The sequence below is a fragment of the Salmo trutta genome, chromosome 32, assembly GCF_901001165.1.
Source record: "Salmo trutta chromosome 32, fSalTru1.1, whole genome shotgun sequence".
Lineage (NCBI taxonomy): Eukaryota > Metazoa > Chordata > Actinopteri > Salmoniformes > Salmonidae > Salmo > Salmo trutta.
In genome coordinates this window covers 2698406-2759920 of record NC_042988.1, presented here as the reverse complement: position 1 = coordinate 2759920, position 61515 = coordinate 2698406, and the positions used below count along the sequence as shown (strand labels likewise).

General features: G+C 42.9%; 4 protein-coding genes and 2 long non-coding RNA genes across 11 annotated transcripts; 1 reads left to right on the top strand and 5 right to left on the bottom strand.

Moving 5' to 3' along the window:
* Positions 1-18493: 18493 nt before the first annotated feature.
* On the bottom strand, positions 18494-19607 carry LOC115170584 (uncharacterized). Its single transcript, XR_003871060.1, has 2 exons — positions 19207-19607; positions 18494-19114 (listed from the first exon to the last, which is right to left on the bottom strand). It is a non-coding gene; the product is annotated as an uncharacterized LOC115170584 (long non-coding RNA).
* A 6385-nt stretch (positions 19608-25992) lies between these two features.
* On the bottom strand, positions 25993-30694 carry pax10 (paired box 10). Of its 2 annotated transcripts, none has more exons than XM_029726848.1 (8): positions 30500-30694; positions 28755-28906; positions 28179-28346; positions 27936-28018; positions 27557-27713; positions 27367-27437; positions 27007-27148; positions 25993-26865 (listed from the first exon to the last, which is right to left on the bottom strand). In XM_029726848.1, the coding sequence occupies exons 2-8, from the start codon at positions 28840-28842 to the stop codon at positions 26798-26800; spliced, it is 777 nt and encodes a 258-aa protein (XP_029582708.1). In that variant the 5' UTR covers positions 28843-28906; positions 30500-30694; the 3' UTR covers positions 25993-26797. The 2 variants fall into 2 exon arrangements, with proteins under 2 accessions (XP_029582708.1, XP_029582709.1); XM_029726849.1 differs by having other exon boundaries at positions 28755-28903.
* An 8420-nt stretch (positions 30695-39114) lies between these two features.
* On the top strand, positions 39115-45239 carry rcn3 (reticulocalbin 3, EF-hand calcium binding domain). Of its 2 annotated transcripts, none has more exons than XM_029727051.1 (8): positions 39115-39219; positions 39766-39988; positions 41333-41526; positions 42074-42246; positions 42352-42412; positions 42820-42911; positions 43119-43226; positions 45001-45239. In XM_029727051.1, exons 2-8 carry the CDS (start codon positions 39774-39776, stop codon positions 45109-45111), a joined length of 954 nt encoding a protein of 317 aa, XP_029582911.1. In that variant the 5' UTR covers positions 39115-39219; positions 39766-39773; the 3' UTR covers positions 45112-45239. The 2 variants fall into 2 exon arrangements, with proteins under 2 accessions (XP_029582911.1, XP_029582912.1); XM_029727052.1 differs by lacking the exon at positions 45001-45239 and adding an exon at positions 44171-44840.
* LOC115170769 (uncharacterized) lies at positions 42477-43499 on the bottom strand. The gene is made up of 2 exons (XR_003871088.1): positions 43422-43499; positions 42477-43387 (listed from the first exon to the last, which is right to left on the bottom strand). It is a non-coding gene; the product is annotated as an uncharacterized LOC115170769 (long non-coding RNA).
* Positions 44790-49165, bottom strand: nosip (nitric oxide synthase interacting protein). 3 transcript variants are annotated; one of them, XM_029727055.1, is made up of 10 exons: positions 49075-49165; positions 48729-48804; positions 48549-48654; positions 48365-48446; positions 47505-47640; positions 47257-47423; positions 46698-46814; positions 45957-46027; positions 45731-45839; positions 44790-45591 (listed from the first exon to the last, which is right to left on the bottom strand). In XM_029727055.1, the coding sequence occupies exons 2-10, from the start codon at positions 48796-48798 to the stop codon at positions 45520-45522; spliced, it is 930 nt and encodes a 309-aa protein (XP_029582915.1). In that variant the 5' UTR covers positions 48799-48804; positions 49075-49165; the 3' UTR covers positions 44790-45519. The 3 variants fall into 3 exon arrangements, with proteins under 3 accessions (XP_029582915.1, XP_029582914.1, XP_029582913.1); XM_029727054.1 differs by having other exon boundaries at positions 48729-48819; positions 48989-49143; XM_029727053.1 differs by having other exon boundaries at positions 48989-49143.
* Positions 49166-53264: 4099 nt separating this feature from the next.
* Positions 53265-60550, bottom strand: LOC115170766 (serine-aspartate repeat-containing protein F). Of its 2 annotated transcripts, none has more exons than XM_029727048.1 (6): positions 59397-60550; positions 57035-57270; positions 56739-56807; positions 55689-55740; positions 55496-55532; positions 53265-53657 (listed from the first exon to the last, which is right to left on the bottom strand). In XM_029727048.1, exons 1-6 carry the CDS (start codon positions 60013-60015, stop codon positions 53624-53626), a joined length of 1047 nt encoding a protein of 348 aa, XP_029582908.1. In that variant the 5' UTR covers positions 60016-60550; the 3' UTR covers positions 53265-53623. The 2 variants fall into 2 exon arrangements, with proteins under 2 accessions (XP_029582908.1, XP_029582909.1); XM_029727049.1 differs by having other exon boundaries at positions 57035-57222; positions 59397-60548.
* Between the last annotated feature and the right edge of the window lie 965 nt (positions 60551-61515).

Below are 61515 nucleotides of genomic sequence, written 5' to 3'. Positions count from 1 at the left end.
AATAAATAAGTATTTTTGAAGGATATTTTGGTTGATTTAATTGGGTTATTCATTGTAGTTATTTCGCATTTAGAACTGTACTTATTTTGAACTTTTTGTTCTTGTAAAGCTATTGTAGTAGACTCAGGCCAGTGGCACATATTTAATGACTATATAAATGTATCAGAAAAAGTTAAATAAAAAGGTCAACTTTGTGAAGGTTTTCAACTGAGATTATTGTAGACGAGATCGCACCATGCTCATTGTATTTACAAAAACTGCACCAAAAACACAGTGTACAGTACCATTGCCATTTACTGGCCTTTCTTGGTATTGCTGGTTGTAAATACAAATACCTGCATACATACTGGACTGATAAGGAACACCGCTATAATTATTATTATTAGTAGTATTTTAATGATTTAAACATTTGAACAAGTTGGGACAACCCTTCAGTTAACTACCTATCAATTATCCTGTAGTAGTAATTATGGTTCCTCAATTTACATTTAACATATTACAACATAGGCTAAGTGTTACAGCACTACTTTTGTTGTCCCCCTCAGGAATTGCTCTTGAGAAAACTTCATGTAATTGTCCCTTCCAAAGTTGATATCAGATTTTCGCCCCTGCGTAGAAACGTCATCGGGACACGGAACCCAAACCGGCTGCGCATCCGTCATCGTGAATACATTTATTTTGTCCCCCCCACCAAATGCGATCACGACACGCAGGTTAAATATCAAAACAAACTCTGAACCAATTACATTAATTTGGGGACAGGTCGAAAAGCATTAAACCTTAATGGCAATATAGCTAGCTAGCTTGTACTCGCTAGCTAATTTGTCTTATTTAGCTAGTTTGCTGTTGCTAGCTAATTTGTCCTGGGATATAAACATTGAGTTGTTATTTTACCTGAAATGCACAAGGTCCTCTAGTCTGACAATTAATCCACACATAAAACGGTCAACCGAATTGTTTCTAGTCATTTCTCCTCCTTCTAGGCTTTTACTTCTCTTGACTTTATATTGCGATTGGCAACTTTCATGAATTAGGTGTATTACCGCCACCGACCTTGTTCGTCTTTCAGTCACCCACATGGCTATAACCAATGAGGAGATGGCACGTGGGTACCTGCTTCTATTAACCAATGAGGAGATGGGAGAGGTAGGACTTGCAGCGCGATCTGCTTCAGAAATAGATTTGACTTCTATTTTAGCCCTTGGCAACGCAGACACTCGTTGGCGCACGCGAGCAGTGTTGAATAATATAGATTTCGACATTTATTTTGCAACGCACGCAACGTGAGCGGTGTAGTCAGCCTGTAACGATCGTCTCGCGCCGAACTGCGAATCTGCATGCCTTCAACTCAGTCTGCAGTCCAAACACTTAAAAGACACACCCTATCCCCTCAACCCTAAATTAAGTGGACACTTCTCATGACGTAACATGACATCTGACGAGTATACACTTGCAGGGCGAGGGAGGAAGGAAGGAATGATTTTTAAATGGATCGCCTTTGCCTGGAAATTTGTCACTTGTTCATCCCGCGATGATTGTGTTTTCAGCCACTGGTAGCTTGTGGGTGCTTTATACACGCTACAGTCAATTATGATTGCATGTCTACTTACATTAAATATATCATTATTAATTTACGCCTACTGTATGATAGCTACAGACAGTACTATGTGACATTACCAAAGATTTTTAGAACTAACTCAAGATAGACCACAGCCTGCTGTTTCGAATGGGAGCAAATTAATCACAGTGGGCCAAACAAGCAAGGAGGTGGGCAGAGCCAAGCACGAGCTAGCAAGTTACTATTGGTGCATTGCAGCATTATTTCCATATTTCCATTTCAGGCTTGCTAGCTACTTCCAGACACAAATGAGAGAACACCTCAATCTGACCATTTTAATCGCCCTAGCAGAGCTGGTTAGGCTGTTTTCATGTTATCTGACTGTAACTGTGCTGCTGGCAAAAATATAAGTTTACTGACACTGGTCATATTAAACCGTGTTGCACGTTTGTAATTTCCTCAGTTATTCTGCGCTCTGGCACACTCAGACGAGAGTGCTCTGAAATCGGAGTAGATAGCCAGAGTGAATTTACGAACGCACCCCATATCTCGTAGAGAGTGGAAACGTCAACTGGATGCTTCACATTTATACATCTGATGAAATATCTGGCTCATTGTTCTATCTGTGACATTACTCTGTGGTAACGTCTTCCTCTTTGGGTTATAAGGTGTATTGTTGCCACCAACTGGACGGTGGCAACAATGTCTCCGCCATTTCCTGGATGCAAGAAATCTAATCGTTTTCCTTATTTCAGTTTATGTGACAAAACAACTCACAATATAGAGAATCATTGTACCATCTAAACTAGGGCTACACAGGGGGTACTTAGAAGACTCATGAGACCATAGGCCACCTCGTAAAATGCACATAAGGGGGTACTTCAGGGGTACTCTGGGCAGAGCAAAATTCAGTTGGTGGTACAGTAACTGAAAAAGGTTGGGAACCAATGATCTGAACCACTGTGAAATACAGTATCTTTTAATTAACAAAAAATATTGTATTTTCAGCTGTTTGAAGCTGGTGTACAAAACCAAAAGTAAAAGACACAAAAACTAAGCTTAAGAACGGGAAGCATAGAAATAGTGCACATAGAACAGAGCTACCACTTATTGGACTTGATTTCAATGAGAATGACAAATATACAGTACCAGTCAAAAGTTTGGACACACCTACTTATTCAAGGGTTTTTCAAAATGTTTAGTATTTTCTACATTACGAAGACAACAAAACTATGAAATAACACATATCGAATCATGTAGTAAACAAAAAAAGTGTTAAACAAATCAAAATATATTTTAGATTCTTCAAAGTAGCCACCCTTTGATGAAGTTTTGCACATTCTTGGCATTCTCTCAACCAGCATCACCTGGAATGCTTTTCCAACAGTCTTGTAGGAGTTCTCACATATGCTGAGCACTTTTTGGCTGCTTTTCCATCCCTCTGCAGTCCAACTCATCCCAAACCATCTCAATTGGGTTAAGGTCGGGTGATTGTGGAGGCCAGGTCATCTGATGCAGTACTCCATCACTCTCCTTCTTGATCAAATAGCCCTTACACATCCTGGAGGTGTGTTAGGTCATTGTCCTGTTGAAAACAAGTGGTTGTCCCACTAAGTGCAAATCAGATAGCATTCTGCAGCAATACACCATCCTGTAGTAGCCATGCTGGTTAAGTGTGCCTTGAATTCTAAATAAATCACCAACTGTCTCACCAGAAAAGCACCATCACACCTCCTCCTCCATGCTTCACGGTGGGAACCACACATGCGGACATCATCCGCATCATCCAACAACGGTTGGAACCAAAAATCTCAAATTTGGACTCATCAGACCAAAGGACAGATTTCCACCTGTCTAATGTCCATTGCTTGTGTTTCTTGGCCCAAGCAAGTCTCTTTTTCTTATCGGTGTCCTTTAGTAGTGCTTTTGCAGCAATTCAACCATGAAGGCTTGATTCACGCAGTCTCCTCTGAACAGTTGCTGTTGAGATGTGTCTGTTACTTGAACTCTGTGAAACATTTATTTGGGCTGCAATCTGAGGCTGGTAACTCTAATGAACTCATCCTCTGCAGCAGAGGTAACTGTGGGTCTTCCTTTCCTGTGGCGATCCTCATGAGAGCCAGTTTCATCATAGCGCTTGATGGTTTTTGCGACTGCACTTGAAGAAACTTTAAAAGTTCTTCAAATTTTCCGGATTGACTGACCCTCATGTCTTAGTTAAAGTAATGATGGACTGTCATTTCTCTTTGCTTATTTGAGCTGTTCTTGACATAATATGGACTTGGTCTTTTACCAAATAGGGCTATCTTCTGTATACCACCCCTACTGATTAGCTTAAACGCATTATTAAGAAAAGAAATTCCACAAATGAACTTTTAACAAGGCACACATGTTAATTGAAATGCATTCCAGGTGTTTGTGTCAGTACTTTGTTGAATTACCTTTGGCAGCGATTACAGCTTCAAGTCTTCTTGGGCATGAAGCTACACGCTTGGCACACCTCTATTTGGGGAGTTTCTCCCATTCTTCTCTGCAGATCCTCTCAAGCTCTGTCCGGTTGGATAGGGAGTGTTGCTGCACAGCTATTTTCAGTTCTCTCCAGAGATGTTCGATTGGGTTCAAATCTTGGCTCTGGCCGGGCCACTCAAGGACATTGTCCAGAAGCCTCAAGTACTTGTCCAGAAGCCACTCCTGTGTTGTCTTGGCTGTGTGCATAGGGTCGTTGTCCTGTTGGAAGGTGAACCTTCGCCCCAGTCTGAGGTTCTGAGCGCTCTGGAGCAAGTTTTCATTATGGATCTCTCTTTATTTTGCTCCATTCATCTTTCCGCCGATCCTGATTGGTCTCCCAGTCCCTGCTGCTGAAAAACATCCCCACAGCATGATGCTGCCACCACCATGCTTCACCGTAGGGATGGTGCCAGGTTTCCTCCAGATGTGACACTTGGTATTCAGGCCAAGGAGTTCAATCTTGGTTTCATCAGACCAGAGATTCTTGGCCTGATTGGTGGAGTGCTGCAGAGATGGTTGTCCTTCTGGGAAGGTTCTCCCATCTCCCCAGAGGAACTCTGGAGCTCTGTCAAAGTGACCATCGGGTTCTTGGTCACCTCCCTGACCAAGGCCCTTCTCCCCCGATTCCTCATTTTGGCCGGGCAGCCAGCTCTAGGAAGTCTTGGTGGTTCCTATCTTCTTCCATTTAAGAATGATGGAGGTCACTGTGTTCTTGGGGACCTTCAATTCTGCAAAAGAAATGTGGTACCCTTCCCCTGATCTGTGCCTCGATCACAATCCTGTCACGGAGCTCTATGGACAATCCTTCGACCTCATGGCTTGGTTCTGAACCTTTCTATTCTCATTGTTTCTAAATATTGTAAATTAAAGATACCATTTTTTGCTAAAAGTATTATTATATTATTGATCGATTGACTATGACTTTCAAATCACACAGTAGTGCTATCTGCAGAGTTAGCTCCAGGTAAATGTTGCAATTCTTCAGCCATTCCTGAACCTTCGACCAAAAACAAGCCACATATGGACAGTACCAAAAAATAAATGAATCTGCCGTTGTTTTGTGTGCCATGGAATCAGTATATCGAAAATTCTTTTCCCAACTATTTAGCAATCTATATGGCACAGCTGTCAATTTTTTGGGGCCTTATATGAAACTGGTATACTTTTACTTTTACTATTTTCTTGAACCAATTTTGGTCTTTAATGCAGGGCCGGCAGACAAGTTCTTTACTTTCTCCCCTTTCCACTCGCCTCTTCTATTTTTGTGGTAATGCTGCAATTAGTTGGTTGTAATTTTGGGTAGAGCAGACATTTCCATATATTTTTGTGTGACAACTCCACCAGTCCTATTTATTATATCATTTACAAAGAATATACTGTTTTATTTAGATTTTATTTAAATAATATTTTTTCTTATCAATTCATATATTTGCATTTAAACATAATATTTGTTGTAATATTTGTTTTGTCTTTTCTGGTGGATTAAACTGAAATTGCAACCAACTTTCTATGGCTTGTTTTAAAATTAGCGATATTTTGGAGAGGATTTCATTTTCAAATATCCGAAAGTGAGAGGTTGTAATCTGAATAAAGGGAAATAGGCCATTCTTGAACATGGGGTGAGACATTGTTACTAATCTGCTAGAGAACCAGTTCAGATTTAAGTACAACTTTTATATGACTGAAGTTTGAGAAACAGACGCCACACAAGTCCTCAACAGGCAACTTCATTAAATAGTACCTGCAAAACACCAGTCTCAACGTCAACAGTGAAGAGGCAACTCCGGGATGCTGGCCTTCTAGGCAGAGTTTCTCTGTCCAATGTCTGTGTTATTTTGCCCATCTTAATCTTTTCTTTTTATTGACCAGTCTGAGATATGGCTTTTTCTTTCCAACTCTGCCTAGGAGGCCAGCATCCCGGAGTCGCCTCTTCACTGTTGACGTTGAGACTGGTATTTAATGAAGTTGAGGACTTCTGAGGCATCTGTTTCTCAAACTAGACAATCTAATGTACTTGTCCTCTTGCTCAGTTGTGCACCGGGCCTCCTACTCCTCTTTCTATTCTGGTTAGAGCCAGTTTGTATGGAACGCCGTTTGGGTCTTTGCATTTCAAAAAAGATACACGTCAATTAGTGTTATTTCAAATAAGTGTTATGTCAAATAAGCTTGTTGACCAATCAGGACCTGAATATGACTGCATGTCACATAATTAACATTTTTATTTTACCTTTATTTAACTAGGCAAGTCAGTTAAGAACAAATTCTTATTTTCAATGACGGCCTAGGAACAGTGGGTTAACTGCCTTGTTCAGGGGCAGAACGACAGATTTTTACCTTGTCAGTTCGGGGATTCGATCTTGCAACCTTTCGGTTACTAGTCCAACGCTCTAACTACTAGGCTACCTGCCGCCCCATAATAATTTAACTCGTTCATTAATTTTTTACGTAGTTATTTCACATTAATTACACTATCACTCGTATTTCATATGTCACAACTATTCATCGATACGCATGCTATGATGCTGGTAAAGTTGTCACACGCACCAATAGTGCTGGTAATAAAAGAAAGCTAGCTAGCTCATGGATGCAAACAATGTTCTTCCCCAAAAACACAGCAAAACGACATAAACTGTTTCAGTAGCTATAGTTAGCTAGCTAACTATATAGCTAGGTGTCATCATCTAAAATAACCTTCATTTATAAAACAGTTCTTATTTGATCAATGGTGGTCGGACCCATCTATGTGAAGCTAGCCACAATAAGGATTAGCCACAATAGTGGACTTTGCGGTTAGCATTCAAAATGAAAGTATGGCATAATTCTACTATTTGTATTCATTTTCATCACTGTCAATGACATACTTTTATTTTGAAGGCAGACTGCAAATTCCACTATTGTGCCTAATCCTTATTGTGGCTAGCTTCACAACACATAACTAGGTGCGGTCGAGCCTTACTAGCCAGATGAAGTTAGCTGGCTGCTTATAACGTTAGCTTTGGTAAACAGGGTTAAGTAGCTGGCTAGCTATTTATTTTCATGAACTGAAGTTCAATTTCAATAGGCGAACAACAATAGGCGAACAAAAGTGGCTACCTAGCTAATACTTACTCATGAGGATTCCTAAATCATTGCTAAGAATAATGAAAATGACTGCAGTTTCTACTGATCATTGTTTTCAGGCTGTTGCATTGGTGCTAACTAGGTAACAAGCTAAAGCTAGCTACCCCAGAAGTTGCGGTCAAACAAATTATGCTTTATTACCAACGCGGTATTGTAAACACTTCGTTCGTGGCCGGTGTTTACTTGTTTGCAGACTTTGTTGTACAGCTTTGACAATGCTACTGTATCTTTTTTGAGAAGCAAAGACCCAAACGGCGTTCCATAGTATGTATGTCGTGAAGCTAATAGCAGTGACGCTATTACTGTGTGACTCCTGTAGGGCAACATCTGAAAAATAGCGCACTTGGTCGTGTGTACCGGTGCTCGACCAGTCGGCGAAAGCCAACATCACCCACGACAGAGAACGGTTGATTGTCAATGGCAATGAATTCCATTGTCTTGGCTTTATTGGATTTCACCTTTGAGTTGTCTTGCTGAAATGTTCTTACGCTTTAAAATGACTGCTCAATCCACACAGCAGACATTGTGGGCTAGGTTAGGAATGCTTTATTTGTATTTGTATTTATTATGGATCCCCGTCTCTTCCTGGGGTCCAGCAAAATTAAGGCAGTTTATACCATTTTAAAACATTACAATACATTCACAGATTTCACAACGCACTGTGTGCCCTCAGGCCCCTACTCCACCACTACCACATATCTACATGACTAAATCCATGTGTATGTATAGTGTGTATGTTATTGTGTGTGTGTGTGTGTGTGTTTGTGTCAATGTTTGTGTTGCTTCACAGTCCCCGCTGTTCCATAAGGTGTTTTTTTAATCTGTTTTTTTAAATCTAATTTTACTGCTTGCATCAGTTACTTGATGTGGAATAGAGTTCCATGTAGTCATGGCTCTATGTAGTACTGTGTGCCTCCCATAGTCTGTTCTGGACTTGGGGACTGTGAAGAGACCTCTTGTGGCATGTCTTCTGGGGTATGCATGGGTTTCCGAGCTGTGTGCCAGTAGTTCAAACCGACAGCTCGGTGCATTCAACATGTCAATACCTCTCACAAATAAAAGTAGTGATGAAGTCAACCTCTCCTCCGCTTTCAGCCAGGAGAGATTGACATGCATATTATTAATATTAGCTCTCTGTGTATATCCAAGAGCTAGTCGTGCTGCCCTGTTCTGAGCCAATTGCAATTTTCCTAAATCCTTTTTTGTGTCAGCCAGGGGCGGAAATCCCGGGGGGGACGGGGGGGACATGACTCCCCCATCCTGGGAAAAATATGATTTGTCCCCCCAATATATCACTGAAACATAACTATGTAATTTAAATAATATTAATAATACGCAATGAAAGCAATAGTGCTGATTATAGACACTTAATAACGCTTTTTTAAGTTTCAAAAGATTGCAACCCCCCACCCTTTGCCTCACAATGGTTTGATCCACTGCCAGTTCCTTAGCTTGCTAGGTAACATAGAGGTCGTATCTACTGTCTGAAAGGCACTCAATGCACGTAACTGACGTGAGGTTAATCCAGTCAATCGCGCACACACACTAGCTGAATATGCAGAGCTAGCGCGCAAATATGAACTATTAAGCTAGCTAGTACCTATTCCATTTATGTGGCATCGTCAAATATGGAATCAGCATGCAGATTACGTAAGTTAGTGCTTCAAAGTCCCTGTGATAAGGTTAGCGATAAACTCAAATCCAAACTGAACAGAACTACACTCTCTTCTACCATTGTCTTAAATATATTTAATGGTCTCGTTGCAAAAGCTAAATTGTCGCAAGTGAACTTTTATTTATTTATTTTATTTCACCTTTATTTAACCCGGGTAGCAAAGATTATAGCAAACACCACTGAAACTGAATTGGTGCTCGCTAGCTTTGCAAATTCAGCTTTTGTTGGAAGCCAGCCAATATGAAACAAACTATTAAAATTACAAAAGGTTGCAGCATATGTTGTGTAAATGGTGAACTCATACAGCAGTCAACTCTTGTCATTTTAATCCATTTCACATTTGCTAGCTACCTTTTAGATCAAAGCCTAAATAGAATGATTGAAGATGATAGAAGCCCATCTCCTACTGTAAATAACCTACACACTGTGTGTGTAGCCAGCCAGCCAGCCAGGTAGAAAAATGGCAGAAAAATAAAAGACGGACATCAGAGTATTTTTCAAAACACCAAAACGCATAGTAAGAACCCTAGTAGCCTAATATCTCAAAGACTAGTTGATAAAATGTTCATAAGAAAGAAATGAAATTCTAATGGAAATGTTTCACAATGATGTCATTAGGCAGAGCAGGCAACAGATGGCACACAGACAGCAGAGTTGGGGACAGATATGCAGGGACAGACTGGCAGAGACAGGGAGTCTCAGGTAAGTTTGTTGAGTCTTTGTTTGGCAACATTATGAAAGGTTCTCAATTTTTTTACTTGTAAAATAGGAACATAATTGGAAAATGCCATGGATACCCCCACTCTCAACTTAAACTGGTGACTGAACTAAGATTTGTTAAAGGCAATGGTATTGCTGTTGTGATTAGTTGTGTAGTTTTGGGTACCGGTAGTTAGGAGTACCCGCAAACACCTTATTTCTTTGGTTCCTCAATATACATTTACCATATTACAATGTAGGCTATGTGTTACAGCACTACTTTTGGTGTCCCCCTCAGGAATTGCTCTTGAGAAAATTTAATGTAATTGTCCCCTCCAAAGTTGATATCAGATTTTCGCCAATGGTGTCAGCTGACCACACGACTGAACAGTAGTCAAGGTGCGACAAAACTAGGGCCTGTAGGACCTGCCTTGTTGATAGTGTTGTTAAGGCAGAGCATCGCTTTATTATAGACAGACTTCTCCCCATCTTAGTTACTACTGCATCAATATGTTTTGACCATGACAGTTTACAATCTAGTGTTACTCCAAGCAGTTTAGTCATCTCAACTTACTCAATTTCCACATTATATATTACAAGATTTAGTTGAGGTTTAGGGTTTAGTGAGTGTTTTGTTCCAAATACAGTGCTTTTAGTTTTAGAAATATTTAGGGCTAACTTATTCCTTGCCACCCACTCTGAAGCTAACTGCAGCTCTTTGTTGAGTGTTGCAGTTATTTCAGTTGCTGTAGTAGCTGACATGTATAGTGTTGAGCCATCTGCATACATAGAAACTCTGGCTTTACTCAAAGTCAGTGGCATGTCGTTAGTAAAAAATGAAAAAAGCAAGGGGCCAAAACAGCTACCCTGGGGAATTCCTAATTCTAACTGGATTATATTTGATAGGCTACCATTAAATAACACCCTCTGTGTTATGTTAGACAAGTAACTCTTTATCCACATTATAGCAGGGGTTGTAAAGCCATAACACATACGTTTTTCCAGCAGTAGACTATGATCAATAATTTCCAAATCTGCAATGAAGTCTAGCAAGACACCTCCCACAATCATTGTATCATCAATTTCTCTCAGCCAATCATCAGTCATTTGTGTAAGTGCTGTACTTGTTGAGTGTCCTTCCCTATAAGAATGCTGAAATTCTGTTGTCAATTTGTTTACTGTAAAATAGCATTGTATCTGGTCAAACACATTTTTTTCCAGAAGTTTACTAAGGGTTGGTAACAGGCTGATTGGTCGGCTATTTGAGTCAGTAAAGGGGGCTTTACTATTCTTGGGTAGCGGAATGACTTTAGCTTCCCTCCAGGCCTGAGGACACGCTCTCTAGTAGGTTTAAATTGAAGATGTGGCAAATAGGAGTGGTAATATCATCTGCTGTTATCCTCAGTAATGTTCCATCTAGATTGTCAGACCCTGGTGGCTTGTCATTGCTGATAGACAACAATATTTTTCTCGCCTCTTCCATACTGACTTTATGGAATTCAAAAGTACAATTCTTGTCTTTCATAATTTGGTCCGATATACTTGGATGTGTAGTGTCAGCGTTTGTTGCTGGCACGTCATCCCTAAGTTTGCTTATCTTGCCAATGAAAAAGTAATTAAAGTAGTTTGAAATATCAGTGGGCTTTGTGATGGATCAGCCATCTGATTCAATAAATGAAGGAGCAGAGATGGCTTTTTTTCCCAACATTTCATTGAAGGTGCCCCAAAGCTTTTTACTGTCATTCTTTATATAATCTATCTTTGTTTCATAGTGTAGTTTATTTTTATTTAGTTTAGTCACATGATTTCTTAATTTGCAGTACGTTTGCCAATCAGTTGAGCTGCCAGACTTAATTGCCATACCTTTTGCCTCATCCCTCCAACCATACAATTTTTCAATTCCTCATCAATCTAAGGGGATTTAACCGTTTTTACAGTCATTTTCTTAATGGGTGAGTGCTTATTAGTAACTGGAATAAGTAGTTTCATAAATGTATCAAGTGCAGCGTCTGGTTGCTCCTCCTTACACACCACGGACCAGCAAATATTCTTTACATCATCAACATAGGAATCACTACAAAACTTCTTGTATGACCTCTTATACATTATATTTTGGAACTTTGGAACTTTGGTTTTCCTAGATATGACTATTATATTGTGATCACTACATCCTATGGATTTGGATACTGCTTTAAAGCAGATATCTGCAGCGTTAGTAAAAATGTGATCAATTCATGTTGATGATTTAATTCCTGTGCTGTTTGTAACTATCCTGGTAGGTTGACTGACAACCTGATGCGCAAAATTTTACGTGGCGTCATTACGTCATGTACCTACGTTATATAGGTATGCACGGTAGCTTTGACATCGGTTTTTAACTTCGGGCGTTAAACTAGACATCGGATCGCTACCGATGTTGGCATTTATAGTGGATGACGGCCGATTCCGATATGTTCACCGATATATCGTGCATCCCTAGTCTTGGTGTCTCGGAACAGTTGATTATAAATATACAGTTTGACTGCGAGAGCTATATGTTTCCCTTTAAGTCTATTCACCTTGAAGACTGGGTACAGAACTTAGCGCCGTTATGCAATTTCCTTTGGGAACTGATCAGTCATGCCTATTTTCATCTTTTGCCCAGGCTTTTAAGCATTATTTTATCTTTAAAGGATGAACATTTGGCAACGATTGGGCCCTCTTATTGCTGTCTCTGTCTGAAACTGTGTACACGTTCAAATTAGATTTTTTTCGACAGTATCGCCTGGGATCTGTAGCGCTTTAAGAATAAATTCTTTCACCACACTTTAAGGATCTTTACCCTCATTTTCTTTAATACCAGTAAGTACCAGATTTTCTTGCATAGATCTAGTCTATATTCCAAATAAGGCTTCTCTCAGAAATATGTTCTCCTTTAAGTTCTTTAATGACGTTTCAATAGTATTGACTGTACCTTTTTAGCTTGTTTGATTCTTTCTCCATTGTCGTAGCTTTTTCATCACTCATCTCGAGGCTCGCCTTCAACTCTTTTGTATCTTCAGTGAATAGTTCAAGTATGCCCAATTGATCATTTATCGACTTCAGCAAGTCAGTTTCTGCACTTACCATTCCTGGTGGTGAAAAGCATAACTTGTCTGTATCCGTCGAGGAGTCTTGTTTTCTTTTGGGGATCTCTCAGGCCGAGAGAGAAGGGAGGAAAGTGGAGTCACAAGGCTGAGACTGGGACACAGAAGGCTCAATGGTACATTGAAATTGGTGGAGAAACATCCGACTGGGAAGTGTGATCATTGTCAGCAGGAGATGGAGACAGTGGAACATGTTCTATTTCAGTGCCAGAAATATGTGAGGGAAAGGGGGGGATTGTTATTAGATATGAGGAGTAATGGGGTTGAAGAGCCAGGATTAAGTGAACTGCTGGGGGGATGCAGTATTTAATTATGTATTTTGTTTACTTAGCGAGACGAGGTTATTGGGTAGGATTTAGACCTTCACTGTCGCTGGTCCACACTCCAGTCCAGTTGGTGGCGGTAATGCACCTTAAAGTTGGTTGCCAACCGCCATATGAAATCCACAGAAGAAGAATAACTTCTCGATGTGCAAACGACCGTGATATACAGTATAGCTTTATACCCCCAAAGCTGATTGGGTGGCTTTCCCAGTTAACCCTCTAATGGACCTAGTTAGCTAGCTAAGTAAAGTAGATGACTTGGCTACATTCTTTTACAAAAATATATACAGTACCAGTCAAAAGTTTGGACACACCTACTATTTCCAGAGTTTTTAATTTTTTTAAACTATTTTCTACATTGTAGAATAACAGTGAAAACATCAAAATGATGAACTAACACATATTGAATCATGTAGTAACAAAAAAGTGTTAAACAAATCAAAATATATTTGAGATTCTTCAAAGTAGCCACCCTTTGCCTTGATGACAGCTTTGCACACTCTTGGCATTCTCTCAACCAGCTTCATGAAGAATGCTTTTCCAACAGTCTTGAAGGAGTTCCCACATATGCTGAGCACTTGTTGGCTGCTTTTTCTTTTCAGCGGTCCAACTCATCCCAAACCATCTCAATTGGGTTGAGGTCAGGTGATTGTGGAGGCCAGGTCATGTGATGGAGCACCATCACTCTCATCCTTGGTCAAATAGCCCTTACACAGCCTGGAGGTGTGTTTTGGGTCATTGTCCTCTTGAAAAACAAATGATAGTCCCACTAAGCGGAAACCAGATGGGACGGCGTCTACCTGCAGAATAATGTGGTAGCCATGCTGGTTAAGTGTAACTTGAATTCTAAATAAATCACAGACAGTGTCACCAGCAAAGCAGCCCTACACCGTCACACCTCTTCCTACATGCTTCACGGTGGGAACCACACACACGGAGATCATCTGTTCACCTACTCTGCGTCTCACAAAGACACGGTGGTTGGAACCAAAAATCTCAAATTAGGACACAGACCAAAGGACAGATTTCCACCGGTCTAATGTCCATTGCTCATGTTTCTTTGCCCAAGCAAGTCTCTTCTTATTGGTGTCCTTTAGTAGTGGTTTCTTTGCAGCAATTTGACCATGAAGGTCTGACTCACACCGTCTCCTCTGAACAGATCATGTTGAGGTGTCTGTTATTTGAACTCTGTGAAGCATTTATTTGGGAAGTTGGAAGAACAGACATTTCTCAGCCTTGACGTACAGGTCATGCTCCAACAGTCGACCAAGCACCTTGCGCACCAGGGACACATGCTCGGCGCGTGTAGCGGAGTATATCAGAATGTCATCAATATACACCACTACACCCTGCCCGTGCAGGTCCCGGAAAATCTCGTCAACAAAGGCCTGGAAGACTGATGGAGCATTCATCAACCCGTACGAGATGACGAGGTACTCATAGTGCCCTGAGCTGGTACTAAATGCCGTCTTCCACTCATCCCCCTCCCGGATACACACCAGGTTGTAAGCGCTCCTGAGATCCAATTTTGTGAAGAAGCGCGCCCCGTGCATTGATTTGATCGCACTGGCGATGAGAGGCAGCGGGTAGCTGTACCTCACCGTGATCTGATTGATACCCTGATAGTCAATACACGGGTGCAGACCTCCATCCTTCTTCTTCACCAAAAAGAAACTCGAGGAGGCAGGTGAAGTAGAGGGCCGAATGTATCCCTGCCCCAGGGATTCGGAGACATGTTTCCATAGCCGACGTCTCCTCCTGTGACAGAGGATACACGTGACTCCTGGGAAGTGCTGCGTCTACCAGGAGATGTATCGCACAATCCCCCCGTCGATGGGGTGGTAATTGAGTCGCCTTCTTCTTACAGAAGGCGAGAGCCAAATTGGCATATTCTGAGGAGATGCGCACGGTGGAGACCTGGTCTGGACTTTCCACTGTAGTCGCACCGATGGAAACCCCTACCACCTCCCTGAGCACTTTCGTGACCACCCCTTGAGAGCCCTCTGTTGACACGAAATAGTGGGGTAATGACAGGTCAACCAGGGTAGGCCCAGCACCACGGGAAACGCAGGAGAATCAATAAGGAAGAGACTGATTCTCTCCTTGTGACCCTCCTACGAAACCATGTCTAGTGGAGCGGTGGCCTCCCTAATCAGTCCTGACCCTAATGGTCGACTATCTAGGGCGTGCACAGGGAAGGGCAAATCCACAGGAACAAGGGGGATCCCTAAACTATGGGCAAATGAACAGTCAATAAAATTCCCAGCTGCGCCTGAATCTACGAGCGCCTTATGCTGGGAATGCGGGGAAAACTCAGGAAATTTAATAAACACATATATGTGAGCAACAGGGGGCTCTGGGTGAGCCTGGTGCCGACTCACCTGGGGTGACATGATAGTGCCCTGCCTGCTGCCTTGACTCCCTGAGGAACCCCCCAGCACCGACCAGCAGTGTGCCCTCTGCGGCCACAGATGGTGCAGGGAATGGCCCCTCCTCCGGTCGCCCTAAGCGATGGTGCTGGGGGATGGAACTGACAGGCCCCGATCCGGACGTCCGCGGGTAGCCAGCAGGATGGACAGGTCCACCAGCTGGTCCAACGTGAGGGTGGTGTTCGGCAGGCCAACTCCTGACGGACATCCTCGCGCAGACTGCACCGGTAGTGATCAATCAGGGCCCTGTTGGCGGCCAGGGTCCGGAAGTCCAAAGCAAATTCCTGCGCGCTCCTCGTCCCCTGCCTCAGGTGGAACAGACGTTCACCCGCCGCTCGACCCTCAGGCGGGGGGTCGAAAACTGCCTGAAAGCGGCTGGTGAACTCTGCGTAATGGTCCAACGCCGCGTCTCCCTCACTCCATACGGCGTTGGACCACTCCAGGACTTTGCCTGAGAGGCAGGAGACGAGGGAGGACACGCTCTCATGTCCCGAAGGAGCTGGGTAGATGGTCGGCAGGTAGAGCTCCAGCTGGCATCCGGCAGACGTCCCATCATACTCCCTCGGGAACGAGAGCCGAATCCCACTGGAACTGGATGAAGGAGGGGTTGACAGTGGGGCCTGTTGTAGTGGGGCTGGTGAAGGCGTTGGAAGACCTTCTCTCGCCCATCTATCCATCGTCTGCAGCACGCAATCCATGACGTTGCCCAGACGTTGCAACATGGTCGCGTGCTGCTGGACGCACTCCTCGACCGCAAAAGGGGGGCCGTCTGCTCCTGCTGACTCCATTTACAAGGTGAGTGATTCTGTAATGGTATGCGTGGAGGGCTGTAGGAAGTCAGGCACAGGAGAGCAGATAGTTGGTAGCAAAACGGAGCCTTTTATTTGGCGACCCAAAAGCACACGGCACAAACTAACACAAAATAAAAATAAGGGTTTAACATAACCCATCGTAACCCAGCGTAACCAGCCTAACGTGCGCATTCATGAACAGATAAACAATCACTCACAAACAAACATGGGGGAACAGAGGGTTAAATAATGAACAAGTAATTGGGGAATTGAAACCAGGTATGTAAGTCAAGGACAAAACAAATGGAAAATGAAAAGTGGATCGGCGATGGCTAGAAGCCGGTGACGTCGACCGCCGAACACCGCCCGAACAAGGAGAGGGACCAACTTCGGCGGAAGTTGTGACACTGGTGCACACCTCCCCTTATGCCAGTTGCTTCTCACCACTATCCAGGCCAAGTAGCCCAAGTCCTCTGAAGTGTCTGGCTAGTTAGCCCTGCCTCCGACTTTTCCATACACTGACTAGGCTACATGTAACCCAGCTTTTGAGTCTTTATAAGTAGACTTTGTTTATGCTTGTAACATACACTTATGTTGAGTTGTTGAGTTCTCTGGGGCAGATAGCTAGCCAGATGTAGAGTGGAGCTGCTTGTTCTAAATTAGTTCTATTGTTTATGTTCCAAAAAATACCTGTTGGCCAGGCTGACAGCTTTTGCCATGATGCTCCTATACTGCCTGCGTCTGAGTGATGGAAGCGGAGAGAACAGACCGTGGCTCGGGTGGCTGAGGTCCTTGATGATCTTCTTGGCCTTTCTGCGACACCTGGTGTTGTAGGTGTCCAGGAGGACAGGCAGTGTACACCTGAGCATACTGCCCTCTGTAAAACCTTGCGGTCAGCGGTGGTGGAGTTTCCGTACCAGGCTGTGATGCAGCCCAACAGTATGCTTTCGATGGTGCTCCTGCAGAACACTGAGGGCCCTCGGGGACAGACCACATTTCTTCAGCCTCTTGAGGTTGTGTCACTGTCATGCCGCCTTCACCACGGATCTGTGTGATTTGACCATTTTAGCTTTTCAGAGATGTGTAGGCTGAGGAACTTGACGTTTTTGACCGTCTCCACGGCGGTTCTGTTGATGAAGATGGGGGTGTGCCGAGCCTGGTTCCTCCTGAAGTCCACAATCATCTCCTTTATTTTGCTGATGTTGAGAATGAGGCTGTTTACCTGGCACCACGCCGTCAGAGTGCCTTCCTCCTCTCTGTAGGCCATCTCATCGTTGTTGGTAATCAGGCCTACTACTGTCATGTCTATAGCGAACTTGGCCACGCAGTTGTGGGTATACAGGGATTACAGGAGGGGACTGAGGATGCACCCTTGTGAGGCCGCTGTGTTGAGGAGGTAATATTGCCTACCTTCACCAACTGGGGACCACACACCAGGAAGTCCAGGACCCAGTTGCATAGGGAGCTGGTGATACTCAGGCTGCAGTGTAGGCCTACCAGTTTTCACTACCACCGGACCTTCAGAGATACTCGATCTTTCTACCCTTTTGACAGCCTTCGCATAGGAGACTCTCTCCTGCCTTGATTTTGGCAACCTCTCACCCTTGTAGGGCACTCCAAGGATTGCACTTCGTGCTCTCCACCACAGTTACAATATTTTGCTCCATGGCTATTCTCTTCTACTAAAAATGCGAAATCTCCTTCATAGTGATCTTTCCCACATTTCAGCTTCTCTCATCTGCAGACACTTCTTACATGTCCAAATATTTTACAGCAAGAACATTGTAAAGTCGGTTTACAAAAGCTCTGACAGAATAGTACACATATCCCAGCTGCACTAGAGTAGGGCAAGACTCCACATAACAAAAAAACACTAGAACAGACTAACACTTCTCCTTCCTGCTATTAACCATATGATTCATCCTATGTGCATCAACCACTCCTGGAATTTTCATTAATAGAATAATGTCAACATTATCTGAGACTCCAGACATTTCTCCATTGACAGGTGCCCTGCGCCGTAGCGCAAAGCATGATACATAATATCCATCAGCTCAATTGATATCCAACACACATTTTTTCTGATCCGCAGAAACCACAACAAGCCTACTTCTCGTGATCTTCACTGATTCTACTTTACCCAATGCTTTCTCCATAATTTTGGATGTTTTGAACGGGTTCCACAAGTCAGTTTATTGTGAACCCCTTTTAACTCCATCCAACACAGGATTGAATGTTCTCAGGCACACAACCCCAAAACAGAAGACCAGGACAGGTAAGTTTTATTTTCAATTCATAGGTTAACATGGATTGTACCCTACCTACCACAGCAGACTGTACGATTTCCCAGACTGTGTCGACACAATAGACTCTCCCCCTTACTCCCTCAGGTAAATATTGGGCATGTAAAAGTGATACACTGCATCATTCTGATATGGCACTGCAACAATATGGTGAAAGGCACTACAAATCTCACTCCACTGCACACTGAATTATTCTGATGTGGCACCGCAACAAGATAGTTATTCTAAGGGAAGGCACTGCAAACGATATGGTGAAAGGCACTACAATCTCACACTGGTGCTGCACACAATATGGGACCCACCCCTGGCCCTGCTCTACTCTGCCAACCCCTCTAAAGGACAAAATATGGAGGGGGAAAGACAGACAAGGCAACATATACAGGGTGGAGATAGGTTCTGGATTTCTCGGGCGCGACAAGAATCATATCCCCACAACAATAAAATAGTAAACGTTTCCATCTAGCGATATCCAGATCTGCACAGCTCCCTGTCCTGGAATGCGCCCAGGCTGACACTGCTTGGTGACGTCTCCGATGGCCCCGCCTCCGGTGCTGAACGAGAGGGAGACAGACGGCAGAGAAACCTGCCGACGATAGTGGTTTTCAGTGGCGTGTCGAAACAGCCCAGAGAGAGAAAGTAGTGTAAGAGGAACACAGGAAGAAACACGTCCCTTACTTAGCGGAGCTAAATCTCCTAGATTTGCGTTGTGCCAATGCCTCTCTCGGTCCTCTGCTCTCGGATCACCAATCAGCTCCAGTCTCAGTTCGTGGTCAGCACAGCCTCCCACTTCCTCACTCAAATGGTAAGAATTCTTGTCCCACAGACACTGGTCCAGTGCAAACACCCATTTTTTACCTTCTTTTTCTCCCCAATTTCGTGATATCCAATTGCGATCCAATTACGATCTTATTTAATCGCTGCAACTCCCCAACGGGCTCGGGAGAGGCGAAGGTCGAGTCACACGCCTATTAACACCCGCCTGCCTAACCCGGAATCCAGCTGCACGAATGTGCCGGAGGAAACACTGTTCAACTGACGACCATTTTCAGCCTGCAGGTGCCCGGCCCGCCACAAGGAGTCACTAGAGCGCGATGAGCCAAGTAACCCAGACGACGCTGGGCCAATTGTGCCAATTGTGCGCCGCCCTATGGGACTCCCGGTCACGGCCAGTTGTGACACAGCCTGAGATTGAACCCAAATCTGTAGTGATGCAGTGCCTTAGACTGCTGCGCCATTCGGGAGGTGCACGACATGGACACTTGCATTGGGGCTCGATCCCCATGGAGAGACATTCTCCGCTCAACTCCCAGCACCGAAAAACACAAAACACAGCGCTTTTAAAGGAAATGACAGCCAATCCCCAGCTACCTGTCTGATTAGCTAACTCGCTGCAGGCGCGTATGATCAATCAATCAATCAAATGTATTTATAAAGCCCTTTTTACATCAGCCGATGTCACAAAGTGCTATACAGAAACACAGCCTAAAACCCCAAACAGCAAGCAATGAAACACGGTGGCTAGGAAAAACTCCCTAGAAAGGCAGGAACCTAGGAAGAAACCTAGAGAGGAACCAGGCTTTGAGCGATGGCCAGTCCTCTTCTGGCTGTGCCGGGGTTGAGATTATAGCAGTACGTGGCCAAGATGTTCAAACGCTCATAGATGACCAGCAGGGTCAAATAATAATAATCACAGTGGATGTAGAGGGTGCAACAGGTCAGCACCTCAGGAGTAAATGTCAGCTGGCTTTTCATAGCCGATCAATCAGAGTTAGAGACAGCAGGTGCGGTAGAGAGAGAGAGTCTAAAACAGCACGTCCGGTGAACAGGTCAGGGTTCCATAGACGCAGGCAGAACAGTCGAAACTGGAGCAGCAGCACAACCAAGTGGACTGGGGACAGCAAGTCATCAGGCCAGGTAGTCCTGAGGCATGGTCCCAGGGCTCAGGTCCTCTGGGAGGGGAGGGAGAGGGAGAGAGACAGAATTAGAGGGAGCATACTTAAATTCACACAGGACACCGGATAAGACAGGAGAAATACTCCAGACATAAGACTGACCCTAGCCCCCCGACACATAAACTATTGCAGCATAAATACTGGAGGCTGAGACAGGAAGGGTCAGGAGACACTGTGTCTCCGTCTGACGATACCCCCGGACAGGGCCAACCAGGCAGGATATAACCCCACCCACTTTGCCAAAGCACAGCCCCCACACCACTAGATGGATATCTTCAAATCACCAACTTACTAACCTGAGACAAGGCTGAGTATAGCCCACGAAGATCTCCCCCACGGCACGAACCCGGACAGGAAGATCATGTCAGTGACTCAACCCACTCAAGTGACGCACCCCTGCTAGGGACGGGATGAAAGAGCACCAGTAAGCCAGTGACTCAGCCCCCGTAATAGGGTTAGAGGCAGAGAATCCCATTTGAGAGAGGGGAACCGGCCAGGCAGAGATAGCAAGGGCAGTTCGTTGCTCCAGTGCCTTTCCGTTCACCTTCACACTCCTGGGCCAGACTACACTCAGTCATAGGACCAACTGAAGAGATGAGTCTTCAATAAAGACTTAAAGGTCGAGAGAGTCTGCGTCTCTCACATAGATAGGCAGACCATTCCATAAAAATTGAGCTGTATAGGAGCTGATGATAACACGAGCCCCGCCACCCACTTATCTACCAATCCATCTCGTGAAAGGCATATCATTTTTTTTTCACCAAAGAATTACTCCTACAAGATACAATGGGGTATAAACAGAACTACACATTATTTCCCACAACAATTTTGCTACTTTTACATTCTTCTGGACCAACGTCCATTCATTCTTATTTCCACCGCCGTGAGGTTCAAGCGCCATTACCGCTTCTACTAAACGTAACATCTGCGCATGTCCGCTCTCTTCTTCTTCTTCTTTAAAGTTTTATGGCAGACTACACATATTGGTGTATTGCCGCCACCTACTGTACGGGGTCTTATTTGACATTACTGCGGTTCGCAAACAAAAGATATAAGTGCATTCCGCCACCTACTGTTTTGGCTGTATATCATCCCAAATAATGAACAAAATAAAACTAAACTAAAAACTAAACAAAACTCAATGTACTTCTTTATTCAGATTCAACTGCCAACATCAATCACTACCGGCTCTGGGGCCTGAGAAGGAAGAGCATCTTCAGACAGTATTCTTTGCAATGTTTCGGCAGTGAAGTCCTGGAAACCCAAAAGCCTTTCAGCCGCAGACGCTATTATGTCCAGTTTCTTTGACTTTTTGTTAGTTTGCGCAGTACAATTAATCACATGTGCAATAAACACCATAAAATCCACCTTCTTCACAATCAGCATTTCAGTTTCCCTCAGCTGTTGAACAACACTGAATCTCCACAGTCTGCGGAGCATCCATCACCATGCCTTCAGCTCCCTTCGCTCCTTCAACTATTTCACCTGCCTCCGTGTAGGAGACCTGCTGTATAGTCCTGGCCCTTGTCACTTCATACTCCTTTACCATAACCGTGCACTCTGGGGAATTGGGAATATGGCTGCCATCACAATTACGAAATTGTACACCCTCAGATTCTTCAATAACGCTTGTTCGGCACACACTTGATACATGTCCGTACCTTTTACAATTCCGGCAAAACAACGGCTTGGATATAAAAGATGTCTGCTCTCTTAAAGTGGAAGCTTTTTTCATGTCACTTCGATACAGCTGTTAAACAAATAATGTATGCTTTTACTAGCAATCAGTTTATGCCCGAGATGCCCATGCATTGACTTTTGTTTACTGTACATGTTGGGGGATGTTATTCATGGAGACATATTGTTCTGTCTCACGATTCCTGAGTATGAAACGGCACAGTTGATGTGTGCTGCGTGGCTATATTGTCGAAAACCAGATTCCATGGGATGGAATGGTGGGCTTTTGCATAGATGGGGCTTTGTCTATCAGGAAACAGGGGCAGGCCTCTCTGCACTCTAGTTATGAATATGTCTCCTTCTGCCATATGGACGCATTGTATAATACACAGCTGGTGGCAAAAAAGCTGAGCACAGAACTCGGAGATATACTGCAGCAGGCAACTTCGATTGTTAGCTACGTCAAACCACATCAACTGTGCACACACCTGTTTGAAAAACAATTTCACAATGAGGCTTGGTGGTTATCGAGGGTGAGTGTTGGAAAGATTTTTCGCATTGAGGGAGGAACTGTTGTCTTTCACAATGGATGCAAAAAAAACTGGTTGACTTTCTGGGTAATGAAAAGAAAATGTTTCCTTGCCTATGTAAAAGACATACAGTATTTGCAAGCATGCAGCGGAAATACAAAAACCAAGCGACCGATTCAGAGGAAATAATTCTTATTGGAGAGTCTTTCAAAAGCTAACCATGCCCCCCCCCCTTCCCTTGGCTGTGCATCACACGAGTGATCACTGCTCACCTCCAACGCTTGGAAGAGCACTTTGGGACCTACTTCCCAATCCATTTGACTGTGATCCTGGTTCAGTTGACATGCGGGTAAGTGAAGTCGAACAACTGATTGAGCTGTCATGTGACCGAATGCATTCACGGGTCACTACGGAGGAGTTTTTGTTCCTGTCTCAAAGGGAATGCCCTGCCGTCTCCCTCTGAGCAATAATGCCGCATACAAAAAAACTGGGAACTCGAAAATCTCCGACTTCCGTGTGTTCAAGACAACTGGGATCTCGGGGAAAAAACGATCTCCGATTGGGAAGAATCATTTGAACGGTCATTCCAACTCGGGAACTCGGGCCTCTTTCGTAGCAGGTTAGGAGAACATTTTCGCTAACCCTAACCCTACTCCTTTTCCTAACCTAATCTAATTCTCAAAACCTGCTATGTTAATTATCCTAATCGGATGCATAAATTCTCCTAATCTGCTAGGAAAAGGTCTCTTCTGGTCATAGCTGTATCTAAGTGGCGTGAAAAGAGTGTTTCTCAGCTCTTTACATTGCATTCAAAGATCAATCAACATTTTCAAACTATTTATTAATTGAATTTAGTTCAATCTTAGGTTATAAAATATCAAAAGTAATAAAAAAAAATCTACAAACAGCACAGATGTGCATTATGTATCATACTATTTATTAGTAACCTGTACATGCTGTACATATAGTCATCAATAAATACATGACATGTATCTAACAACAATGGCATGGAATCATTGTGAGGTCAGATGAATATTTAACAAATTCCCGAGTGGCACAGCGGTCTAACGCACAAAAAGACCCCTCAACACCCAAACACACACGCACAACTTGTGGCAGAATCCTCAGCACGGCCCCCCCCAAACCATGCCCAGCGTCAGCTTAAAATCAGACACTGGTACAAGGATTGGGAGAGACTGTACTGAGAGAGTGAGAGAGAGAAAGAAAAGAAGCACGAAAAAGAGAGGAAAGGCGAGAGAATGGTTGAACACAGACAATGTACAGAGAGAGAGAGAGAGAGAGAGGAGGAAAGGAGAGAGGATAGTTGAAGGGACGAGAGAGAGAGAGAGCGAGAGCGAGAGAGAGAGAGAGAGAGGAAAAAGTGTACTGCATGACAGACATGTTTGAAGGAATAATAAAAACACTGCTGATAAGACCATGCTCCATCTGAAATTATAGAAACACACCTGACCACCTGCGGGTTATATGAGTTAGAAACAAAAGTACATAAACAAAGTACATTCCAAAAAAATACTGAACAGAACATAAAAATAAATGCCATTGCATTGATACGGTAATACAGTATAATTAACAAAAACATTATGGAGGTTTCTCTCCTGCCGGCCCGTCTCTTTTTCACTAACTCTCTCTCCCTCTCTTTCTGTTGTTTTCTAAAGTCTCTGCATGGACAGTTTCCTGACTTGCTTCTTGTAGCGCTCTTCTTACCGCTTACGCCTTCAAAGCCATTTCCTTGCCGTCATGTTGAACACATTAAGCAGTCCTCTCTCTCTTTCTCTCCTTTAATTTAGCCTGGCGCTCATCTTCCTGCCTGCCCAATGCCCTGTCTCGTGCCCTTCTCCCTCTCTACGTCTCCCGCTCCCTCTATCTATCCCCCTGTCCTTCCCTCCCTATCTCCCCCCAAATCACTGTTCCTCTGAGGACCAATGGGGAGCCAGCCAGCAGGGTGAGGCACTTCCTCTGTGACAGGAAGCTGGGGGGGATAATGAGAGAGTGAGAGCGAGAGAGATAATGAGTGAGAGAAGGAAGGAGGGGGTGAAAAGAGAGATAGATGTCAATGTTGAAAATTCACCCTAGAGACACAGCTCTTGGTGGATTGTGTTCGTTGCCATCATACAGTATAAGGGTAGATGATGTATGCTTATTTGGTTACTTTGACTGAACTCGCTCTAAAACCTGGTAAGCAGCAGTGCTCTTTTACACCAAGGAAACTCTTCCTGTCCTCTGGAAATGTCATACGAGAGTGAATACAAACACATACTGTGACCCTTGTGAAGTCCAAGAGTGTATGTTCAAAGTTGAAAGTGGTTTGAAGTGAGGTCAAGTTTAGCTGGAGAGAGAGAGAGAGAGAGAGAGAGAGAGTGGTGTTTGAGTGGGCAAGACCAAGAAGAAGGGAGTAGAAAGCGGGATGGTAAAAGATGAAGTGATAGAGGGAGGGCCATGTTCAAAGACAGACAGTAGATAAGTGCTCTCTTGTAGAAGTTGAGTTGATGGGTTGGGTGGGTTAGGAGGTAGAGACAGTCCATAGGGGATAGTGGTGATGTGATTGTTTGAGCAGAGGTTTAGAGTGTCTTGCGTGCAACATCCTCTCGGAATCTCCACACCTCTTTAACTCTGCTCCTAATTACACTCATTTAAACATTGCCACGGAAACCCACAAATAATTTTGTTAGCATATAGGACCTTATATGGGCAGGCTGTAACTGAGTGTTTGTGTTGATTGTGATTATCAAGATTACAAGAACAGTATACGGTATACATATACACTGTGTGTGTGTGTGTGTGTGTGTGTGTGTGTGTGTGTGTGTGTGTGTGTGTGTGTGTGTGTGTGTGTGTGTGTGTGTGTGTGCGCGCACATTTGCAAGTTTGTACGAGTGCATTTCATGTCCCTGTGAGAATTGGTTTGTCAGTCAGTCAGGGCATTATTTACAGTGGGTGTGGTGATGTGAGTAACAAAAACAGGAAATCCACAGTCACATAGGCAGGAAATGCTCCTGCTCAGTGACAGAGTGAGAAATAAACAAAAGCTAAAGGCCATATAATACACGTCATGTTACTGAAGATTTGCTAAATAATCTCACATATAAATTAGCCAAAGTCGTTTTGTGTTCAGAAAGAAAGCTACCTCAGGATTCCCCCCTTTCCAGCCATTATTTCCCTGTTTGTACAGTATATGTGGTGTAAATTCACTTATTTCAAAATATAAGCAATGCACATTCCAACTCTTACATTAATCAAGCTAGCCCTCTTATTAGTGATAAATTACTGTTAAATAACAGGCATTGTTTGGTTTCACATTTAGAATTTTATTCTTGGTTCAAACAGTTTCACAAAAAGGGAATACACTAAAATGATTAGCAGTTTAAAGACACACACATACACAAAATGCAACTACACACATACAAACACTCACTCATGTCTGCACATACACACACACACGCACGCACACACACAGTGCTAAATGTACAGATGAGGGGTAAGATTGCAAAAGTCAGATTGAAAGAAAGGAATGGAAAGAGGAGGACAAAAATATGGCATCACAGTAACATCCTTATTCACTAGTATTGGTTTTTGATTGTCTTAAACTCTCCTAGGTCATTGGTTACATTAATCCCTGCTCGACTGTCATTGGTTAAATTAAATTCATGCTTGACTATGATTGGTGATTTCATTTCAATGCTTGATTGTCTGTTTGATCTGAACAAACATCAAAAGGAGTGAGTGAGTGAATGAGTGAGTGAATCTGCAGGGATCCAGCTCCAGTTCATCATTTGATTGCATTGTGCGCTGAGATCAAGCTTAATTGTAATTAATAGTCCAGTACCAATTCTTGATTGTCATTGGCTGCTTCAGGCCCGTACTAGATTGTCATTGGTGGTTCCAAGGCCATCCATGATTGTTATTGGCTGTGGCAGGTCATTGATACTTTTTTTGGTCGTTTTTGTCATTATTAGAATGACTGATTGTAATCGCTTTGGATTGTAACGGATTGGGTGTTTGGGTATCTTAGTCTGTCACAGAGAATAGGTGGATCTTCAGATACTGGCAGGTTTGGTGGTGGTCTAGTGTCATGCCGTAACTGTGTTATTCTCACTGGAGTCTGGTCCAGTACTGACCTAAGTCCTGCTCACTACCCGACACACCAGGAGAGAGATATCCTGGGAGAGAGACAAAGACAGACAGAGAGAGGGAGACAAAGAGAGCGAGACAAAGCGAAGAAGGATGAGTTAGCAAAGTGGTACCTAAACTAAATACTAGATCTTCACAGACACACATGCACACATGCTGCAGAGACTCACCTGTGTTGGAGCTGGCAGAGTGAGGGGGAGGTAGGTGAGGAGAGGGGTAAGAGAGGGAGTCAAACTTCCGGGGCAGGGGGGGAGGAGAGGGGGAGGGAGGGAGCATGCAGGGGTAAGAGGGAGTGGACTGGGGGGGCAACGACTGGAGAAAGAGAGATCAAAGAGAAGAGGAGAGAGGGACAGTAACAGGACATGCAGGAAGAGAAAAGAGAGAAGATTATTAACCAGTGATAAGATTGATGAGACAGAACAAAGATTCAGTGAAAGTTTTGGTTCAAAATGAAGGACCAATAGTCATGTTAACAATGGACACCATGGGGTTCATAGCACTACAAAAAATAAAAAAATTGTTGAATTTACCTGCATATTGGAGAAGACCGAGAGAGAGCCGTAGCTTGAGAGAGAGTTGTCACTGCGACTGTGCATCGAGGCTTCATCAAGAAACACAGAAATATGTTTTAAAATAATATTGTATACAGTAATACACACACATACACAAACACACACACTTGTACACCTACAAACATATTGAAAAAATATGGTTTCTAACCTGAGCTGTTACCATGGTGAGAGTGATAGACACCTGTGTTGAAGGAGGTGCTGAGGGGGGCATGTGCCTGAGAGCAGGAAGTCCCGCCCCCTGACCTCTTCTGATTGCGCAACTTCTCCTCCCTCCTCCATTTAGCTCGCCGATTGGAAAACCACACCTGTCAATCAATCAATCAATCAACCAAACTGTAACCATTCAGGTGTGTTTGTGTTGGAATATAACAAATATGTGAAAACTGGTGGTCACAGAGGACTGGTTTGAGAACAGCTCAGATACTACTTTGGTAGCTGCCATACTCTAATCTGGCCACTAGGGGGAGTAAAGGATAAGAATAAAGAGAAGAGGTTTAAACAGACAGACAGAGTGAACGGTTGGTTACCTGAATGCGAGCCTCTGGAAGGTCGATTTTAGCTGCCAATCTCTCTCTGGCAAAGACATCTGGGTAATGTGTCCGTTCAAACTCTGTGAGGTGGAGAAAAATGTGTCAAGAAGCCCACAATGGTTCACATTAACACACACACACATTCCCATGGCATTAAATGTAGCTTTTCCTTCATGTTTATTACTGTAATTTAATTGAATCTCCACAGGCCTCAACTGAAGCCTGGGGCTGGGGTTAGACCTTTCTCCAGCGCGTCAATCTGCTCCTGGGTGAAACTGGTGCGATTCCTCTGGAGCTTTCTCTTCAGCTGGAGGTGATGCTGGGCGTCCTCTACCTCATCCCTCTCTCTTTGCACTCCTTCTCCTCCTCCCACCATCCGCACGCTCACGTCATCCACCACACAGCCATCTAATGGAAAGGGGGAGAGAGATTGTTCTAGAACAGAAGGACAATTGAAACTCTTTTCTTGGTGAAATGTGTGTGTTTGTGTGTCCACCGTTACTGTCTGCCTGAGTGTAACAAGCGTTTATGCATTCTCCGTATCGCCACATGTACGTATGCATTTCACTGTTTTGTGTTTGTGCACTCTGTCACTGTAGGTGTGTGTATCACTTCTCTCTCCATCTGTGTGTGTGTGTGTGTGTGTGTGTGTGTGTGTGTGTGTGTGTGTGTGTGTGTGTGTGTGTTTTGTAGCTGTTGGCACACTGTTTCTGCTCAGTCATGTGGAAGATTCTCCAGCTCACCCTAAGCTGACTCCACGAGTCACACACACACACACAAACACACACACACACCACCTCTGTTTCCTATCTGTACCGTGCTGTGTTGGTTGATGGTACCAGTTGTTTGGCCCAGTCCAGCTGGAGGTGTTCTGTAGATTCAGCATGCTGAGTTTCTCACACATAACACTTCCCCTTCACCTCTGACCTCTTACTTCTCTCCTCCAATAAGAACACAGATCAGAACTACTGGAAGACAGAGGGAGGAGGAGATAAAGAGAGGGGGAGGAAGAGGAGAGAAAGGTAAAGGAAATAAGTGATACGGTACATACATTTGGAGAGACAGACAGACAGACAGACAGACAGACAGACAGACAGACAGACAGACAGACAGACAGACAGACAGACAGACAGACAGACAGACAGACAGACAGACAGACAGACAGACAGACAGACAGACAGACAGACAGACAGACAGACGCTTGTGCATTAGCCTCCCACGGCGACACACGGGGAGTTCATTACAAACACACTCAGTAATTAGGAGCTACATTCCCTCCACTCTGACACTGACTATACACACACGCATGAGAGGAGAGAGTAACACTGTCAGCTACCATTAACCACACAGGCAGAACACAACCCCAGATACTAACTACACTAATGATACACAGTCACAATGTAGATGTAACATTACACACATTATTATACACACTCTGACTATGATGCACACACAGACAGAAGGGGAGCGGAAATATGCATGCACAACACTAAAGCTATACTAGTGATACAGGGGAGCAGAATTACACACAACACTGGCTACACCTGTAATACACAGAGAAGGGGGGAATACACTCACAACACCACATTACTCTAACCTTAAACCTAACTTCACCTTAATATGGTACACTGAAGGAGGGACAAAAGTACATACAAAAATAAACACTGACTACGTATGATAGTGATACCGGTATACAGAGAATTGGAGCAGAAATACTCACAATACTGTCATTAATACTGTAACTATACTCTAATGACACATGCTGATAGAGAAATAGAACAACTAAACACTCAACGGACTTTGGAAAAATACACAACAATAGGCCCTAATACAGTAATGATGGAAGAGACTAACAACTCACAACACTGGACACACATTATCTTGTTTGTGTGGCAAAATATGCTCTAACACTACACACTCTACATTTTACAGTTGATTCATTGATCCGTTCATCAGTGATTATGATTGAGACTGGAATACATGGGGACGAGACAATTAGTATAAATAAATCCTGCCTTGTCCTTTTATTCAAAAGTTGTGAGCATGCTGCGCATTGACGGACTCCCAACTATGACTACAACCAGGCATCACAACCAGCATAGAGCCATACCGGTTATAAGCATAAGACACCGGACAGGCAGATTTCATAAAACGTTATTAGCTTGAATACATAGCTTGAATGCAAACAGAGTAAAGTGGGTAAAGGTTATACATTAACAGAAGAAGTGGAGAAACCCTGAAGCATCAGCGAGTGAGAGCTCTGACCATATATTCATGAATCTTGCTAGCGGTGTGTATCTCTACCTGTTTGCCTAACAGTGCCTTTCCGTATCTCTACGTCAAGTCAAAGATCAAGTTGTCTTGGTTCTGTGCGGTTCCGTGTGGTTCCACCCTCTCTAGTCCAGTTGGTACTTTTGCTATACCTCTCACTGTCTGTCATAAATAGTTCCTATTTGTTTCGTTCAAATTTGTCTCGTTCTCTTTTTTGGTCTCTGTCTGTGTCTGTCTCTCTCTCCCCCAACATTGATGTTGGTTGACAAGTTTAGTGAAAGGACACTCACCTCCTCAAGAGAGAAGATGCCAATGGTTTTCCAAACTTGATGCTTCTCTAGTCTTTCCACTGCTTCCAAGGTTTCGCTCTTCCTCCTCTTCCTCTCTTTCGTTATACCCTCATCCCTCTCCTCTGACCTCGCTTTTGTTGACTGTGTGTGCAAAGAGAAAGAGAGAGCAGGGAGGCGAGCCAGAGTAGAGATGGAGAGAGTTAGACAGAGCGAAAGAGAGGAGGCAAGGGAGGGGGGAGTGGGCCAGGGAGAGAGAAACAAGTCTGCAGGCACTCTGGTCCTCGGAGCGATGGATAGAGAGGGAGAGGGAGAGAGAGGGAGAGAGAAGGAGGGGGAGGGAGGAAGAGAAGGATGACACACAGACTCAGTGTCAGTGTCAGGTCTGGACTTAATGCCAGGAAAAGGGGTGATGGAGAGAGGGAGACAGAGAGAGAGAGAGAGAGAGAGAGAGACAAGGGGAAGATGGAGGGAGGGCTGGTAAAGGTATGGAGAGAATGAAAGAAACGCGAAGGGAGGGTGAAGGATGAAGGGAGGATGACGCTCACCTATATCAATTTCAAAACAAGGCCTAGTAACACTTTATTTGAAGGATGGCTTCTAAACATTATTCAGTAGTGTACCCATTTTATGTAAAAGCCAAATTACTCATGATCTATAAGGTTACATGTCCTTGTACTGAATGTTTTTAGACAGGAACCGCTATTTACTTGTTAATAAATATATAACAAATGATATATAAATGGTCTATGAACAACAACCTACTTAATACAGGCGTATAAGCCATTCATAAGAACACTGTAGGTAAAGCTTTAAAACTGAAATGTGTTTGGCCTTATAGTGTTCCAAAGGGTTTGGCCTGTAGAGAGAAACTCTGACCTTTCGGATACAGAGGACAGGGAGAGAGAGACCACTGGCCCAGTTCTGGCTCTTTCGAGAGAAACTGCATACATTTACATGTGCAGATATGAAACAAAGGGTCGCATTCTAGGAACACACAGTTACAGCCATAGTACAAACACTTTGAGGTATACACTTTCATACACAGTACTTGTTTTTTACACACACACACACACACACACACACACACACACACACACACACACACACACACACACACACACACACACACACACACACACACACACACACACACACACACCAGTGACACCCTCACACACCAACTTGGTCAGTCGCTATCCTTACAGACTACGACGTGAGGCCCCTCCCCACATACACACACCCTACACAGTACAAGCTGCCAAATACGCGTGCTACGGCATGTTTGGCTTGGTTTCTCTCTGACTGCACTTTGTCACTCGTGACGCCACATTTGCATATTTCATTGGATTAGCCCAGAGAACTAGAGAGTCCTTGACGCTACAAAAATGAGAAGAGAGAATGCATCTACAGTTTGAGCAAACTAATGTTGAGTCCTTTGGGGTAATATATCTGTAACACAATAGAATATAGTGGCTATGTATTGAGGAGAACTCTATTACTCAAATCCCAGTTATCCATCTTTAGTCTTTTGGTGTCTGCTGATATTCTGGGCTCCCGAGTGGCGCAGCAGTCTAAGGCACTGCAGCTCAGTGCTAGAGGCATCACTACAGACCCTGGTTCGATTCCAGGCTGTATCACGACCGTCCATGATTGGGAGTCCCATAGGGCGGCATACAATTGGTCCAGCGTCATCCGGGTTAAGGTTTGGCCGTAATTTGTAAATAAGAATTTGTTCTTTAACTGACTTGCCTCGTTAAATAAAGGTTAAATGAATACAATTAGAGAGCTCACTATGTTTTACAGTCATAATACAGCACCTTTTGCCTGATATTCTAAAAACTACACTACAAACATAATTTCGGGGAGGTAGACTGGATTGGATGATTTTCGTAACACACAAGGTTGGGGTCAATTCCATTTTAATTCAGGAAGTGCCTAAATTTACTTTCACTGAGGATGAGTTTTCACATCTTGAATTAAAATGTTCTAATCACCTGAATTGATTGAATTGAAATACAACTGACTCAAACCTTAACAGAAGTGCACAACTACTTCAATAACAACTACTTCTAGAACACAGAGAGAGAATGGAACGAGGAAGTTCATGTTATTATTATAAAGACTAGAGAAAAAACAAGAGGACTTAAGTATGACTATAAGATTAGAAGAAGAAGAAGAAAAGGGGACAGGGAGGGCATGAGGAAGAGAGAGCGAGAGACAGGGAGAGAGAGATGGGAGGAGGGGGGAGGTAGAGGAGAAGGAGGGTGCCAACATGTTTTATTTCCGGTTGACAAAACTCTGCGCTCTCTCGCTCCCTCCCTTCTAAACTTCCTCTCTCTCTCTGTCATTCTCTCTCTGTTGCTGGCTACAGAGAATAATCTGAGGTAAGATGTAGATGACATAAAAAATAAGGGATTTTGTTTTCCAGAAACAATGAAGCAAGAATATAAGATATCTCTGTAAATGTGTTTTAGATGTTTCTATGCATCCTGTCTTTGTATGAGGGAGTTTATGGGCATACATGTACATTGTATCTTGTGTGTATGCCTGTATGCACAAGTGTGTGCAGGGCTGGCTCCAGGCATAAACTGCATAAGCAGTCACTTAGGGCCCCAAGCCACTAGGGGGCCCCCAACCCCCCTAAATATATATATATATATATATATATATATATATATATATATATATATATATATATATACACAGACACGCACACTACCGTTCAAAAGTTTGGGGTCACTTAGAAATTTCCTTGTTTTTGAAAGAAAGTAAAACAAATTGTCCATTAAAATAACATCAAATTGGTAAGAAATACAGAGGCCCATTATCAGCAACCATCACTCCTGTGTTCCAATGGCACGTTGTGTTAGCTAATCCAAGTTTATCGTTTTAAAAGGCTAATTGATCATTAGAAAACCCTTTTGCAATTATGTTAGCACAACTGAAAACTGTTGTTCTGATTAAAGAAGCAATAAAACTGGCCTTCTTTAGACGAGTTGAGTATCTGGAGAATCAGCATTTGTGGGTTCGATTAAAGGCTCAAAATGGCAAGAAACAAATGACTTTCTTCTGAAACTCGTCAGTCTATTATTGTTCTGAGAAATGAAGGCTATTCCATGCGAGAAATTGCCAAGAAACTGAAGGTCTCGTACAACGCTGTGTACTACTCCCTTCACAGAACAGCGCAAACTGGCTCTAACCAGAATAGAAAGAGGAGTGGGAGGCTCACAAGTCATCAACTGGCAGCTTCATTAAATAGTACCCGCAAAACACCAGTCTCAAAGTCAACAGTGAAGAGGTGACTCCGGGATCCTGGCCGCCTCCAACATCGTTTTAGAGAATTTGGCAGTACTCACAACCGGCCTCACAACTGCAAATGACGTGTAACCACGCCAGCCCAGAACCTCCACATCCTGCTTCTTCACCTGCGTGATCAATTGACTGATTTACTTATATGAACTGTAACTCAGTAAAATCTTAGAAATTGTTGCATGTTATGTTTATATTTTTGTTCAGTATATACACTACATGACCCAGAGTATATGGACACCTGCTCGTTGAACATCTAATTTCAAAATCATGGGCATTAATATGGAGTTGGTCCCTCCTTTGCTGCTATAACAGCCTCCATTCTTCTGGGAAGGCTTTCCACTAGATGTTGGAACATTGCTGTAAGGACTTGATTCCATTTAGCCACAAGAGCATTAGTGAGGTTGGGCACTGATGTTGGGCGATTAGGCCTGCCTCACAGTCGTTCCAATTCTTCCAAAAGGTGTTTGATGGGGTTGAGGTCAGGGCTCTGCAGGCCTGTCAAGTTCTTCCACATCGATCTTGACAAACCATTTCTGTATGTACCTCGCTTTGTGCACGGGGAATTGTCATGCTGAAAGAGGAAAGGGCCTTCCTCAAACTATTGCAACAAAGCTGGAAGCACAGAATCTGTCTACCACTTCGCAGCTGAGTTGTTGTTGCGCCTAGACGTTTCCACAAGAACAACACTTACATTGGGACAGCTCTAGCAGGGTAGACATTTGACAAACTGACTTGTTGGTAAGGTGCCATCCTAAGAGGGTGTCTTGTTGAAAGTCACTGAGCTCTTCAGTAAGGCCATTCTACAGCCAATGTTTGTCTATGGAGATTGCATGGCTGTGTGCTCGATTTTATACACCTGTCAGCAACAGGTGTGGCTGAAATAGCCAAATCCACTAATTTGAATGGGTGTCCACATACTTTTGTCTTGCCAGCTATCTAAACTTGTAGTAATCATGGCCAAATACCGACTGGTCACGCAGGGCACTTGCCCAGGTGCCCTGACCTCCAGGGGGCCACCGTTGATTTTGTTAATCACTTTTGCCCGTGATGTGGGGGGGCCCAAAAGGCTAGAGCCGGCCCTGAGTGTGTGTACTGTATATGTGTGTGCTTGTGTGTATGTGTGTTACTTGAGTATGCGTGCAGCTTTAGGGCACATTTTTTCAGTCTCTTGTTAGTTCATCCCTGTCACCCTCTCTCTCTCGCTCTCTCTCCCTCTCTCTCTTTTTCACTGCTGGGGGGAGGGGGATGGAGGTCACCATAGCAACCATGCCGGGACAAATTAATATCAAGTCCTTAAAACAAAACACACGAGCTTACGTGTGCGTGCGGTTGTGTGTCTGTGTGTGTGTGTCCTTTTCCCTTTCGTGACTCTATTAACTCTGTGAATTTCCATAAAAGGGGAGGGGCTACATTGATTATGAAATATTCATTTCTATATCCATCTCTCTCACTTTATGTCAATTTCCCCCACTCAATTCACTCTTCCCCTCCTCTTCCTTGCTTTTGTCTTTCCTTCTTTCCTCTCTCTCTCTTCCTCCTCTCTCCATCTCTTTGCTGTTGTGTGCCCCCAGGCACTGTGGCACGTCCTCCCTCCATCCCTCCCTCTCCCCTCCTCTCTCACTGCCCCTGTCACCTTCAATTGCTCCATGGAACTAGACACACTGCCTTAGGCGAGGGAAGAGAGGAGCGAGAGAGGAGAGCAAAAGAGAAAGAGAGGGAGAGAGACGGAAAGGGAAAGACAGAAGAGAGAATGAAACCGAGCGGAGGGAAAAAGAGGCAGACAGGGTATGTGTGAGATAGGGAGATAGTAAGAGAAAGGAGAAAGAAACAGAGAAAACGAGTTTGAATTAGAGGGAAACAGAGAGAAAGAGAAGATGAAAGAGAGCGAGAGAGGGAGAGAGAGAGAGAGAGAGAGAGAGAGGACATAATAAAAAGGTATGGTTAGAGGAGGGGATGAGAAAGTCTCAACTGTGTCGTTCAGCAACATCCTGTGTAAAACTATCCAATAATAGCAACACCTGCTGTCAACCATTGTCCTGACTGAGGAGTCCAACACTGAGAACTAATGGATTCCTGTTAACTAAGATAGCAAATTGGTTCCATTCCCAGAATGTTGTGAGAAGATCTTTCTATTACTATGAGTTTATGAGAAAAACTCAAGAAAGGACAAATGAAGTAAATTACACAATTGCGTAAATAATCAAATGAAGTAGTCCTAAATAACACAATTAAGTAGGATCAATTCGGAATAAGTGCGACACTTTTTGCATTTCCGTCTGCTATAACCTCTTTTGACATCTATCCAAAATATTAGCCCAGCACGATACATTTCTGAAATCCTCAAGAAGTTTCCTAATCACCAAAAAAGCTATGTTGATATCATATTGACAGGAGGGATGACACACCCATTTCTGTACAGTGAGTCAAAAGCATATTTTCAGTTCGCATTTGGTAGACTGGGACAGCAGGCTAAAATAACTGGGACACCATTATTATAGTCCCAATTGTACCCCAATGACAATTCAATTCAATTCTGTGTGATTAGGAAACATCTGAGTATTTCAGAAATGTATCATGTATTGGGCTAATATGTTAGATAGATCTCTGAAGAGGTTACAGGATACGTAAATGCAAAAAGAGTCCCACTTTTACAGAATTCACTCAAATAACAGTACTAATCAAATCAAATTTTATTAGTCACATGCGCCGAATACAACAGGTGTAGACATTACAGTGAAATGCTTACTTACGAGCTCCTAACCAACAGTGCAGTTAAAAAAATGAATAAGAATGAGAAATAAAAGTAACAAGTGATTAAAGAGCAGCAGTAAAATAACAATAGCGAGACTATATAAGGCGGTACCGGTACAGCGTCAATGTATGGGGGCACCGGTTAGTTGAGGTAATATGTACATGTAGGTAGAGTTATTAAAGTGACTATGGCCATTTGATTTGATGTTCAGGAGTCTTATGGCTTGGGGGTAGAAGCTGTTTAGAAGCATCTTGGACCTAGACTTGATGCTCTGGTACCGCTTGCTGTGCGGTAGCAGAGAGAACAGTCTATGACTAGGGTGGCTGGAGTCTTTGACAATTTTTAGGGCCTTCCTCTGACACCGCCTGGTATAGAGGTCCTGGCGGTGTCAGAAGAATAGTTTAATCTTCCGCGAAAGTCGTCAATTTTATTTTCCAAAGATTGCATGTTTGCTAGCAGAATGAAAGGAAGTGGGGATTTATTCGATTGTCTACAAATTCTAAGGCCCCTTTTTCTCTGCCGTCTCTTCATGCAAATGACGGGATCTGGGCCTGTTCCGGGAGAGCAGTATATCATTAATCTCGGGGTTTTCGGACTCATTAAAGGAAAACAAGGATTCTGTCAGTCCGTGGTGAATAATCGCAGTTCTGATGCCCAGAAGTTATTTTCGGTCATAAGAGACAGTATTAGCAACATTATGTACAAAATAAGTTACAAACAACGCAAAGAAATAAACAAAAAAACACGATTGGTTAGGAATAATTAAAACGTCAGCCTTGTTCTTCGGTGCTATCTTAACAGTACTACAAGAAAACATTTACAGGGCATAGTACTACAAGTACCAGAGCCCTGCCTAACCTACAGGGTGGGTGTGTGTCCCTAATGTAAACTGGGGTTGCGGTCCAAACACTTAACAAACACTTAAAAAGACACACCCTCGCCTTATGCCCTTGGGGGAATCCCCGGCGCCATTCAATTTGCGACGATTGCACATCCGCTAAGAAAATTCTACGAAAACTTAAAAACAACATAAATGGAGAAGTCAACATACAAGTGTAAGTAAAACGAATGCAAATAAGTTTGACATTTTGCTACTACGTAAAGGTAAATATGTTTTTTGTTTGGTTATCTTTGGAAATTGTAGAAATAAAACATTTTCCTTCTTCAGAAGTTCCAGCTAGGCATGCTAATGTTTGTTAGCTAATTCATTTGCTAGCTATCATACAATAGGTGTATATTGCCACTGGAAGTTTGTAGGTGTATATTAATTCTATATTTAATATAGACATGCACTCATAATTGACTGTAGCCATTTAAAACACCCACAAACTTCCAGTGGCTGAAAACACAATCATCTCGGGATGAACGAGTGACGAATTTCCGGCCAAGGGTAGTCCATTTAAAAAGCATTCCTTCCTCCCTCGCCCCTTGCCCTGCAAGTGTATACTCGTCAGACGTGATGAAACGTCATCAGAAGTGTCCACTTAATTTGAGGGCTGAGGGGATAAGGTGTCGTTAAGTGTTTGGACAGTAACCTGGATCTTTTTCATTGGAAAAGCCTACAAAACTGTCCCACTGTATTTTGATGCACCAGTACATAGTACGCACATTTTCATCACAATTTGGCACAGTGCATTATTTTATAGCCTTAAAATCAAAATAGAAAAAAGCTATTCACCTTTAATAACAAAATGAAGTAGGCCTGAATAACACAATTAAGTAAATAACAACAATTCCAATGACAATATGGAGAAATCGGCTACATAAAATGAATGAATTGAATAATAGCCAATTCTAATCATATCAAACTCTGTTCATATGACCAAACATTGAAAAGAAATGTAGCAAAACCCAAACAAAGTACTTCCTTCTCATACAATAAATTAGGAATGAATTAATGATTTTATCGAGGCATTAAAAAGTAAAACTGATGTAACTGCCCTGAAAATTATACTGAGTGGCAATAGGCTAAGGTGGCTCTGGCGGGAGGTATGTGGTAGGAAGGAAGTCGGGAAACGAAAAAAAAGATCTGCTGTGGTTTCTAGATTGTTCTGTTCAAAAGGTATCCCACTCTGCCCCCAAGCGTTAGGTTTCAAGAACAACATAAGCATACGTTATTTATTTATGTGAAATTTATTTCCCCCCATGCTGAATAAGTTCCTTTATAATAAATATCACGTTAGTCTGTCGTTCCCGATAATAGTATGTATATCATTTTCGGACTTTACAGTGGTAAAGGCTACAGAGGTGTGGTTTTCCATCCTCTCTGATTTCATATGAGTGGGCTAGATGCATGTCAATTGCATTGGGTTTTACCAAACAATGCTGCCTGCCATTCCTTGCCGTATGTTTATAAACCTCAGGTGTCCCTTTACACTTTCGTAAAAATCTCTTCATGCGCGCTCCGGTATGGAGGTTTGCGCGTTCGCGTGTCAACGTGGCGCTTCAAAGCCAATCGAAATCAGTCTCGAACTCCGTTAATCCAATATCCTCGTTTCTATTGGTTACTTTTCTTGTCAGCGTGTCTGTGAATGGTCGACTGAGAAAACGTGGCACCGCCTCCTTTATTGTATAATTTAAAGAGGCAGGGAACGTGCCAACGCGTATCTTTACAAGCCCAGAAAAAACCGTGATTGAGACGTGTTGCGAACAATTGGTACGTGTTTTATTATTATTAATAATGCATGAACGTATATTCTCCAGTAAACGAATTGAGTGATTTCGGTTGTTTAAAATAAAATAAAAAAAACCCGTTGTGTACAGTTTATGCCAAGTTAAAATGTTCTTGAAGTAGCCTAAACTCATTGACTTAAAATATGTAGGCTACCTAACTGCATCCCTTTTTGCTTTAAAACATTTGTAAAAATTCATTTACAGGCATTATTGATGTAATGTATTGCTGTATTCATTATTCAGAAGTGTTAAGACTTCAAACAACAGACATTGACCGAGTTATCCTAATTCATGTCAGGTCTCAAGACAGTACCCTATAAATAGGGCACAAAAGTTGAACACTTTTTTTATGACCATATGTATCACTTTTTGCATTAAATAAACAGTTATTGTCTAACCCAATAATGTATTATTTTGAGTGAGGCCCATGTGTCTGGCAAGTATCATCTCTGTCTATTTGTAGGATAAGTTCTGTTCAGTCTGCTGTAGTGTCTCTCTCTCTCTCTCTTTCTCCTTTTTTCTTTCTCAGGACAGAAGATGCTGCTGCAGTCACTACCGTCCCTCATTCTCATCCTCGGGGTGGTGGTAGCTGTGCCCGCTAAAGAGAAGCGTGTCCATCGCCATAGTGACCTGAGTGACCACGCCCATGACGACTCCACTGGTTTCCATTATGACCACGAAGCCTTCCTGGGCAAAGAGGAAGCCAAGACCTTCGACCAGCTGACCCCTGAGGAAAGCAAAGACAAACTTGGGTATATTATACTACAGAACTCCCAGGCAGGCAGTGTCCCAAATGGCCAATATGCACTACTTTTGACCAGGGCCCATATTTTCTATGTTATGCATTACTATAGACCAGGGTCCATATTCCCTATGTAGAGCAGTTACTTTGACCTGGGCCAATAGGGCTCTGGTCAAAAAGAGGGAACTATGTATGAAATAGGGTGCCATTTGGGATGTAGCCACACTCACTGCAAAGGTGGGCTCCCGAGTGGTGCAGCGGTCTAAGGCACTGCATTTCAGTGCAAAAGGCGTCACTGCAGTCCCTGGTTCGAATCCGGGCTGCATCACATCCGGCTGTGATTGAGAGTCCCATAGGGCAGCGCACAATTGGCCCAGCGCTGTCCGGGTTTGGCTGGGCTAGGATTTGTTCTTAACTGGCTTGCCTAGTTAAAAAAAAAAATTAAAGTATAAATATGCAATATCCTCATTTGAGTATTATTTTAATGAGCTCTGCCCCAAACAAGACCAAATTTGGTTGTAAAATGTTACGCTCCCCAGCAAGAATCAAACATTTTGACCAAACAAAAGGGGATCTAACAAAGACTCACTGACAACAACCAAACCTAAACAGGTGGGGTTTTAGGAGGGATTCTGAAAGACACTCATGGGGGTGTCCACTGAAAATTGCATAGCAATAAAAACTGGGACCTAAAAGACACCCACCATGAGCACCCACTACATTTGCCCAGTAAGAGGCAAACAAATGAAAAACCCACACCAAACATAAAGACAGTTGTCAAACCAAAAAGTTGAGCAAATCGAAAACAGGGAAGATCAGACAAAGGAATGTTTTTCTAGAAATCAAATGGGGAGCGCCAACTAAAAGTGCTGACCCTACACATCTCTCAAGACAACTGGAGCACTGGGCCAGCTGCTCTTAAATATCACTTGGGCCAGTACAGGTGAAACACCTTCTGACTAACAAGGTGACACCAATCGTTGCACCCTACGTGCTAAAAGTCCAAACTCAAAACATAAATGGAAAAAGAAAACCTGTAACAAATGTATATACAGTATGCCTTCATTTATCAGAAATATACTCTTAGCATTCATTTGACACCCAATTTGATATGCTCCTATGAACTTCACGTTGGTGCTCATGGGTCCTTTTACATGGAAATGACCTTATACAGAAACCCAGCATAAAACCCCAAGGAGCAAGCAATGCAGATGTAGAAGCACAGTGGCTAGGAAAAACTCCCTGGAAAGACAGGAACCTAGAAAGAAACCTAGAAAGGAACCAGGCTCTGAATGGTGGCCAGTTCACTTCTGTAGGTAGTAGGCTTAGTTGGCTTGTTCTGTCCCTTTGGCAGGAAGATTGTAGATCGCATTGACACAGACAAGGATGGTTTCGTGAGCCATGGGGAACTGCACCAGTGGATCAAACACAGGCAGAGGAGGTACATCGAGGAGAATGTGCTGAAGCACTGGAAGGAGTACGACCAGAACAAGGATGGGAAGATCGGCTGGGAGGAATACAAGAACACCACCTACGGCTACTACCTGGGTACGACAAGGGAGGGTGTGTGGGAGCGTGGGTAACCTAAATTTGAGGCTAATGAGCGAGGGGGTGGGACTTCAAAAGGGCAGTCCAAATTTACCAGGGGTGTATAGTCCGCATATAATTAGTAGGCTTTATGGGTGTTAAATATTGGAATGATGGGCAGGTTTTGGCACAACCACAATACTATTTATGTAGGGTCTAATTTGATATAATTACTATGTGATATAAGGAGAGATTGATCATGAGCTACAAACACAATCCAAGAATGAGATGGGAATGAGAGGGGAGAGCTCAACATGACAGTACAGTAGTGGCGATACAGCTATGCGAAAGTGGTGTCATCTTAGGCTCGTATTGTTAATACAAAGGCAGGGGAAGGGGTTAGTGATCAGTTTAGCCTATTAGATCATAATAAGTAACATTACATGGACAGGGGAGACCTGATCCTAGATCAGCACTCCTACTCTGAGACGCTTGACACATACGGCCCCTGATCTTTGCTTTACAAAGCCATGTCTTGACTCTGAGAATGTCCTCTGCCCCGTTGCAGATGAGGAGTTTGACGATGTGGATGACAAGGCTAGCTACAAGGCCATGCTGACTAGAGACGAGAGGCGCTTTAGGACAGCTGACCGCGACGGGGACGGCATCGCCACCAAGGACGAGTTCACTGCCTTCCTTCACCCCGAGGAGTACGACCACATGAAGGCCGTTGTTATACAAGTCAGTCAGAGGACTGGGATCAATCAAATTCTGAAGAACATCCAGGTGGTATACTTTTTTCTCCAGCCCACTTCTAAACAACTATTTTTTTCTGTTTCGCTTCAGGAAACTGTGGAAGACATTGACAAGAACGGTGATGGAAAGATCACCCTTGACGAATACATCGGTTAGTCTCCCCTTCAACTTACTACCCTTTCCAAACAGAGAACATACAATATGTCAACCAAATGTAATGTTTTTTTTTATACATTTAATATGAGAACAAAAAAGGAAATATTTAATTTATTTTATTACCCATCTGAGTGATATTCTTGGGTCCACAATCAACTGTATATGTTAAATGAAAAGTGCTGGTATGCGTACACAAACAGAAGATAACCCAGAGATGCACAGTAGGCATGATTTTGAGTGATTTTCTCCCCAGCGTGTTGACCAGTGGTTTTCAAACCTCTCCTCGGGGACCCCCAGACATTTCACAATTTTGTTGTAGCCCTGAACTAGCTCATAACCCCTGGAATATACTTTAAAAATACAACACCTACTGTACAAGCTGTAACCTGTTCTCCATCACAGGGGACATGTTCACACCTGAGAATGGAGAGAGCGAACCAGACTGGGTGCTGACGGAGAAAACGCACTTCACAGAGTTCAGAGACACCAACAAGGTACACTAGTCTGCTGCTACTGGATCACCTTAACATTGACAACATCACTATTTAAGTCAGTACACTTACCGTACCCTACCCCTCAGACCAGCCATGTCAATACTTACACACACGCACCCCTCTCTCTGTCAACATACTAAGTTAACAGGTTTGTGTCTTGTGTTGTCAGGATGGTTTGTAAAAGCTCTATGCGTGTTGTGTTGTCAGGATGGTTTCCTGGATAACCATGAGGTAGCTCAGTGGATCCTGCCAGGAGAGATTGACCATACTGACAATGAGGCTAAGCACCTCATCCACGAGACAGACACAGACAAGGTACGCATCTCCCCAGTCCAACTGCCTGAACTCTCACCCTTACCACAAACCAAAAGCTCCATACCTGTACACCCATTACAACAAATGTTTCTTAATCCACTTCCACACACAATATTATCCCCTCCGAAGCACCCATCCCTGTACCCCTCTACAACTCACCCCTCCCCCATCCCTGTACCCCTCTACAACTCACACCTCCTGTGTTCCCCTTTTTACCCTCAGCCCACATCTAACCACCGCCATAGATACAACTATCGTGCAGTGCACACCCCCACCCGTTCACGCCCCTTCCAACTCACCCCGTAGCATCTCTACTTCCTCTCTGACCTCACACCTTCCCCCAACCTCACACCGACTTCCCATACGAAAACCAAATAACATCCTGTTATAACTGACCACTGTATTTGGTGACATGTGCAACACATAGGCCTATCCTATGTTACATGGAGTAAACATTAAATGACATCTGTGGTAATAATACAAGAACAGTCTCCTAGCAGTTTTAAATTAAGAACTTTGAAAAATAGTAGCATTTATGCTAAAACAAAACAGATATTACATCCCAAATGGCAACCTATTCCCTGTATAGTGCAGCACTTCAGCCCTGGTCAAAAGTAGTGCACTATAGGGGATAGGGTGCCATTTGACACTAGAGACATGAGCCTGGGAGCAGATTCAGGGCTCTCTCACATCACACACTGTCAGCCTGAACACAGCTAATAATCAACATAATGGAATTAATTGGGGGTAATGACCTGTTAATTATAATGAATCTCTCTCTCCATCTGTCCTTCATTCACACTTCTCCCTTTCTCACTGTTATCTATCCTTCTTTCTCCCTCATTTTCATTCCACTCTCCCTCTTTCATCCTTCTCTCAATCATGACCGCAATGAATGGTGGGCGGGACCTGAAATTTGCCTCCTCCGCGATTGGACGAATCAGGATGACAAAATAACCAAGAAGGAGATTCTGGCCAATTGGAACATGTTTGTGGGGAGCCAGGCGACCAATTACGGAGAGGATCTCACCAGGAGACATGACGAGCTTTGATGAAGTCACGCGAAGGCATAGGGAGGGGTTAAGGGCTCCATGCAAACATTTGCATCGCTCTCTGCGCAGTTCTATGTACTTTTTGTGCGGCCAAAGTTTTGGAATGGACCGTATACGTACTCTGTTTGTGTAGAGCCCTTTAGGGAGAGGGATTTCCAAAATACATATTGGGGTTTTGTATTGTGAAAGGGCATACACTTATAATGGCGAATACTGTTACTATTATGGAGTTGGGTAGGGGGAAGTTCTGAGGGGAAAAAGGTCACAGGTCATATTTATACTGTTGAACACATTTCCATGGGAGGTAATGGGAGCATGGAGATATTTACACACGCAGATACATAACCACAATTACAGCCTCACTCACACAACACAATCATGCTCAAGTGTGAACAAAGACACTCCACAAGTCAATAAGCTTATTTTTTTTACAGCACCATATATAGAACATACACTTGGTTTACACAGGGTGGGTGGGAGATGAGGGGGCAAAATTGAATTACACTTGTGGTGAAACATTTCTCAGAATTTTAATAAAGCCATGTTGGTTTTTCTACAAAAAGTGTTATTTTTCTTTGGCATGACAAATCATTTACTGTCCTAAGCAACTTAATTACTCAAATGTAATTTGTTTCTTGAATGGAGTTCACCACGCCACCTGCTAAATGGTCTGTTTACCTTTCTATCTTCTACTTCCCTTATCCTTCCTTCTCCTCTCTTAGGATGGGCGTCTCTCTCTCTCGGAGGTCATGGACAAGGTCGACTTCCTTAAGTCAAGCACGCTGACTGACTACGGCGGTATGTTGGCAGATGAGGGTCACCAAGAACTCTGACATCCTTGACCCCAACACAGCCAATTTAACTTTATATAAAATACGGTACAGACATGAATTGGTGTGTACGCTGTTTGATGCGTGTGTGCCAGAGAAATAAAAAAAAGGACATTTCTCAGGGCTCTACAGTACGACCATTTTACTTGCATATGTACCTAAATACTTTCCTGTATGGCCAGGATTCTTTTTAAATTTAGGAGCACCAGTGTGCCTAAAATTAATACCTCAAATATTTTACCTCCTAAATGTCTTTGTGTGTGCTTCTTGTAAAAGAGGTCAGAATAGAACCCTGTATAACAAAGCTTCAAAATAGCAGTTGGAATTCTCAGACTCCATACAAGAACAGACAACTGTATGTACAAATAATCTCAAGCATACGCCTTTGTCATGTTGACCGTCTCTGAACCATCACACCATCATTACAGGTCGAGCCTCTTTAGCTTTCAGTCCCACTCCAGAGCCTGCAAACCCAGTTCCACCCTGGGAAGGAATAAAATAGAAAATATTATATCAGCATTAACATCAGGCGGTCTTCAAATACCCTTACAAACTAAGTACCTTGCTCGGTCTTGCATGTACATACTCTTTTAAACTCGAGAACACACGCTCCAACACTCACCCTCTGTAGTGGGATGATGTCCTTCTCTGTGAGTTTGTCTCCGGTAATCGGGTCCGTCATGTCCTTCCTGATCAGCCTCTCCACACACTCCTGAGTCACCACCGCTCCACTGAGAGGGGAAAGAAATTTAAGAAACTGAAGAAGCGAGGGAGAGAGAGGTAGTAGGGATGGCTTGATGTAGAGAGGTGGTCCTGTAAATAAAGGAACCGAAGAGGGGTATACTTACGAGGGTTTGAGAACGGAGCAGGGGACACTGTTACCCAGAGTGTCTTTAGTCACGGCACACAGGTACCTCTCCTGGGAACAACATTACACAAGCTATTAACCCAATCAGTCCCACTAACGCCGACGGGTTTGGGATTTCTAACCCCTTTTAAAACGTTCTGTGTTTGAGCTATATACTTCTGGGTATTGGATTTGTCCATCTATTCTGCATCTGTTGATACCAACCATTAGCCTGTGTGATTAACAGGGGCTGAGCTAGAACAGTGTTTGTGAGACAAGGGTGGATAAATGGGGCCCGGGTCTTACAAAAATGTCTGTAGAGTCCAAATGGTTTGAGCTACACACCATTTATGAAAATCATGAACCTGTTACATGCTCTGCTCTAGGACGCTCACAAGCATCGTTAGAAGGTAAGGGTTTTTTCTACATAGATCATAGGAAATCCCAGGACAGTGTCTATAACACTGTAATAAGCTTATATAGTTGCTATCACAAACTCCAAACAGTAGTCACTGACTAGTTGTACATTTATTTCCCATTGAGCAAAACATTTCTGTATTTACAGCAATCATAAATTCCTTTTGCGCAAGTTTTTACTTTGGCGGACCTTACTTTTTTTTTTATTGACACTTGTCAAGAAAACTCATGAATGCAACTATTTATGTAAAAGAGGGAGATGCATGGAGTTAGAGATAACAATGTGTAACAGTGTGCAGAGGTTGTGGTGTGGTCAGGCACTGACCTGGCGTGCGAGCAGGGCCACCCGGTCCAGACTGGGGTCCAGAGGAGTGAAGTGTACGTTGGTCAGCTCATTCATCTTCAGAGGCCGGCCAGACATGGGACACACCACCGTCTTACTCTGAGGGGGAGAGAGCGAGCGATGATTGAATTTGAACTCCCCTTTATTGGGTCAATAATTTGCTTTGCACAAACTCAATGAAATAGCAAACAGCTAAAATGTATGTTGGGTGTATGGTGGAGAGGGAGAAGGAAAGACCAACAGATCAAACACCTGGGGACAAGCTAACCTCAGAGCGATAACAGATAATGGAGAACGAGAGGGGACAGACACAGGGAGCGCGATGACATTGACATTTGGACAAGAAACCTAACAAGCTCTTGGCAGTGGAAGAGTCAACAATTGTTTCCCTAGGACACAAAGGTCAGATCCTCAGTAAAGGAAAACAAGTGACCAGACAGCAGTGTTGAATGAGAGAAATTAAGAGAAAGAAGTAGAGAATGAAAATGTGGGATAAGGGCATGGGGTAAGTCAACACTTTAGGACTTTGGCTTTCACTCACAGGTTTCTTGAGTATGGTGGGTTTGGCCTCTGGGGTGAGACTGGGGATCCAGAAGCTGGGCAGGGCCTGGGAGGAGCTGGTGCCGGCGGCAGGAGCAGAGTCGGCGGCTTTTGATGTACTGGCTGATGTACCCGCAACACTCTGGCTGTCTGACTCTTTGGCCAAGCCTGAAGAGTTAGGTTAACTCAATCTACTGTTCTCTGTCCTACGTCCCTTCCAAGCTAGTGGACACACAAACACACACTTACCAGAGGTAAAGGGGTTGATGGGTTTGGACACGATGCTGTTCTCCCGGGTCTTGAACCTCTCTGCTATCCCCCTCTCCTCAGATTTAGACTCCAGACGACTGTCACTCTTCTGAGTCTGTTTCTGCTTCTCGTACGCCTAAGATGGACAGTGAGAGGGTCAGATGAAGACAGACAGAGCTCGGGGCTTATTATCGGATGTATTAGGTTACAAAATTCGGAAGACTACACTCAATGATTCAGAACCTGAATAATCATATTTGTCAGCCTTATGAATTATATCATTAACATGATATAAAAAAAGTTGGATTTTGTAACCTAATACATCCGATAATAAGCACCGAGCTCTGTTGACATATCGTGGTCATCATCATCTTCAAAGTTGCTTCCGATGGTCGCAAGAAGCTAAATTAACATGACACGAGCCTAATTAAACTGTAAAAGGCTTTGGATTTAAAAAAATAATAATTAACTTGGTATACGCTCAGCGCTCCATTTACATTTCAGAGAAAAGTGTATTCGAAAATTCTAAATGTCCTGTCTCAAAATCGATATCCATCTTACCTTTATATTGTTTAATATCCTGCGAATTTGAGAAGAAATATAACGAGTCTAACGGGAAAGTGAGCCTGTCAGTAGCCTTAATTCTTGCACGGAATACAGCCTAGCTGAAGTGATTACATTTTGCTTCACCTTTTTCTCTGGCCTCCATTGATTTAGTCACCCCAATTCTGGCCATCCTACATACCCATTGGTCAAAATATGCGTTTTTGATTGGCCACTAATTAAATAAATATACATAAAACTAGTCTAGGTGTTTTTTGTACCATTTCCCCAAACAGGACCATAGGAAAGCCAGTTACCTTCATTTTCTTGGCGATCTCGGTCTTCTGGTGGAGTATGTACTCCAGGATGGCCTGTTTTTCATACAAGTATCCATCTGGACTGGAAATACAACATTAACATCGTTTTTACGACACACAAACTGGTTACAACGTGTTACACAACAATGATGTGTTTGTGAGAGACAAGGGGATTGCGGCTTACGTTACAACGGGGTCCCTGCAAGTCTGGAGAGAAAGGCAACAGCAGTCGAAATCCTTAATGGCATCCTTTCCTAAACGCACACTTTGCGTCCCATAACCCGATGCCGCTAGAAAAGAGAGCAGACGACGCTTAACGTTAGCTGGCATGAAGCTAACGTTGACCAACGTTGCAAAGACTAACCAGTGTCCTTCCTTTTCTCGTGGTAGGTGTAAACGGCTCCTGCCGTACAATTTTTCCCATGCCGAGTCATTGTCCGCTAGGGAGAAAAACACTTTAGAAAGACTAGTTATCTAACGTTAAACAATTTACTAGCTAGCAGAAAACATGTAGGTTAACAAGCAAGTCTTAGCTAGCCAAAGATAATGCTAACCAACGCCAACTGGTCCCACGACCAAACGTTAGCAGCAAGCTTTGATAGTAAAAAAAAAACAAATAATAACCTTCTTTGCACGGAACTGAGTAGTAGCTGAATCTAAAGAACAATAATACTATAAAAATAGCTTCTTTATAAACAACGTGTGTTTACAATACTGTGTCAGTTTCTAGCGAAGTCAACCCTGCGGATGTTGGTACGTCAGTGAAAATTGTTCAGTCGTCTTCTTCATGAGTTGATTGTCGGATCGCATCCAATTTTTGGTGCATACACTGCCACCTACTGTACTGGTGTGTGAGGGCATTCACGGCCTACCCTACATTCAATTATTGATGCGGTAATACAACATTGGGAAAAATGAAAATTGTCCAGCCAACTATTAAACCTCAAAAAATAAAAACAAGTACTACTTCCACTATTTAACCCTATCTAATCCAACGGTCTGAGAGGACAGAACACTACCACTCCACACCCCTTGCAACTGTTCTGCAGTAAATCCTCACAATCCCAAGTACTTCTCTGCCGCTGGCACAAAATATTCTGTGACTTCCGATCCATTTCTGCAGTACAATTGATAACCATGGCTATGAATGCTAAAAATCCCACCTTACTGAAGCACATATTCTTTCTCTTTCCCTCTCATACTCCATCCTCTGTTTCCTGGCAGTAATCACACCTTCTTGTTGGATGCTTTCCTATCACATTTAACTTCTTATTCAACTGGCTGAGTCCCACCCTTAATCTTGTAAAGATGGCCTCCTCTCTTCTGTCTCTTCCTGCCGTCTGCCCCTCCATGACTTTCCTCTGTACTTAGAATAGATGCCTGCCCTTAGGGTCTCTGTTACACTGCTCCTACCATCTCTGCACCACCACCATATCAGGCCTTTTGCCTCTACCTTGCTCATTGAAACTTCAATGTCCACCACGTCACTGCTAAGGGTGTTTAGCCAGTACATCCGTTTTAATAACATTCTGTGAATGCAAATTCAAAGTTATTTGAAGGTAATTAAATAACATTCTAGGGACATTCTCTAAATGTTGTGAATGTTTTGAACGATATGTAAAGGTTATTTTGTGGGTTTTTTAAATCACTGCTAGCTTAGTTTCTGTTTTGAACAGATGGGACACATGGAAATTAATTTGCTTAGGTATTAATCATGCAAACACATTTCTTTCTTATTGTGCCACAGCATCAGTGAAATTCAAACCTATGTCTCCTGTTCTTTATCCATGGAATTAGTCTACTGCAACACCAGGATGGAGATACCATACCACATTTTTTTTACTCATACAAAGCTGTTCCTTTTATTCTGGTCAAATGTGCCCCATTTCAAAGAATACAAACACTTATTAAGATCAGGTGTGGCCAATTAGTGAGCACAGCCAACAAAGCTGAACACAGTTAACAAGAGAGGATAGAGAGCTTTATTGATGCTGAGAACAGAATGTATATGTTTTTAAATAACAGTCTTAGATCTTTCTTTGAACATTACTAATGTTTTCTTGTGTTTTTTTATGGAAAGTATTCATAATGTTCTGAGAACATGACTTTGTGAAGTTCCTTAAATGCACTGAGAATGTTCCAATGCCAAGCAACTATCCTGCACCATTACCAGAATGTTGTGGGAAGGTTGTATGCAAGATAACCATAGGACAAACACGCTCTCACCAAGCCCTAAGAAACATATGGTTCTCAGAACGTTATGTGCTAGCTGGGTACTCTGTCTGGCTTGACTTCCTCAACCCACTGCAATGCCATCAGCTCCACCATGTATGCAGACTTCATGGCTTGGTTTATGCTCTGACATGCATAGTGTACTGTGGGACCTTATATAGACAAGTGTGTGCCTTTCCTAATCATGCCCAATCAATTGAATTTACCACAGGTGGACTCCAATCAAGTTGTAGAAACATCGCGAGGATTATCAATGGAAACAAGATGCACCTGAGCTCAATTTCGAGTCGCATAGCAAAAGGTCTGAATACTTATGTAAATAAGGTATCTGTTTTAAAATGTTTATACATTTGCAAAAATGTCTAAAAAGCTGTTTATGCTCTCGTTGTGGGGTATTGTGTGTAGATTGATGAGGGAAAAAAAATATTGAATCAATATTATAATATGGCTGTAATGTAACAAAGTCTGGAAAAAGTCAAGGGGTCTGAATACTTTCCCAAGGCACTGTACATGTAATGTTAGGGTTATGTGGTTGTCTCAATTAGCTGTAGTTGTCTCAAATGAGAACACTTACTGTAAGTCACTCTGGATAAGAGCATCTGCTAAATTACTAAAATGCCAAATGTAAATGTTTTACATACAGATCACATACTATGTTTTACATACAGATCACAAATGTATCATTTGTACAGTTCTTTATTAAAAATGTATTTGTCTCTCTGAAATGAAACCATCAAGTGATAGATTTTAAACAAATACATGTCATGCCATGATTAGATATTGAAAAAACACAACAATCTCTTTATTAATTTCAGAAGATCTATAGCGTTTTGGAATTAAACTCTTCATTGTTTAGAGTTGACATTGACGTTGAGACTGGTGTTTTGCGGGTACTATTTAATGAAGCTGCCAGTTGAGGACTTGGGAGGTGTCTGTTTCTCAAACTAGACACTCTAATGTACTTGTCCTCTTGCTCAGCTGTGCACCGAGGCCTCCCACTCCTCTTTCTATTCTGGTTAGAGCCAGTTTGCGCTGTTCTGTGAAGGGAGTAGTACACAGCGTTGTACGAGATCTTCAGTTTCTTGGCAGTTTCTTGCATGGAATAGCCTTCATTTCTCAGAACAAGAATAGACTGACACGTTTCAGAAGAAAGTCATTTTTTTCTGGACATTTTGAGCCTTTAATCGAACCCACAAATGCTGATTCTCCAGATACTCAACTCGTCTGAAGGCCAGTTTTATTGCTTCTTTAATCAGAACAACAGTTTTCAGTTGCGCTAACATAATTGCAAAAGGGTTTTCTAATGATCAATTAGCCTTTTAAAATGATAAACTTGGATTAGCTAACACAACGTGCCATTGGAACCCAGGAGTGATGGTTGTCGATAATGGGCCTCTGTACACCTACGTAGATATTCCATAAAAAATCTGCCGTTTCAAGCTACAATGGTCATTTACAACATTAACAATGTCTACACTGTATTTCTGATCAATTTGATGTTATTTTAATGGACAAAAATGTGCTTTTCTTTCAAAAACAAGGAATTTTCTAAGTGACCCCAAACGTTTGAATGGTAGTGTATATTAGAGGTATGTTCAAATGTTATGTAGTAATAGTATTCGACCCCAACTATGTTGACCTGTGAAGAACAAAGAAATATACTGAACAGAAATATAAGCGCAACATGCAACAATTTCAAAGATTATGCTGAGTTACAGTTCATATGAGGAAATCAGTCTATTGAATAAAAATTCATTAGGCACTAATCTATGGATTTCACATGGATGGGAATACAGATATGCATCTGTTGGTCACAGATACCTTTAAAATTCATTTTGATACCTTTTGTGCATTCAAATTGCCATCTATAAAATGCAATTGTGTTCGTTGCCCGTAGCTTATGCCTGACCATACCATAACCCCACTGCTACCATGGGGCACTCTGTTCACAAGGTTTACATCAGCAAACCGCTCGCCCACACGACGCCATACACATGGTCTGCGATTGTGAGGACGGTTGGACGTACGGCAACATTCTCTAAAACTACGTTGGAGGCGACTTATGGTAGAGAAATGAACATTCAATTCTCTGGCAACAGGTCTGGTGGACATTCCTGCAGTCAGCATGCCAATTGCACGCTCCCTCAAAACTTGAGACATCTGTGGTATTGTGTTGTGTGACAAAACTGCACATTTTAGAGTGGCCTTTTATTATCCCCAGCACAAGGTACACCTGTGTAATGATCATGCTGTTTAATCAGCTTCTTTATATGCCACACCTGTCAGGTGGATGGATTATCTTGGCAAAGGAGAAATGCTCACCAACACGGATGTAAACAAATTTGTGCACAAAATATGACAGAAATAACCTTTTTGTGCGTATGTAACATTTCTGGGATAATTTATTTAACTCATGAAACATGGCACCAACATGTTGCATTTATATTTTGTTCAGTATATACTGTAAATTCTACTCAATGATAGTCAACAATTTACACTCTATGCTTATATTCCCCATTACAAAATATGAATCTTCCAATTGAAGCTGAAACGATAAAATACCCCATGTTTGCTCATATCTGCCAATATATTTTGTTCTATTATAGCCTAATTCTAGCTGCATTTTCCATTTGATATGACAGTGCACATAAAAACATTACAGCACAAATGTTTAAAACGTCCCCTTTTAGTTTATTTCATACAACCCCACTGTGTTTAAGAAACACAGATATGACTTTAAAATACGAATGCATGTTCCTGAGAAGAATACCATGAACCTGTCATCTAACAATTATACACAAATAGCTCAATTAAAGTTATTCTCATCACAACTTCTATAGGCTATCCATTATACCCAATATGTGTATCCAATATCTCTATATCCAGTGTGCATGTTTGTGGTGTTCTCAGTCAACAACAAAAAAGACAGAAAAATAACTTATAACTTATTAAAAGTGAAAATAATGACAGTGAATACAATCCCTTGGTTGCAGTATCTTCCTTGGCCACATGGTGGCGACAGGGGGCTTATTTGTCAGCTTCGAAGACGTCGGCTACAGTCCTAACGGATAAAGGGAGACAAGTGGTTGGTTTATGTTCCATCAATCTTTGATTTTACTGCGCGTCAGTCTTCACATTTCTACTCACATGGGTAGGCCTATTGAAAGGATCACAGGGTGAGGTGCATGTGAATTTGGGTGTGATAAGCTTGCCATTTGGATTTGCTAACTATATATTTTTTCTCACCAATCTACACACAATACCCCATAATAACAAGGTGAAAACATGTTTTTAGACATTTTTGCAAATCTATTGAAAAAGAAATACAAAAATATCTATTTTACCTACGTATTCACACACCTGAGTCAATATTTTGTAGAAACACCTTTGGTGGCGATAACAGCTTTCAGTCTGAGTATGTCTGTATAAGCTTTGCACATCTGGATTTGGGAATTTTCTACCATTCTTCCTTGCAGCTTTTCTCAAACTTTGTTAAGTTAACGCTCCTGTTGGAATGTGAATCTTCACCCCAGTCTAAGGTAGTTTGCACTCTGAAGCAGGTTCTCATCAAGGATTTGGCTCAATTCATTGTTCCTCTTTATTCGTACCAGTCTCCCAGTCCCTGCTGCTGAAAAGCATCCCCATAGCATGGTGCTGCCCCCACCATGCTTCACGGTAGGTATGGTGTTAGACAGGTGATGAGCTGTGCCTGGTTTTCTCCAGACATAGCGCTTGGCATTCAGACCAAAGAGTTCCATTTTTGTCTCATCAGACCACAGAATCTTTTGCCTTGTGATCTCAGTCTTTCACGTTCCTTTTTGCAAACTACAGGCGTGCTGTCATGTGCCTTTTTCTCAGGAGTGGCTTCTGTCTGGCCACTCTCCCATAAAGCCCAGATTGGTGTAGTGCTGTAGAGACTCCTGTCCTTATGGCAGGTTCTCCCATCTCAGCCAAGGAACTCTGTAGTTTTGTTAGAGTGGTCATTGGGTTCTTGGTTACCTCCCTGACCAAGGTCATTATTGCTCGGTTGCTCAGTTTGGTCAGACGTCCACCTCTAGGCAGTTCCATATTTTTTCAATTTCCCTATGATGGAGACCACTGGGTGGTCAACACTCTAGAAATAGTTTTATACCCTTCCCTAGATATATGCCTCATCACAATTCTATCTGAGAGATCTATGGACAGTTCCTTGGACTTCATGGTAATACAATTGCAAATATTTCTAAAAACATGTTTTCAGTTTCTCATTACGGGGTATGTTGTGTAGATGGGTGAGAAAAACAATCAACTTAATCCATTTTGAATTCAGGCTCTAACACAGGGGTATGAATACTTTCTGAAAGCACTGTAGCTAGCTACTTCCCTCGCCATAACGTTAACAGAACTGCGAGAAAACAGTGCTCGGCAGGCGGGGGCGCAAGACACTGTGTGTCTATGTACTGATACAGCTGCCCAGTGGGAAGCACCTTAGGTCGGCAGGCACACCGATACAACACCGGTGTCATTTGCTTGTCGTTGAGCCCCCCGAAGGCAGTAATGTTAGCTAATTGGCATGTCACTGTGAAATAAACATAACTATTTTTAACTAATGGCTGCCATTTAATGTCTGTTTTGATATGTGTGTAGCCAAAGACATCTTTCCACATTGTGTGGATAATTGTTTCTCCATCCATACGATACTATTACAAGCAGCCTCAATGGCAGTGAGCACGGCATGTAGTGAAGCAATGCTAATGGGCGTTTCATGTGGTGTGCTCCTTGTAGTAACTGCATTCCGCAGATAGATATTATTTGTCATTTGGAGAATAAACGCAATTCTGTGTCAAATTAAATGTTGATAGCTCACACTGAGGAATTCAAAAGGGGTTATGTCACTGTGAATGTGTAACTGTATCTTACTTATAGATTGATCCAGTCAGCTCGTCCAGAAAACCACCTTGGGAATTAAAAACATACAGTGAACCTGATGTTTCTGCTGCCTGGCTTTCAAGCTGAAACATGCCTCTAATAGTGGCTAATGACATATCAACTGTTTTTTGCAAGCAGTTCATACGATGATTCTTTATCAAACAGTCCCACACCCCTATTTTACCTGGTTGGCAAAGAGTGCTGCAAACGGGACACACGTAGCAGAAGTTGCAGATCTAAAGAAAGAAGCAGAAAAAGGGTAAGCCATTAGAGAAGGATAAGAAATAAAGGAGGATATGACATCATAGGACATAACTGGCAGGAGGAGCTTCTCTGATCTGACTTCGTCATTGCATCATAACCAGCCCGCTTGATGTCAAAAATCATAATATTGAGATCAGCTTCCTACTTCTGAGGAGCATGCGAACGCAACATTTGTCAAATCATTGTTATGATAAAAAGTGAACCCCACCGTCGATTATCTTTCAAGAGTCACCCAGTCCTACAGTCACAGGCACCATCATGTTTTGCAATCCTCTCACCAGCCACTTTCCCGATTACAGCCATTGTCCTGATTATTACAAATGATGCAGTAGTAATCATAACAGAGTTATGTGGTTGTCATGATGTATTTCAGTGTAGACAGCTGCACTGCGTAGAAGCTTGCATGCCAAAGGAAGGCTCTGCCCAAGTCACCATATCTAGATCATATCTGATTTCTGCTTAGTTCAAGGGTAACAGTGAGGTTTGATGATGATTTGGTCAGCTTGGTTTTGACTAGTCTCTCTTTTCACAACCGCTGTATGGAGCATGCGAAGCGTAGAGAGCTCCCTGAGTTTTGAGAGACTAGGTATTAACTGGCTCTGTTGTAACCTTGCCTAGGACCTGAAGACTTGTGTTAACTTTCCAAGCTAATTATAATGCACAGTCTTGTGGTGCACAGATGACCTGGGTTCAAAACCCAGTCCGTCACATTTTCATACTGTCTACACTCTCAGAAAAAAAGGGTTCCAAAAGGGTTCTTCGGCAGGTAGAACCATTTTGGATTCCATGTTGAACCCTCTGTGGAAGGGTTCTACAATTGGAACCCAAAACAGTTCTCCTTCGAACCAAAAAAGGGTTCTCCCTGGAACCAAAAATGGGTTCTCCTACAGGGACAGCTTAATAACTTTTTTGGAACCCTTTTTTTCTGAGAGTGTAGGTTACTAGTGGTTGAATGGGAAGGTAATTTTACCTGGCAGGTGTCACAGTGCTTAGACTCATCTCCCTCTGCACATGGGCACTTGTCGCAGGTGTCACAGTGCTGAGAGAGAGAGAGAGAGAGAGAGAGAGAGATAAAGAGATGGGGAGGGAGAGAGAGAGAGAGAGAGGGAAAAGGTGAGGGAAAAGAAGAGCGAGTGAGAGAGAATTTTTGCCATTTTTAACAAGGACGGGGAAAACGCATTAAAAGGGTGCAAATTGTTTTAACAATAAATGTAACCACATCCACAAACACCAAACTTGTGTTTCTATCTCGATGGTAAGACCTACCTCACAGTATTCACAGTATGAACAGAGGGATCCTTTGTGATATAGTTGACCGTCATCATCCTCTTCCTCTTCTTCATCATCATCATCATCATCATCGTCGTCGTCATCATCATCATCATCATCATCGTCGTCGTCATTATCGTCATTATCATCAGCTGCAGCGGGAGCATCATCGTCGTCGTCGTCAGCTGCAGCCGGCACATCATCATCATCATCATTATTATTACCGTCAGCCTCTGTAAAATAAGATGTTCATTCCCATCCTAACACACATGTGTGTATCTGTACATTTTCTGTGATAGTGTTAATTAATGCATTTTTGTTTGTGTAGCAAGTGTAACAGAATGGCAGTGTAGAGTTCATTCATACTGTACAAAACTAATTTCCTACATACAGTCCCGCATGCACACACTAGTTCTACACGCTCATATACTGTAGACAGACACAAATTCTAACCACATACCCAAATCAGTACAATATACAGACTGCCTCACAGAAGCTTTGTACATACAAATACACATAGGTAGATTATAATCACAAATGCCCATAAAGAAAAGTCCAATCATTTTAAAGATATATATATAGGTTCACACTCAGTATGATCATACAATAAACCATTCCACACACTTTTCCTGTTCATTTGTCTCAAACAGACTTTGTTTCAGTACTATCTCCCACCTTTTTCATACTACACAGACGTACTCCATGCATGTAGTCAGTCACCAAACCCATGACTCCAGGCAACAACAGAAGTACATCCATGCAACTCATCATGATCAATTGATTTATTCTATGATTGAAAGTAGGGTTAGAGAGACATGATCAGAGGTGATATTTTGTCACAGTTTTCACAGAAAGGGGTTGTTTCACAGTCAACAAAAAATAAATAAAGAAAATCCACATAGAAATAAGAGCAGACTCAAACTCCTGGAGTAACTGTCATCTCTTGTCAGTTGACTACCTAAAACAGATATATTTCTCTCTTTTTCCCAATGCATTTGTTTTTCTCCAAAATATGAAAAACCTCAACATCTACGTCGAGTACCAGGCTAGAGGTAGCCCACACAAACATTGCTTGATCTGGTGTAGCGATGTCACCAAAAAATATCTGATATCTGACATTTAATCTAACTAAAGTAGTATCATACCCAATTATACAAATGAATGTATTATCATAATCATTTATATTCCAATTATCCTCTCTAAAGTGAAAAATGACTAATGGCCATATAAATATTTAAAATTAGTTTAAGAAAATAACGGAAGTTTCTGTTCTCAACATGAATGATTATCTTTGTACAAATATAATTGTCTGATAACCGCTTGAGTGAGTATTACAAAATATTAATGGGTACATTCACAGATGTGTTATTAATATGCATTCAAAGATGACCTAAAAACATAGACCAGGGTTGCATATACAGTACATTAATTTCATTGGAACTATTCAACATAGAGTGACAAAGAAGGAAGCTCTACAGGGAAAGAGAGAGATTGAGAGATGTGGAGAAAGAGAGAAACTCTATTGACGCTTTTACTATTACTACTCCTTACTACTCTTATCTACTAAATTAATGAATTATTTAGCCCTCATGTGCCTCCCCTCACCCCTTCCACCTCCTGTCTGTCTGTCTGTCTATCTCTATCAAGCCTCCTCTTTCTACATCACTGTCTCTCTTTCTTTCTCTGTAGGTTAGCATGGAGGAGACACAAATACAGGTCAATCCAATCCATAACCGTGAGAAAGGAAGGATGGAGTGAAAAAGAAGAAACCATTATTTCAAACAAGACACAAATCAAAAGATCTGAATTATATTATGATCCGATGACTGACTCTATCAAGTCTCTGTGTTACTTTTAAATATATATATATATTTTCCTTTTTCCTCATCATTACAATCCTTCTGTAGTCCCCAGGTTCATATCTACTGTACGAAGGATGACACACAGTTGGGACTCCAGGCGGGCCAGTTCAATTTCCCCAGAGTGTTCATAACTCTATTTAAGCAGGGAAGAGAACACAGAGAGAGTCAGACAGACACAGCAAAGGTAATGGACAGCTGTAAAGGCGTGAAGGAGGGACTTGTGTACTAGTCTCTTTTCCTATATCTACTCTGATTGGACAGCTGAACTGAGTGACAGGCTGAGCTGAGAACTAACTGACAAGGAGAGGTTCTGCAGGGCAGGGAGAGGTAAGGAGAGGGGAGTGGCCAAGGTGTGGCTAAGCCCCTCCCCTCTCCCTTTCTCTTCTGATATAGTTTCAGACAGGCAGAGAGGAGTGGGGTTAGGGTCACACAAAGATGATGGCGAGGGAAGGTAGATAAAGAATGCAGCATCATTTAAGTGAACAGACGTAACATACCTGTGTGGTCATCATCGTCGTCGTCGTCGTCATCGTCGTCATCGTCATCGTCGTCATCGTCATCATCATCATCATCTTTGTCATCATCATCATCATCATCATCGTCATCATCTTTGTCATCGTCGTCATCATCGTCATCATCATCATCATCATCATCATTGTCGTCGTCATCATCGTCATCATCATCATCATCATCATCATCATCGTCGTTATCATCATCATCGTCGTCGTCATCGTCGTCATCATTGTCATCATCATCGTCATCATCGTCGTCATCATCGTCGTCATCATTGTCATCATCGTCGTCATCATCGTCGTCATCATCGTCGTCGTCGTCATCATCGTCATCATCGTCGTCGTCATCATCATCGTCATCATCATCGTCATCATCCGCATCGTCCACTTTACTGTCCCCATCATCATCATCATCATCATCGTCATCGTCATCGTCGTCATCTCCCCCTACCTCCGCTGCATGCTCCCCCTCGTCATCAGCTACTACATCCTGTTGGGGGGCCAGTGGCAGGTCTTGAGCCTTGACGCCAGGGGCAAGAGGGGTCTGGAAGGTGCAGAGCAGGGCTAGGAACAGTCCCAAGAGCCACGTCTTAAAGGAGGCCATGATTAATCTCAGAGCAAAGGGTTGAGAGTGAGGGACGATAGATAAACAAGGAGAGTGAGGGATGATACCAGAAAAATGAGGGATCACTCCCTTTGCAGTGCAATGGTTTAGCACGTGCACACTGACACCCCCAGAGTTCGTTGCCTTTCTGTTCCACACACACACAAACACCCCCACACACACACACACACACAAACCCTAGGGAGAGCGATAGGGAACGGGCACCAGTTATAAATAAGTGCACACAATAGGCCTGTGTAATGCCCAGTTGAATGATTTCCAAGTAGAAATCCAGACACTTGTTCTCAACTCACAACACAATGATGAATCAAATCACTCCTGGAAAAGGTAGGTGTCCTTCTCCTTTGGAAAAAAAAGTAACCCTCTTGTCCTCCTTAAATAGTGTTTGATTACCCCACCCTTTAAAGTTTAAGAATGCAGTAAAATGGCACAGTTCGAAGAGACCCGCGTTGCAGACCCGACACAGACGGCACTAATGTGGGACGGGCAGCAGAAGAGAGAGACCAACCCGGGGGGTAAGATGAGAAGGAGGGGGGGCAATTAGGCTGAGTGACAGGGGCAAATGCAGCACCGTTGACCATGCACCGTCTAAAATGGAATGAACAGGGAAGAGAGGCAGATAGCGAGAGGGAGGGAGAGAGAGAGAGGCAGATATTGCTTGCTTTTTTGCCGTCATCAAATGTTCAAATTTAACTTTAGAGAGGACGGTGGGAGAAGGAGGCTCAGGCCAGGATGACCATATATCGTGAAAGAAGGGAGGTGTAAGGAGGAAGAGTTGAAATAGCAAAGGAGAGAGGGAGAAGGGTGAAATCAGAACTATATCAGTGGAACGAGTGAGGGGGAGAGAGAAAAGAGAACGTTGGTGAGACAAGCAAACAGGCAGGTATGCAGGTGTTGAGAGAAGAAATATCAGCTATCAATTGGGAACTATTTACCAATGCTTATGCCAATTAGTTTTGTACCAAATGTTCCACTCAGTTTTTACCCACCCTTTTTTATATGCCCACCAACCCGCCAATCTCACAATTCTAGCACTGGAGGAACAAGCAATGAGCCAGCCCTTGGTTACTCACACACATTACCAAGCATTGCAGGCACAGTGATCAACAATGAATGGCTTGGTCTTCACACTCAACCCATAGAGCCTTTTCACTACCGTACCTCTGAGTACACCCCCTCCCCTGTACCCCTCAGCCCCGCCTGAACATGTTGCCCCCAAAATAGCCACTCTATTTAAAACCCTGCACTCCCAGAGTCAGTGTAATGTGACCTTCCCTGGCACTCTGAGTTGACTGACACTCTGAAGCTACCACCGCCTCTCTCTCTTTCTCTCTCTCTCTCTCCTGTCTCTACCCCCTCTTTCTTCCCCTCCCATCTGACACTCTATACCACCCTCTCTCTACCCCTCTCTCCCTATTTTTCACTCTCTCTCTTTTTCTCTATATTCATCTCTTCTACATCTCCAGCTGCTCCCCATGA

Coding starts and splice junctions, on each gene's coding strand:
- pax10 (XM_029726848.1), bottom strand. CDS start 28,842: ATGTGTGAGAAACTCAGCATGCTGAATCTACAGAACACCTCCAGCTGG. Junction 28,347..28,754: donor CCATCAACCAACACAGCACG/GTACAGATAGGA, acceptor CCTTTCCATTAG/ATGGCTGTGTGGTGGATGAC. Junction 27,149..27,366: donor CGGTCTTCTCCAATATGCAG/GTAAATTCAACA, acceptor CTCTTTCTCCAG/TCGTTGCCCCCCCAGTCCAC.
- rcn3 (XM_029727051.1), top strand. CDS start 39,774: ATGCTGCTGCAGTCACTACCGTCCCTCATTCTCATCCTCGGGGTGGTG. Junction 42,413..42,819: donor CACCCTTGACGAATACATCG/GTTAGTCTCCCC, acceptor TCTCCATCACAG/GGGACATGTTCACACCTGAG. Junction 42,912..43,118: donor AGTTCAGAGACACCAACAAG/GTACACTAGTCT, acceptor TTGTGTTGTCAG/GATGGTTTCCTGGATAACCA.
- nosip (XM_029727055.1), bottom strand. CDS start 48,798: ATGACTCGGCATGGGAAAAATTGTACGGCAGGAGCCGTTTACACCTAC. Junction 47,641..48,364: donor AGATCGCCAAGAAAATGAAG/GTAACTGGCTTT, acceptor TGTCCATCTTAG/GCGTACGAGAAGCAGAAACA. Junction 47,424..47,504: donor CATCAACCCCTTTACCTCTG/GTAAGTGTGTGT, acceptor CTAACTCTTCAG/GCTTGGCCAAAGAGTCAGAC.
- LOC115170766 (XM_029727048.1), bottom strand. CDS start 60,015: ATGGCCTCCTTTAAGACGTGGCTCTTGGGACTGTTCCTAGCCCTGCTC. Junction 55,741..56,738: donor AGCACTGTGACACCTGCCAG/GTAAAATTACCT, acceptor TTCTTTCTTTAG/ATCTGCAACTTCTGCTACGT. Junction 55,533..55,688: donor CAGCACTCTTTGCCAACCAG/GTAAAATAGGGG, acceptor TTAATTCCCAAG/GTGGTTTTCTGGACGAGCTG.